The following is a 72,089-nucleotide window of genomic DNA, read 5'->3' as shown; positions in this document are numbered from 1 at the left end:
ATGCAGAGCTAATAAGAAGCAGAACTAAACGTTGTCTTAATTTACCCTCAAGCTCACAAAAACGTTGTTCATTCACGTTGCACTAATTGAGCCAACAGCCATTAACCCTTCCTTCAGAGACAGAGACCCTTGGCACCAAGAAATCAATGTGCACTTCCCAGAGAGAGTATCTCCTGTTCCAGGGCTCCTGAGGCCCTTCCTCCATCCTGCAGTGGCTGTGGTGGTTCAGGGCTGCTCATGGCTTCAGAGAGGAGCTGCTTTTCCCTCTGCTCTTCCCAACTGCCCCTGCTGGGCTGGAACTTGCTGCTCGGGATCCCTGTGTGTCAGGGAGCAACATCCCTGTCACTGTCGAGGCGGCCACGGCACAAAGAAGAGACCACAAGCAGTCTCAGATGGCAACTCTTTATTATTGAACATGGCTGACCTTTTACACACTTTCCAATTGTTTGCGCTTCTTCTGTCCTAACTATTGGCTACAATAAATCAACATAACACCATTGCTAAAAAGCTACAGTGACTTCAACTAACTTTCTAAAAGTACTTCATCCAGCTGCAAAGTTCTCTTCTTATCTTTCTTCAATTCCTCACTTCTCTTGGTCTCTTTGGTTACAGCTTTGGACAGAGTTCCTCATCAGCTTCCTCTTGCTTCTCAGCTTCTTCTCACTCCTTTAGGTAACAGGCCTGCTCTTAGCCCCTTCCACACATCCCTGCCTCCAGCTGAGGTGAAGTTTGAGCTCTTGGAAAGCCCATCCTGGGTTTCAGCCCCTGTTCACATCACAGGCTGGGCTTTGGGTTTGTGCTGGTCAGCATAGGAGAGCCAGGGGCTCTGCTCTTATGGAAACCTGGGGACAAGGGATGGAGGGACAGGAGCCAGGGAATGGCTCCCAGTGCCAGAGGGCAGGGATGGATGGGAGATTGGGAATTGGGAATTGCTGGCTGGGCTGGAATTGCCAGAGCAGCTGTGGCTGCCCCTGGATCCCTGGCAGTGCCCAAGGCCAGGCTGGACATTGGGGCACCCTGGGACAGTGGGAGGTGTCCCTGCCATGGCATGAAGCCACTCCAGGAGACTTTTTATCCAAATGAAAAGAGCCACATGAATCAAGCACTGGTGGGGTTCCTTGTGGAGCCCCTCAGTGGTCCCCACCCCAAAAGCAGTCAGAAACCCCAAACTGCAGCCCTAAGGTCAGCACTGCACCCTCAGAGCCAGGGACACGTTCCTGGTGGTGTGGAGGGCAGGGCAGGCTGGGCTCTGCTTGGGGCTGCAGGCCAGCCTCACCTGTGCTCTTTAAAGAACACTAAATATCATTTAGTGCCCTTTTCATCCTCCCGATCACTTGGAATTCTTGTGATGTTCCTGGGAGCACAGGGAGAAGCTGAGTTCTCCTCACATTTCATCAGGGCAGCTGCATGAGCTCTTGCAGGGGCTCGTCAGATAAAAAGGATGCTGCAAAGGCAGTAGCAGAGATCAGGCCTCCACTTCTCACATTACTCTTAATCCTGTGTTTTCATCCTGTCATCTAGGAAAAAAAAGGGGAAAAGAAGGCAAAACTCACTAAAGCTCCTTCTCCCATACAGCTTTCATGTTTCTGGCATTGCCTGGTTTATCAGTCACTGACAAACCATCAGACACAAGTGTCTGGCAGTGCTCAGAGCCAAGGCTGAGCTCAGCCAAGCACTCCAGGGTTGAAATGCTGCCTCAGCCTTGCCTGAAATGTCCCAGGCAAGAGACTCCAGCACTGAACTTGGAATCTTGTGACAACAGGGCAAGATTTCATCATGCTGAGCATCTCTGGCAGTGAGCTGGGCATGGAAAAGCCTCATTTTGGAGCAGTGAAAATCAAGCACAGCCGTAAAATCACAGAATCCCAGATTCTTTGGGTTGGAACAAACATTTAAGATCTCTCATGCTCCACCCCTGCCACGGCAGGGACACCTCCCTCTGTCCCAATGTCCAGCCTGGCCTTGGGCACTGCCAGGGATGCAGGGGCAGCCACAGCTGCTCTGGGCACCCTGTGCCAGGGCCTCCCTTGTGTAACCACCATCACTGAGGTGCCCCGGTCCAGCTGAGCCCGGTGAGCCCCGAGAGCTGTCCAGGATCCCCAGGAGCTGTCCAGGGTCCCTGGGACAGGGAAAGGGCCTGGCAAAGGACGGGATAAACAAGGAGATGTGTTTCATCTCTCTAAACTCTCCAGGGGAACAAGCACTAAAGAGGGAGCAGAATTGAGTAAATTGAGGGATTCTCCTGCTCTGAAACCAGCCCAGTGGGCCGTGACTGGGAATAGATTAGTGTAAATTAAAAGGTGTTAACATCACAGCAAGAAGGGTTGGGAGAGCTCCAAAAATGAACAGCAGGAGAAGAATTCACTTCTCTTCTGTGCTTGAGATTGGACCTATGAGCTGGGAGAACATCTGGAATAGGAAGTGCTAGTTCAGGTTTCCAGGAGCTGCTTCTGAGATAATTTTTCTGTTTCTCCTTTCCTCCCTTGCAGTACTGTCGACTCTTTTTAAATGCAAGGGCATTCCTTTAAAAATGAGAGCTGCTTTTCAGAACATGGCATTCCTGGCATGTCTCTTACCCACAGAACATGGCATTCCTGGCATGTCTCCTACCCACAGAACATGGCATTGCTGGCATGTCTCTTACCCACAGAACATGGCATTCCTGGCATGTCTCCTACCCACAGAACATGGAATTCCTGGCACGTCTCTTACCAACAGAACATGGCATTGCTGGCACGTCTCTTACCCACAGAACATGGCATTGCTGGCATGTCTCCTACCCACAGAACATGGCATTGCTGGCATGTCTCTTACCAACAGAACATGGCATTGCTGGCACGTCTCTTACCCACAGAACATGGCATTCCTGGGATGTCTCTTACCCACAGAACATGGCATTGCTGGCATGTCTCCTCCCCACAGAACATGGCATTGCTGGCATGTGTCTTACCAACAGAACATGGCATTCCTGGCACGTCTCTTACCCACAGAACATGGCATTCCTGGGATGTCTCTTACCAACACACTTGGACTGCAGCAGCTGCTGCTCAGCTGGGACTGGATGGGCAGGTGAGGCACACCTGGAACCCTGTGCTCCCCTCTCAACCTGCTCTGGAACTTCCAGGAGCACTCACTGCCATGGACCACCATAGAACAGGTCTGTTCAGCACGGAGCAGGTCTGGAAAGGCAGCAGGTTGTTGCTGCTTGGCCACAGCAGGCCTCACAGGAGGTCTGCAGCATGAACATCCCCTGTTTTTTCCAGCTCATCGGTGGGAGAAATGGCAGAACTGTGTCAAACCAGCCCAAATCCCAGAATATGCCTGGGATGGCTCCCTGTGCATCCCTGCTCCTCTCACCCCTTTGCACACAAACGGTCCCAGCTGGCTCAGGGCAGCACTGGGAGCCAGGGCTGGGGACCCAGCTGTGCAATTGGCTTGTCCTGAAAAATACAAGGATAAGCCAAGGAGAAACCAAGGAATAAACCAAGGAAAAAACAAGGAATATGGAAGTGGATCACCTACTAGAGTCACACCTCACTCAATGAGAAGCTGGATAAAAAGGGGTCAGCAATGGGCTGAGAACACCTCAGGCTGCTGCCTGCAAAGCTGTCCTTGGGAACACCGCAGACTCATAGATGGAAATCTGTCCCTGGGAATCCTCCAGACTCGTGGATGGAAATCTGTCCCTGGGAATCCTCCAGACTCGTGGATGGAAATCTGTCCTTGGGAGTATCCCAGACTGATGGATGGAAATCTGTCCTTGGGAATATCCCAGACCCTGGGATGGAAATCTGGGTTTGGGAATATCCCAGACTCAGGGGTGGAAATCTGTCCTTGGGAATATCCCAGACTCATGGATGGAAAGCTCTCCTCCAGAGCACCCTGGGCTGCTGGGGGGAAAGCTCTCCTCTGGGATGACTGGCGAGAACAGAGGAGCTCTGTGGCCATGTGAGCTCTTGCTTTCCTGCTGAAAACACAAAGAGTGCAGTAGCTGCAGGTAAATAATGCCTGTGAGTCAATCAGGTGTCCCAGCCAGAGATTGCCCATCACTTGTCCCTGGAAGCTCTCCTGGGATGACAGGGCTGGCCTGGCCAAGGCTCTAATTTCCAGCTCCCAAAGCCTGTGAGGTTTACTGGATTTGCAGGTACCCCCATGGCAGGAAGGAATGATGAACTTGACTTCATGTTTTTAGAAGGCTAATTGATTATTTTATGATACTATATTATATTAAAGAATGCTATACTAAACTATACTAAAGAATACAGAAAGGATACTCACAGAAGGCTAAAAAGATAATAATGAAAACTCCTGACTCTTTCCAGAGTCCCAACACAGCTTGGCCCTGATTGGCCAAAGAGTGAAAACAACTCACAGCAGAATCCAATGGAACAATCACCTGTGGGTAAACAATCTCCAAACACATTCCACATGAGCAAAACAGAGGAAAACCAAATGAGATAATTATTATTTTCATTTCTATCTGAGGATTCTCAGCTTCCCAGGAAAAAAACCCTGGGCAAAGGGATTTTTTAGAGAATGTGAATGTGACAGAGGGTGACTCGGACACGTGGCCTGGCTCTGCTGGGAAATGCTGCTTCTCAACCTGACAGGCCAGAAATGAGGCAATTTTGTGCCAAATAGCAGCCTCTGACAAACTCCCTGCACGAAAAAGTCTTCTTCCCTTTGTGTGACATTTCAGCACCTCTTTTTCTCCAGTATTTCTGACATTTTTCCCATTACTGCGATGAAGTTCTGAGGAAAAAAGGAACTCATCACTCTCTCTTCCCGTGGAAAGGATGAAAAGGGGATGCAATGAAAATTAGAGGGGAAGGTAACTAAGCTGTGGTGCTCAAGTGGAAGATGTTGGGCTGAAGATGAGTGCCTATGTAGATATGATAATAACTGTCATTAATGCTGATGGTGTCAGGTCAACTCTGCAATGGAATGATCTAGAAAAGCAGCACCCTACAAACAGGATTGACTGTGTTTCCTGAAGCAGCAGTAGTTTTGTGCAGCGCCTTCTGGCATTTTCCACCAGGAAGCTGAGCCTGGGCTGTGCCAGCAGCTGGGATTGCAGATATTGAGGCATTCCCAGTATAACCTGTCTCTGTGTGCTATTTGTCTGTTAAAAACCCATGAAGTGTGCAGGGCAGGACTGGTGAAAAAATCCAATTTCATTCCATTCCCATTCTGTCAGCCATGTAACAGCTTTGCAGAGTGCTCATTCCCCTTCCAGGTCTCTTTGCCGTGTCACCAGGGTGGCACAGAGCAGACCCTGGCTCCTGGCTGCTCCCACAGCCTTTGCAAGCTGTCACCTCCTCAGAGCTAAATTGCTCTCCTCAGAGAGGGAGAGAATTTATTTTCTCCTTTACCACATTTGAATGGTTTGCCTTGCGAATGTGACTTTAAACATCTGCCTGTTGGCCCTTTAACATCAGATTTGGGCTGCTGACAGCTGCTGTGTTCCAGTTTGGTTTTGCTCCAGCAGCAGGTCACCCAGAGGGCAGTGCCAGGGCCACACTCAGGCCTGCATGGCAGGATTCCTCTTCTGCAGTTCACTTCTGTCTGCAGAGCACCCACAGGGGCAAGGGGCCAAGAACTTCTGGAAACTGAGCGGGAAAAGTGGGTCAGTCCTGCTGAGGCAGTATCAAAAATCCTCAGGAATGCAGTGACAAGTGAAGCATTGCCTGTGGTTTCTGTGCCACAGGACATCTGGACAAAGGCCCAGCAGCAATTATTCAATGAATGTGTGGAGTCAATGATTGTGCTCCATCCCTGGCAGTGCCCAAGGCCAGGCTGGGCTTGGAGCACCCTGGGATGGTGGAAGGTGCCCATGGCAGGGGTGGCACTGGGGTGACCTTGAACATGCCTCTCAAACCAAACCATGTTGTGATTCTGGAGTGAAATAAAATAACCCGATTATTTGAAGCTTTCTCCCAGATTTGTAAAGATTTCCTCAAGTTCTGAGGATCTGTGCCACAAGACAGCCCTGCCGAGCACCAGTTCTGTATGGAATAATGGGATATCCTGAGCTGGGACCCACAGGGATCATCCCAACCCCATCCCTGGCCAGACCCCCAACAATCCCACCCTGGGCATTGCTGGCAGTGCTGCCCAAACCCCCTGGAGCTCTGGCAGCCTCGGGGCTGTGCCCATTCCCTGGGGAGCTGTTCCAGTGCTTGTTCCACCATCTGGGGGAGAAACTTTCCCTGACCTCCAGCCTGACCCTGACAAGTATGGTTCTATAAAAGGCTGTATACAATGGTTTTGCTGGAGTTTTCCTGCTGGATTCCCAGTGCTGGGGAAGGAGGAGGGGTTTGTCCTTCATCTCCAGTGGCTCAGGTGAGGATGAGGTGGAGGAAGAACCAAGAAGGAGGGCAGAGGGCAGAGCAGGGACTGTGCAGGTGGCAGACACATCCCCTCCTGTCCCACACACCGTGTCCCCGAGCACAGGATGGGCAGGGACACCGAGAGCTCTCCCTCAGGGTGCATCTGGCTCATCCTCCTCTCACAGAGCGAAGATCCTGAGGAGTGCCAGCCCAGTCTGACCGTGTTTTAATTAAACTCACTTACAGTGAGCAGCTCTGTGGGTTTTTGTTGTGCTCAGCTGGGGGAAAGAGAAGGATGCTCGAGAGCTTAAGCATCCTCCTAAATGTTCATTTAGTTAAATCCTGCACATAGTATTTGACTTTGGGCAAAATAATAGTGATGCAATTAGTGATGTGGATCAGCACAAAGCCTCCGGTGCTGGGGATGTGCAGAACACAAAGCCAGCACTGGCACTCCCAGTGGGTCGCACTTTAATGAGGATTTGCAGCTCTAATTTCACTCACAACTTTTTTTAAAGTGCTTTTCCATAGCACTTTATGGAAAAACTTAAAAGTTTTTCCATAAAGTGCTATGGAAAAGTTGTAAAAACTTAGGGAAGTTTTTACTTTTTTTTTTCTGGAGAGCATCCTATGCTCTCCAGAAATGACTTTGGAGATGGCCCCAGTTGCTGAGATCCTGCTCTAAGCCTGGGTCCGTGGCAGTGCCCAGGGCCAGGCTGGATGGGTTTGGAGCACCCTGGGACAGTGGAAGGGCTCCCTGCCATGGCAGGGTGGGATGGGATGGTGCTAGAATTCACTAAACAGAAACCCCTCTGAGTCCCTCATGGAGAGAAAGGAATGCAGGGATAGAATTAGAACCTCTAGAGAAGCTGAAATATATTAAGCCCCACAGACATGAAATAGAAGTGTAAGTTCTAGTTTTAAATATGTAGAAATATATTCCAAGTACCTTAGGAGACTGTGTTAGCTAGTAAAAGCCCTAAAGCCTGGTTTAAAGTTCAGTAGTGATACCTATCACAAAATTAACTTAGCCCCAGACATAATGAAAACATATCAGAACACTGCTTGCATTTCTGGATAGAACAGATAGAACCATTTACATAAATAGATAAAATTATATATGTAGATTTTGGGTAAGAACTGACACTGCTTTCACACCAGGATAGGTTTAGGAGGAGTGTTTTAGAATCGTGGTTTTAGCTGATTGGGTGATTCATGAATAGAAACCCCTGTATTGGGGTACAAGAGAAGAGAAGGGAGGAAGAAAAAAGGTGTGGGAGCTGCTGCTGCTGTTTCTGCTCAGGACTCTGTGCCAGAAATCTTTTAGCACAGACTTTAACACTTCAGCACAGACTTTAATACTGTGAACTCTTTGCCTTGGAGACTGATGCATTCATGCAATAAACAACTTTACAGGAGCCAACCACTGCTTGTGTCTCTTTGAAGCCCCAAGGCCCACGATAACCTCGACAGGATGGGCAGCAAAGACCATTCCCACCCAAACCCAAATTCCCAGAGTCTGTGACATCCTTTGATCATCACATAATTATTTTAACTTGTCACCTTTCACTGTCATGGAATTAATTTTAAGATGGAATGTAGTGGGTTTGGTCTCTTTTCTATTTCAGACTCAACTGTCTGATACTTTGCCTTCTGTGAATGGTTTTTTTTGGCATTTGGGGAAAGCAAAACAAGCTGAAAAGCAGAAGTAGAAAACAGAATACAAATCTGTAAAGCCATTTGAGACAGCCCATGTTCTCACCAGTCATCTACATTGTTATGTTGATTTTAAATATCCAGACAGGGAATATATCCCTAAAATATTTCTTTTTCTGATGGAAAAATAATGTATTTTAATACAGTAGATAAATCCTGTCTCATTTTATTCCTACTTTCATTGAAATACTATCTGGACACTTTCCCATTTGCAGAGTAGTGCTGCATGGGCAAGGCTGGGGGCTGTTGTTAATTTTACATACATGTCTGAAAGTTCCTAACAGGAATACAAAAATTACCCAGGTGTTGTAATTAATCCTCTTTCTGCAGTGAAGAATTGAAAGCATGTTTGCAGAATCTTGGTCATTTCTCAAAATTCTTGTAAGAAAGGGCTCCCTGTGTGAGGACACCCATGTGAATGTTCACACACAGGATTCCCTTTCATTCCCACTTTGTGCTCAGCCTGGAAGGTCCTGGCAGAGGGTATGGAGGGAGCTGATGGCAGATTCCCACTCCCCTGCCTCACTCAGCCAAATTTTGCCGAAATGAGGACAAATTCAGTGTGACACAGGGACTTCCCTCCTGGGCCACATGTAGCTGCCTTCCCAACTTCCAGGGGCTCTCCAAACCCACCCTTTGGGTGCTCCACAGCTCCATCACCTTTGGGTGCTCCACAACTCCATCACCTTTGGGTGCTCCACAGCTCTGTCGCCTTCGGGCACCTTTGGGTGCCCCACAGCTCTGTCACCTTTGGCTGCTCCACTGCTCTGTCACCTATGGCTGCTCCACACCTCTCTCACCTTTTGGTGCTCCACAGCTCCATCACCTTTGGGCACCTTTGGGTGCTCCACAGCTCTGTCACGCTGTCCAGGGAACACACCCTGGAATGTCAGTACATTTTCCTCCCTTTGTCATGAACTTTTCTCTTCTAAGCATTTTGCTTTCCAGGAAACACAGCAGAACTCATTTCAATAATCCCTTGGGTTGAATTGATCACAGAGGCTTTGTCTGTTCCCAGAATTCGATGAACAGGTAAAACCAGGAAGTGACATCCATCTAACCCTCTCTGCACCTCTCTGGGCCCTGAGTGTCTCTGATTTCTGCACAGGGCTCAGGTGGGGCTGCTGCAGGGGAGGATGAGGCTGGTGGGGTGTGTGCCCTGACTTGTCCTGCCCGTGGACAGATCAGCCAAGGTCCCACAGCTCAGGGAGGTGTTGAGTGAAACCCAAATGAATGTTTGATCTCTGTTCTGGGACAGGGACAGGGCTCAGGGAGAGCTGGAGCTGGGCCAGGGAGGATCAGGCTAGATTTCAGGGAAAAGGTTCTTTCGCACAGGGTGCTGGCACTGCCCAGGCTGCCCAGGGAATGGGCACAGCCCCGAGGCTGCCAGAGCTGCAGGGGGGTTTGGACAGCACTGCCAGGGATGCCCAGGCTGGGATTGCTGGGGGATTTGGGGAGGGATGGAGTGGGAATGATCCCTGTGGGTCCCTCCAGCTCAGGATATTCCAATTCCACGATTCTGCGGGGCTGCCATGCTCACAAGCAGCAGAAGTCCATCCCTGCTCCCCAAATCTAACCCTGCTCCCCAGTGCATCCCTGCTCCCCAAATCCATCCCTGCTCCCCAGTCCATCCCAGTGCTCCCAAATCCATCCCTGCTCCCCAGTCCATCCCTTTTCCCAAATCCATCCCTGCTCCCAAATCCATCCCTGCTCCCCAGTGCATCCCTGCTCCCCAAATCCATCCCTGCTCCCCAAACCCATCCCTGCTCCCCAGTCCATCCCTGCTCCCAAATCCATCCCTTTTCCCAAATCCATCCCTGCTCCCAAATCCATCCCTGCTCCCCAGTGCATCCCTGCTCCCCAAATCCATCCCTGCTCCCCAGTCCATCCCTTTTCCCAAATCCATCCCTGCTCCCCAGTCCATCCCTGCTCCCAAATCCATCCCTGCTCCCAAATCCATCCCTGCTCCCCAAACCCATCCCTGCTCCCCAGTCCATCCCTGCTCCCAAATCCATCCCTTTTCCCAAATCCATCCCTGCTCCCCAATCCATCCCTGCTCCCCAAATCCATCCCTGCTCCCCAATCCATCCCTACTCCCCAGTCCATCCCAGTGCTCGCAAACCCATCCCTGCTCCCCAGTCCATCCCTGCTCCCCAAATCCATCCCCGCCCCCAAATCCATCCCTGCTCCCAAATCCATCCCTGCTCCCCATATCCATCCCTGCTCCCAAATCCATCCCTGATCCCCAGTCCATCCATTTTCCCAAATCCATCCCTGATCCCCAGTCCATCCCTTTTCCCAAATCCATCCCTGCTCCCAAATTCATCCCTGCTCCCAAATCCATCCCTGCTCCCCAGTCCATCCCTGCTCCCCATCCTGCAGCCCTACAGCAGCTCTGTGCTGCTTTCCCACTCGTTGACATTTCAAGTGACAGAGAAAACAGAGCAATCAAAACCTGAGATTTCCTGTAATATCCACTCAGAACAATTTATCACTGGGGACTGTAAAGTATAAACCACTTTTTGGTCAATATTGGATTGATTTAAATATTTTGAATAAGTTTAATGGAGTTTAAATTATATCTGGCACACTTTTAACTGTTCTAATAGGACAGGAAATTTTGGAAAAACTTGATACAAGAATAATTTATGTGGCTGCTTTCTGCATTGCTGTGCAGTAAATCAGTGAGAATGGATGGAAGTGATTTTTACACCCCCTGTCTCTGAGGACTGTTACAATGAAAACTCCTTTTGAAGGTCAGCAGGTGGTTTTAGTTCAGCCTCCCTCAGCGCCTTCAGGATTTAAAGCTCTTAAATGGCAAAAAGCAAATTTATTTTTTCTACCAGGAGAGTATTTTAAATCACTTTAAATACCAGGAGAGATTTATTCCAGTTTGTGGGATCCCATAATTAGTGCTGTAGAACAGAGAAACCTGGGGTTTGCCTAGGCAGGAGTGCAGAGGGATGTGCCTGCAATCCCAGCTCTGGCTGAAGTTCCTGGGGCTCCTTTTGGTTCAGATCTGGAGCTGGGACAGCAAATAATGATTCCATGCCAGGGGGACAAAGTCTGCTGTCCCCTCTCTGCTCTTTGCCTCTGTGTTTGTGCCTCTCTGTGTGACTGAGAGAAAGTGCAGGAGGGAGAGGTATCTGAGATGGATCTCCTGGGGCAGCTCACAGCCACCCTCCCCAGCTGTCCCAGGGCCTGAGGGAGGGCAGGGACACCACCAGGAGCCCTGTGAGGGCAGGCTGGCTCCTGTCCCACCCCATGGGAGGATGATCCCTGCGTTTCCTGAGCCTCTGACCATGGCATTTCCCTGTTTCCTGCCCCGAGGCACCTCCTGAGCAGAATTTGGACACCCTATTTATTATCCAGTTCTCTTTGGGGTTTCTCTCTCCCTTCCACCAGGACAGTTGTTTCACATTCCCCTGTGGCAGCCTGGCCCCACAAGGAGCTGCATGCCCAGGGCTGGCACCAGCAGCTGCAGGGACTCTGTTCCACCCAGGATTCCTCAGGATCTGGATGGGCAATGTGCTCTGCACTGATCTGTGCTGACAGGGAGCGAGGGCACCAGGGCTTATCCACAACCATGCAAGGAGGCTCCTGGCAAATGGTAATTACACCAGGGGACTTCACGTCTTTCCTCCTCCTATTTTCTGATCTGTTCTCATTAAGAAAAGAAAAAAATGAGGAGAAAAAACATAATGAAGAAGAAAAGAGTTCATTTTGTGTTGAAGTTGTCCGTGTGTCCTTGCTCTGCAGGAGGCAGCATGGCTGGGCCATGGTTAGCAGCATTCCCAGAGGAGCAGAAGGTTTGGGTTGATCCTCAAACCCTGGTTTGGGTTGATCCCAGAGGAGCGGGAGGTTTGGGTTGATCCCAGAGGAGAGGGAGGTTTGGGTTCATCCCCAACCCCAGTTTGGGTTGATCCCAGAGGAGCAGGAGGTTTGGGTTGATCCCCAGCCCCATCTTGGGCTGATCCCAGAGGAGCAGGAGGTTTGGGTTGATCCTCAAACCCTGGTTTGGGTTGATCCCAGAGGAGCAGGAGGTTTGGGTTGATCCTCAAACCCTGGTTTGGGTTGATCCCAGAGGAGCAGGAGGTTTGGGTTGATCCCCAGCCCCAGTTTGGGCTGATCCCAGAGGAACAGGAGGTGTGTGTTGGGAATGAGGAGCTGCTGAGGGCTCCTCTCTTCCTCGCACATCTCCGACCTTCCCTTCAGCACTGCACCTCACTACCTTCAAAAAAGTCCCTGCAGAGACTCAGGAGCCTTGGCTGCAGCAGGGAAAGGCCCAGGAATGAATTGGAAATTCTTGTTCTGAATTGGGAACTCGGCTGTGCCGCCCAGGCTGATCAAACACAGCAAACCGCGGTGCCAACGGGGGAGTTGGCATCACAGCTCCAGGGTGGCATCACGTGCCCACTGGCACCACGGCTCCAGGGTGGTGCCTCCATCTCACACAACCTGTCGAGTGTGATCCAGGGCAGGTGCTGGGGTCAAGCAGCCTGTCAGATCCCCGGTACCAGCCAGAGAACAGCTCCTGCCTACGGGACACCGAGCAGGAGGCGCGACAGAGCCGCGGAGCTGAGTCACCGCTCCCACCCCGGCTCCGTGCCTGGAATAGCAGCTCTGTCTGCTCTGGGGGCTGTTGTTTCTCTTCTCCCTTTCCCCACAAACATTTTGGAGGAGTGGGCAGAAGGAAAAGCTTCGCCGTGAGGCAGAGGCACCGTGAGCAAAGGGATGAAGCAGTGATACTGTAAAACCGCGGGGGCGGTGGCAGACCAAACCCTGCACGGGGACTTTGGGGCATTGCTGGAGAGCTCCTGCCATGTTCTGGGTCCCTTTTCCACCCAATGAACCCTGCACAGCTGGGTGGGAGCTGGGAGGAGCCCTCAGCCCAGCCAGGACCTGTCGCACTCTGCTGAGCAAACAGCACAGGTGGAGAGGAGCTGCTCCCAGAGCCTGCCAGGGCAAGGCCAGCCTGGAAAGGACAGGATGAAATCCTTCCCCGGCTGGAGCCCCTGCCTCCAGCCCCCTCTGCAATGAACAAACTGAGACCAGCAGACTCTAATGTCACCCTGTCAAAGGGATTTCTTTGGAGGCTTCAGTGGGGTGGAGGAATGGGAGCGGTGCCACAGGAGTGTGGTGAAGCCACCCCGTGGGTCCTGCTGTGACCCTGCAGCTCTGCTGTGACCCTGCAGCTCTGCTGTGTCCCTGCAGCTCTGCTGTGACCCTGCAGCTCTGCTGTGTCCCTGCAGGTGCAGCTCTGCTGTGTCCCTGCAGCTCTGCTGTGTCCCTGCAGGTGCAGCTCTGCTGTGACCCTGCAGCTCTGCTGTGACCCTGCAGCTCTGCTGTGTCCCTGCAGGTGCAGCTCTGCTGTGTCCCTGCAGCTCTGCTGTGTCCCTGCAGCTGCAGCTCTGCTGCCAACCCAGCCCATGGCTCCCATCCCCAGCTCTGCAGCTACCAATTGTGACGGTGTTCACAGGGGTCTGAGGATGAGGGAAGAGATGAGGATCTGACTCCATGTTTCAGAAGGCTGATTTATTATTTTATTATATGTATTACATTAAAACTATACTAAAAGAATAGAAGAAAGGATTTCATCAGAAGGCTAGCTAAGAATAGAAAAAGAAAGAAGAATGATAACCAAGGCTTGTGGCTCAGACAGAGAGTCTGAGCCAGCTGACTGTGATTGGCCATTAATTAGAAACAACCAACATGGGCCAATCACAGATGCACCTGTTGCATTCCACAGAAGCAGATAACCATTGTTTGCATTTTGTTCCTGAGGCCTCCCAGGAGGAAAAATCCTAAGGAAAGGATTTTTCATAAAACATGTCTGTGACAACCAATAAACGTTCTTCATATTCCCATCCATTAACAGGGAATTTCTGTTGGTTTTCCTGAAGAAAATCTCCTGTTTCTGTTCCTGTACGCTTCTGCCACATTATTCTTTCACAATTTACATTTACAGGTTCATGCTCCCCTTGAGGGTCTGTGGAACTTCCCAAGGGTTGTGACATGGGGACACCTTCAGATAAAATAATTATAATCAAATAAAGAGAAATAGTTATTATATAAACAGCTGATACAAAAGCAGAACCTTTCCATTGAAAGGCTAAATGACAGGCTTAATGATGAATGAGACAGACTAATTAGAGGTTTCATAACTCATTAGCATCAAAAATGCAGGGATGTTTTCAAGGCAGACGAGGTGGCCAGTGCAGCAGCTCCAGGTGCCAGCAGCTCAGACAACAGAGGAAATCCAGGCTTTGGGCTGGTCCTGCCTGCAGGCATGGACAGAGACTGAAGGGAAACTGCCCTCTGTGTCCCTGGGGTGTGGGTGTGTGTGTGCCCGCGTCCCTGGGTATTGCTTCACACCTCCTAGAGGAGAAAAGGGCTAAATCCTGCTCCCAAATCCAGGAACACTAGTGAGAGGAATGAGGGGTGCTCTGACTGCCCCTGTGAACAAGATAGGTAAAAACCTTCCAAAATTCCTGTGCTTGGGGACTTCCTGGAACAAAGACTCACAGGGTGTTTTCATATAATCCATGGAAAAAAAACCCCAACAACTTCTTTTGCTATATTTTAGCAAATGCAGCTATATAGATAAAATGAGAGAAATACTAAACTCATCAGGCTGGGATGAGTCCAATTATGCATATTGGTTCCTTGGGGTGAAAGAGTAGGACCGTGTAACTCAGGTGTTTTATCAGCTGTGTGCCTACCTACCTTCCTTCCCACCTACTTTTCTGTCTATTCCTTTGTCTATCTATTTATTTATTTATCTACTCATTTATCCATCTATCTATTTATATGGGTATTTATCTATATATTCATCCATCTATCTCTGCATTTATCTATATGTTTCTCTATCTATTTATCTATCTATCATCTATCTATCTATCTATCTATCTATCTTCATTTATCCATCTATCCATTTATCTATCTATGCATTTATCTCTATATACATCTATTTGTCTGTCTGTCTATCTGTCTGTCTGCCTGTCTATCTAATAATTTATCCCTCTATTCATTTATTCACCCATGCCAGGTGTGGGGCTGGGGTGCCACCTGTGAGCCCACCTGAGGGAGTACCAGGTGCTGGGCACAGCCTTGGAGCAGCATTTGGAATTCTGCAGCGCTTTCACTGAGTCGATGGAAATCTCTGCATAATGAGAAGATAAACTTGGGGATTTGCCTGGCTGAAAGAAATCCTGCTGATGGGGAGTTGGTGGATTGGGAGAGAAATCCTGCTGATGGGGAGTTGTTGGACTGAGAGAGAAAAACTGGAAAGGGTCCTTTCACAGCCATGGCGGTGACACTAAACTGAGCTGTGGCGGTCACACCAAACAGCAATGACAATGACACCAAGCTGAGCAGTGGCAGAGACACCAAACTGAGCCATGACAATGACACCAAACAGAGCAGTGACAATGACACCAAACTGAGCAGTAACAGTGACACCAAACTGAGCAGTGACACCAAACTGAGCCATGGCACCAAACTGAGCAGTGACAGTGACACCAAACTGAGTCATGGCAGTGACACCAAACTGAGTCATGACAATGACACAAACTGAGCAGTGACAATGACACAAACTGAGCAGTGACAGTGGCACCAAGCTGAGCCATGGCACCAAACTGAGCAATGGCAGTGACACCAAGCTGAGCAATGACAATGACACCAAACAGCCATGGCAGTGACACCAAACAGCTGTGACAATGACACCAAGCTGAGCAATGGCAGTGACACCACACCGGGAAAAGGCAGTGACACCAACAGCAATGACAGTGATACCACACTGAGCAATGACACCAAACTGAGCTGTGCCGCGCCCCTGGCAGTGTCCCCAGGCTCTCAGGGCTCAGTGCTGATGCCCTGCCCAGGCTGAGCTCATTTTTGGTGCCCTGCAGCAGCCAGGTGTCCTGGCAGTAGTGGCAGGCACAGCTGAGCCCAGCCATGGCCAGCCTGGAGCAGGGACAGCTCTGTCACAGAACAGGGGTGGCAGAGCCATGGCTCCTGAGGGGGCTCTGTCCCTGAGAACCTGCCACACAAATTCAAACCCACAGATTTTCCATAAATCAAACACAGAAGGCAGGGATGTAGTGCAGAGTTGCTGCTAACTATATCCCAGTTTTGGCTTTATTTAAAGAAGGTGCTGCTTTATAATCATTCTGATTCTCATTTTTCCAAATTCTCTCTTCCAGATCATCACCTTAGTTTCCCACCCACAGGGGACATGAAACATTTAGTTACAATAATTGGCTTCAATAACTGAAACATTCTTTAAATCCTTAAACCAATAAATGTTTCTTCTGGGCTGTGGTGTCACTGCATTACAGGTCTCCACTTCTCTAAAGTGTTAGGAGTCAAAACCTACAGCTGTGAATGGTGACAGATTGGCCAAAATGGGGGAAAAACACACAAAACCCCACCCACATTATGGCTTTATGTCTTTTTTCTTTTTTTAATAAAACAACCTGCCCCCTCAAGCAGCTCAGAGAGGGAAACCCTGAGCCCGAGGCCTTGGAGAGCAGAGAGGTTTGGGATGAGTTCCTGAGCAGCCATCGGGAGGAGTGATTGGCATTCTGTGCAGCACATGCAGAACGGCAGAGAGATAAAACACAGAGACAAAACAGCCTCTGAGACACGGGGAAACAGCAGAACCGAGGAGCTGAGCGGGGTTTGCTCCCCGGAGCTGCTGGGGCTGCGCTGGGCACTGAGAGAGCTGCTCGGGCACGGGGTTCGTCTGCACAGCCCAACAGCAAGGGACGGAAAAACAGAGGGAAAGCTCCTCAGTACCGGCCAGCCCTGTCCTGCACAGACAGACATCCTGGGGCATGGACAGACAGACAGACACCTTGGGGGACAGACAGAATCTCAGGGCATGGACAGACATCCCTGGGGACAGACAGACATCCTGGGGCACGGACAGACGGACAGACCAGGGACACACAGACAGCCCAGGGACAGACAGACAGACGCCCCAGGGAACAGACAGTCATGCCAGGGGACAGACAGGCAGACATCCTGGGGCATGGACATACAGACATCCCGGGGGACAAACAGACACCTCAGGACACAGACAGACACCCCAGGGCATGGACAGACAGACACCCTGGAGCACAGACATCGTACCAGGGGACAGACAGACATCCCAGGGCACAGATAGACATCCCAGGGCATGGACAGACAGACACCCTGGAGCACAGACATCATACCAGGGGACAGACAGACATCCCAGGGCACAGATAGACATCCCAGGGCATGGACAGACAGACACACAGACAGACACCCCTGATCTCCTGTCACACCACAGAACCCAGGAAGATCCATGGAATGCTGATCTCCTGTTGTGACCGTGTTCACAGGAGTCCCAGGATGAGGGAAGAGACGAGGATCTGACTCCATTTTTCAGAAGGCTGATATATTATTTTATGATATATATTATATTAAAACTATACTAAAAGCATAGAAGAAAGGATTTCATCAAAAGGCTTGAAAGGAAAAGAGAGAGAATGGAACGATAACAAAATCTTGTGACTGACCACACAGTCCCATACAGCTGGACTGTGATTGGCCATTAATTACAAACAACCCCATGAGACCAATCCCAGATGCACCTGTTGCATTCCACAGCAGCAGATAACCATTGTTTGCATTTTGTTCCTGAGGCCTCCCAGCTTCTCAGGAGGAAAAATCCCAAGGAAAGGATTTTTCATAAAACATGTCTGTGACATGCTGTTGCATCACAGAATCCCCGGATCCCTGGGGCTGGCAAAGCCCTCCCAGCCCAGGGAGCCCCAGCTGTGCCCAATGCCCACCGTGTCCCCAGCCCAGAGCTCTCAGTGCCACCTCCAGGGGACACCTCCAGGGATGGGCACTGCAACCCTCCCTGGGCAGCGCCAAGGCCTGAGCCCCCTTTCCATGGGGAAATTCCTGCTGGAATATTGATACAGTATTGGCATCACTGATCCAGTGATCAGTCACTCCCCAGGCACCCTTCACTCCCTTTGCTGTGTGGGCTTGGCAGCAAAGAGCTGTGCCTGATTTAGCAAAGATCAATATATCCCTGGTGGAGTTGTTTCACTGTTCAGCACCATTTTTTGGTAGTAAATTTCATTCACTTTAGACTGTTGACCAAGGGAGAATTGACACCTATCCACGTCTTTTAAACCCCATTAACCCCATGATGGAACAAACATAGAGAAGCCTATTAATTCAAATATACATAATCAAAAAGTCATGCAAGCTAAATTAGATATACAGTTAGAGCAAGAGATGCCATCTGTTCAAACTTTCTAAGGGCTAAAGTAGCTGAGATGAAGCCAATTTTGGTAACAATAATAAAATTATGCTGCGGAATTACAGGCTCCATGTCTCACCATTTATTCCCTTTCTCCCAAATTATTCTCCTAAATCATATGAATACAATCCCCTTCACTCTTTCATTGTTCTGCTTTTCTTTTCACTATGAAATCCACCAACCCTTGTCAGGGAAAGGCAGAACAGGAGCTGCAGAGCCGCTGAAGTGCTGCAGGAAAACGTGTCATTAATTTCTGAGAGCAGTAATTTCAGAGATTTTACACGCTCCCTTCAGCCGGTCACTGCTTGTTCAACACGGGCAAATCGGTGTTAAATTACAGAGCCGGCCCTTGGGGGCAGTGTCCGGAATGGGGCTGGGCTGGTGGCCCTGGGCTGTGCCACACAGGGGACAATCCCTGGAATGGGGCTGGGCTGTGTCACACAGGGGGACAATGCTGGGCTGGTGGCCCTGGGTTGTGTCACACAGGGGACAATCCCTGGAATGGGCCTGGGCTGTGTCACACAGGGGGACAATCCCCTGAACCCTGCTGGGCTGGTGGCCCTGGGCTGTGTCACATAAGGGACAATCCCTGGAATGGGGCTGGGCTGGTGGCCCTGGGTTGTGTCACACAGGGGACAATCCCTGGAATGGGCCTGGGCTGTGTCACACAGGGGGACAATCCCCAAAGTGGGGCTGGGCTGTGTCACACAGGGGGACAATGCTGGGCTGGTGGCCCTGGGCTGTGCCACACTGGGGACAATCCCCTGAACCCTGCTGGGCTGGTGGCCCTGGGCTGTGTCACATAAGGGACAATCCCTGGAATGGTTCTGGTCTTGTGGCCCTGGGCTGTGTCACACAGGGGGAAAATCCCCTGGACCCTGCTGGGTTTGTCACACAGGGGGACAATCCCCAGAATGGGGCTGGGCTGGTGGCCCTGGGCTGTATCACACAGGGGCAGAGCCAGAGCACCCTCCCATAGCCCTCAAACCCAGCTCCTGGGAGAGTCCTGAGCCAAACCTCGCTCGGTGGGACAATAATTTAATGCTTCAGATGTGAAAAATGCCAGCTGGGGAAGGCAGAGCAGGGAGGAGAGGAGCTGCAATTCCTACAGGGTGCCCGGCTGTGCCACAAAGCTGCGCCAGCCCTGTCCCAAACCCACAGCCCGACTGATTCACAGCGGGGTCCTGTGCCCTGTCCCCAAACCCACAGCTGGCCTGGCAGCTCCTGTGGGACCTGGAGCCTGAGGGACCCGGGTCCTGTGTGACACCCAGCCCCTGTGTCACACCCATTCCCTGTCACACCCAGCTCCTGTCACACCCAGCCCCTGTGTCACACCCAGCTCCTGTCACACCCAGCTCCTGTGTCACACCCAGCTCCTGTGTCACACCCAGCTCCTGTCACACCCAGTCCCTGTGTCACACCCAGCTCCTGTGTCACACCCATTCCCTGTCACACCCAGCTCCTGTCACACCCAGCCCCTGTGTCACACCCAGCTCCTGTCACATCCAGCTCCTGTCACACCCAGCCCCTGTGTCACACCCAGCCCCTGTGTCACACCCATTCCCTGTCACACCCAGCTCCTGTCACACCCAGCTCTGTCACACCCATTCCCTGTCACACCCATTCCCTGTCACACCCAGCTCCTGTCACACCCAGCTCTGTCACACCCATTCCCTGTCACACCCAGCTCCTGTCACACCCAGCCCCTGTGTCACACCCAGCCCCTGTGTCACACCCAGTCCCTGTGTCACACCCAGCTCCTGTCACACCCAGCCCCTGTGTCACACCCAGCCCCTGTGTCACACCCAGTCCCTGTCACACCCAGTCCCTGTGTCACACCCAGCTCTTGTCACACCCAGCTCCTGTCACACCCAGGTCCTGTCACACCCATTCCCTGTCACACCCAGCTCTGTCACACCCAGCTCTGTCACACCCAGTCCCTGTGTCACACCCAGCTCCTGTCACACCCAGCTCCTGTCACACCCAGCTCCTGTCACACCCATTCCCTGTCACACCCAGCTCCTGTCACACCCAGCTCCTGTCACACCCAGTCCCTGTGTCACACCCAGCTCCTGTCACACCCATTCCCTGTCACACCCAGCTCTGTCACACCCAGCCCCTGTGTCACACCCAGCTCTGTCACACCCAGCCCCTGTGTCACACCTAACTCCTGTCACACCCAGTCCCTGTGTCACACCCAGCCCCTTTGGCCTTTGTGTGACTGCAGTTCTCTCCCAGAGAAGGAACTGGGCCCATCAATATTTTTTGACATTTCAACCATTTTTATCTCTCTTCCTCCCTCCTCTACAATGTTCTGACCTGACAGCCACGGGATTTTTTTAATAAATATGTTTCCACTAAAAGCCTCTGGTCTCACCATTCCTGCAGGAAACAATACATCTCAAAAATGGTTTTACCACAGAACCCTTGATCCTTGGCACAAAGGAATCCCCAGGAATACAGGTGCTGTAATTTCCCCAGGAAGGGCCTTTCCTCCAGGGGAGGAGGTGGGCAGGGGTTGGGAGCAGTGACCCTGGGCAGGAGCAGAGCCAGCTGCCTGCCCGCACTGCCCCATGCTGCTGCATTTATCTTTGTCCCCACAACAGGAATCTCTCCCGCTCTCAGCCTCGTGCTCCCTTCTGAAGAGCAATTTCTGACACTGCAGAGCATTTTTTATCCCCAGCATTTTCATCCATTGTGCGTTGTCTCCCTCATTTTTCAGGAATCCTTCTCCCCGAGCTTCTTGCATATTTATCTGAGCAGGGGTTGGGAGCTGGAGTGGGTGTCAGACCATGATGCCAGCCATAAAACCTGACTGAGGAGAATTCATTTTCCCTCTTGGAGGGCCAGGAGCGGGTGCCACAGCAGCTGGGAACATGTGAGCCAGCATTAAAGTGCTCCCAGATCAACCCAGAGAGGATAGCTGGCATTTTTCACAGATATTTATGATTCTGCGGAATTAGCAAATCATATTTAAGTATATGAGTCTTTTTAGCCTGAAAACAAAAATAAAGCAGGAACAGTAATGTGTAAATCTAGAACACTGAAAACGAGTCAAGGGAGTTTACAAACCCTGTTAAAGATGAATTTCTAATGAGATACGACAAGAAATTAATCCCTTGTGACTTGGGTAATCAACACAACAGCTCCAATTTATAACCAAGGGGGAGGGTAACTTTACTACAAGTTTTTGGAGGGAAGTTGTAGGGAAAACTGTCAATAAAAACACTGGGGGCAAACTGCTGAGGACAGAATGGGTGTTTGTAACAGCCCCAGGTTAGGAAGGTGTTGGACACCCAAAAAAAGAGATTTGAGCTCCAGCCTAGGGAGCATTCCCAGGTGCCCAGGAGGGGGGAGAGACCCAGACCCTACAAAGTGTCAGGGTCCTGCCAGGTTTTTCCCTCCTCTGGCTTGGCTCTGTCCTGGAGCCCTCCCTGCACCACCATCTCCCAAGCCAAACTGCATTTCTGCTCCTGGGCTGCCCTCTGTGCCACCCCTGCTTGTCACTGTGATATTTTATGGAAAATTCCTTTGCCAGGATTTCCTCTCCTGGCAAGATGAGAATCCTCAGCTTCTCCCTGTTTTCCTCCTCTGGAATGTGGTCTGGAGACTGTTTATCCAAACATGTGAATTGTTCTTAATTAGTGACAAATCACAGCCAGCTGTGTTGGGTCAGTCACAGGTTTTTATTATTTATTCTTTTTTAGTTTTCTGATGTCTTCTTTTTCTTTCTTTAGTATAGTTTTAGTAGATAATTTTCTTTCAATATGATATGATATGATATGATATATGATATGATATGATATGAGGTAATGTACTATAATATAATATAATAAATATAATATAATAAATATAATATAATAAATATAATATAATAAATATAATATAATATAATATAATATAATATAATATAATATAATATAATATAATATAAATCAGCCTTCTGAGAACTCGGAGTCAAATTCTCATCTCTCACCTCATCCTGGGGACCCTCACACCACCACAACACCTGCTCACTTCTGAGCTGCCCTGGGTCCTGTCCCCTCTTGGCGACAGCACCTGGCCAGAGGAGATGCCAGGATCCACAGACACAATCAGTTCCTGGTTAAAATAGCTCCTAAATATCCTCAGATAAAATGTGAATAAAGATGGCTTTTCTTTTTTTTTCCTTCCCCAGGAATTCAGTGAGCACAATAAGCAGCTTAGGGATGCATGGAGGTGTAAATAAAGCAGGGTGCAGTGCCAGGGAGCTGGGTGCTGGGGCCGCTGTCATTGTACAAGTCAGCACCGTGGTGAAAATAAATTACATTTATGTGCTGTCTGTGAGTCAGCCATTGGAGCAACAGCTGAGAGGAAAAGCTTCCACAATTCTATTAGCTGTAATGGATTTGGAGGTTCAAACACCATCTATCATCCCAGGCCCACCCAAAATGAAAGGCAATATGTAGAGCTAATTAAATACAGTGCCAGCAATTAACTGCTCTGCAGAGGTGCTGATTCCCAGGGTGAAGGGGTGGATGCCATTCTCAGTGGCACTTCTGGTACCAGGGGACCCCGGCAGGGCTGTGTCCAGCTCTGGGCCTGTGGGAAATGGATTGAGAGAATTCTCAAAGCTGACAGAAGGTTCACATAGTTTGTACCTGTCTGATAAGGTCTCTGGTGTTGAGATGGCCCTGAGGTGTTGGAAAGTCTCTTTTTCCCAGCCCCAAGACTGAAGAAGGCAGAATTCCTTGGCTCTGGGTCTCAAGGTTGTTTATTTGCTGTTATCCGTTACATTCTCTCTCTGACCTGCTGAGATCTGTCCAGCAGGTCGGGTTGAGGCACATGAAAGCCCTCGGGGCTGTGTTATCTTTTTATACTAAAAACTATGTGTACTTTATTTACAATAATTTTCCAATACCTATCACCTATGTCAGACAGTCTGTACTCTAAACCAATCCAGAAGTGCCACCATCACAGCAGAAGATGGAGAACAAGAACAAGAAGAAGGAGGACAGGACACACCCAGATTCCTCCATCTTGCCTCCTGAACCCCCATTCTAAAACCCCAAAATTCTACTTTTTCACCCTGTGATAAATTCACCATCATTCTACTCAAACCCTTGTGGCTGGTAACTCCTCACCCAAAGTTGGGAATTGTTTCCATGGGCTAAAATCAAAGGCACAGGTGTCTGTGACTCTGTGCCAAGGTCTCTGAGCCCCTGCCAGGGTCTGGAGTCCCCCGGGGCAGCCAGAGCAATGTCCTGGGTTCTGACACCTGTCTGTAAACTCTGAGACAAGAAATGTTGGTTTAACCATGTTATGGACTGACACTGACACTGCTGGGAGAGCACAGCTATGGAGTGCTGCAATGAGCCTGGGAGAGGCCAGAGGGCTCCCAGGTCTTGGATTTGCCGGGTGCCCCATGGCAGGAAGGAATTATGACTCTGACTCCATGGTCTCAGAAGGCTAATTTATTATTTTATTATACTATACTATATAAAAGAATACTATATTAAACTATACTAAAGAATACAGAAAGGATACTTACAGAAGGCTAAAAAGATAATAATGAAAACTCCTCTGACTCTCTCCAGAGCCCCGACACAGCTGATCGTGATTGGTCATTAAGTAAAAACAATTCACATGAAACCAATCAAACAATCACCTGTTGGTAAACAATCTCCAAACACATTCCACATGAGCACAACACAGGAGAAGCAAATGAGATAATTATTGTTTTCCATTTCTCTGAGGCTTCTCAGCTTCCCAGGAGAAGAATCCTGGGCAAAGGGATTTTTCCAGAAAATGTGACAGTGACACCCAGGGCTGGAGCAGGGCTGGCCTGTCCTGCTGGGCTGTGGCACTGATCTATCACTTCACCCCTGGAAACTCCGTCCCAGTACTAAACACCTGGCTCTGGGCTGCACCAGGGTTCTCAGTGCACCAGTGTCATCACTGTGATATTTTATGAAAAATCCCTTCACCAGGATTTTTTCTCCTGGAAGATGAAAACCTCATCTTCTCCCTATTTTGCTGCTCTGGAATATGATTTGGAGAATTGTTTACCCAGCACGTGAATTGTTTTTAATTAATGGCCAATCACAGCCAGTTGTGTCAGACTTTGTGAGTCCGTCATGGGTTTTTATTATTCATTCTTTTCTGGCTTTCTGATGTCTCCTTTCTCTTTCCTTAGTATAGTTTAGGTAGATAAATATAATATAATATAATATAATATAATATAATATAATATAATATAATATATAATGTATTAAAATAATAAATCAGCCTCGGAGTCAAATTCTCATCTCTGGCCTTATCCTGGGGACCCTTACAACATCACAACACACCAGGGCTCTCAGTGCTGCCCAGGCTCAGCAGCAGCAGAATCAGTGCCGAAGCCTGGGTTCTCCTGAGACTGTACTGGATGGATTACAGAAGTTCTTCTAAAGCTGCAAGGCAGGAGGAAGCAGCAGCAGCTCTGTGCCAGCAGTGCTGTTACTCTCTGTCTGCAGTGAGAGGATGCAGGGTGCATTTGTGGAGGCTCAGGAGTGGCTGCAGCAGGGCAGGCCTGGGCTCCAGCTGTGCCCAGGGCACCCAGGGACAGCAACTGGGGGCTCAGGGAGCAGAGGCAGCTCAGATAGCCTCAGGCAGAGGTGTCCTCAGTTCAGTCTTGGGTGATTCTCTCCCAAGGGGAGCCTGGGGGCAAGTCCAGCCCTTAATGGGCACCCCACGGCCATTAAACAATGCCCACAGTTTCTGGGTTTGGAACCTTTCCAAGGATGTTCCACAACCTCGACCCCAGTGACACAGACAGAATTACAGAATCACAGAATTCACAGAATTACAAAATCACAGAGTCACAGAGTCACAGAATATTCACAGAATGACCAGGTTGGAAGAGACCTTCAAGACCATCGAGTCCCACCCTTCCTCAACAGCGCAACTCAACCCTGGCACCCAGAGCCACATCCAACACCCAGGGATGGGGACTCCACCACTGCCCCTGGCAGCCATTCCAGAACTTTCTCACCCTTTCTGTAAAAACTTTTTCCTGATATCCAACCTGAATTTCCTGGTTGTGTCAGTGCTGCTGGAGAAAGAGCCCAGCCCCAGGTGAGCACAGGCACCTTTCAGGAGCTGTGCAGAGTGATGGGGGCACCCCTGAGTCTCCTTTTCTCCAGGCAGAGCATTCCCAGCTGGTTCTGTGACATTTCATAAAACCAGAGAATCCCAGAATGTCCTGAGCTGGAGGGGCCCACAGGGATCTGTGTCCAGCTCTGGGCCCTCAGGTTGGGAAGGACTTGGAGAGGCTCGAGCACATCCAGAGGGGACAACGGGGCTGCAGAGGGAACACAAACCCTGTGAGGAACCCCTGAGGGAGCTGGGGGTGCTCAGCCTGGAGAAGAGGAGGCTCAGGGGTGCCCTCATTGCTCTCCACACCTTCCTGCAGGGAGGTGCAGACAGGTGGGGTCGGTCTCTGACAGAACCAGAGCACACAGTCTGCAGCTACGGCAGGGAAGGCACAGGTTGGATATTAGGAAGAAATTTTTCACCAAAAGAATAATAAAGCACTGGAATGCTCTTCCCAGGGAGGTTGGAATGACCATCTCTGGATGTGTTTAATAAACAGACTGGACATGGCACTGGGTGCTATAGTCTGGGTGAGGTGTGAGGGCACAGGTTGGACTCGATGGTCTCAGAGGGCTCTTCCAACCTCATCATTCTGGGATTCTGTGATTGTCTGATTCTGTGGGATCATCCCAACCCCATCCCTGCCCAGACCCCAACAATCCCACCCTGGGCATCCCTGGCAGCGCTGCCCAAACCCCCCTGGAGCTGTGGCAGCCTCAGGCTGTGCCCATTCCCTGGGCAGCCTGGGCAGTGCCAGCACCCTCTGGGCAAGAACCTTTCCCTGAGATCCATCCCAAACCTCCCCTGGCCCAGCCCCAGCTCTCCCTGGTGCTGTCCCTGCCCCAGAGCAAGGATCAGAGCCGCCCTGGGCAGGAGCTGCAGCCCCTGAGCTCTGCCCTCATCCCCTCTCCAGCCTGTGCTGCACAGGGAGCTGCTCTTCACAGCCTCCTGGAAATCCTGGCTGCTGGTGGGTACAAATAACCAGATTTTACAGGCATCATTCTCATCTTTGCTCCCACAATTGAGAAAACCTTGGCTTTTATTTTATTTCTCTGTACTCTGAAGTGCTGGATTTGAATGGTGAGTGCTTGAGAGTAACGTTGGAAAAGAGATGAAGCAAATAGCCTTAAGTGCTCTCTTTAAAAGGAGATAACAATTATCAGTGTCTGAAGGAAAATAACATCTAAAAGTGGTGCAAACTCCTTCCAGTGGTTATAATATATTTAAAAAAAAAATCAGCATAAAGAACATCATAAAAACGAAGCTCTCACATTTAGCCAATTAACTCAATTAAATATATTGTTATGGGAAGACGCCACAGAGACGTTCAGGGTCTGCCAGCAGTGATTTTATTGTGGTTTAAAAGCACCAAAAGTGCAGAGGTGGCACTGGGTGGGTTTGAGGTCCCTTCCCAGCCAGACCAGTCTGGTATTTCCTGGTTCTCTCCCTGCTCCAGCACACCCTGCATGACACTGGGCTGCCTCTTCCTCTTGGACTGAGGCTCTCTCCTATTGAAGGAAAAAACTAATTAACAGTTCCAAGATTTTCAGTGGGCAGGAATGGGTTCACAAACTGTTAATTTACATCGAATCCACACTGACTTTTTTGGAAAATAAGAAAAAATTAGGACAGCAGGAAAAAGTGCAACCCTGTTCTGCACTGCTCTGCCCTTCCTGGCCTGTCACAGACCTTGCTGCTTGACTTTTTGACTCCATCCTCTTGCTGAAACTGCTAAATTAAAATGTTTCCACAGGAAACCACCCTTAATGTGAGCTGCAGACTCCTAGCAAGAATCCATTTTGCTGGGAGCAGTGACCAGGCTGCCGGAGCTGCATGGCCAGCCCTCACACGCCCTGTGCTGGGCCGTGCCCCACGTGCTCCATCATTATTTAGGGAATGTCACAGCTCCTGCTGGGACAGCCACAGGCCCTCTCCTCCTGCTCCACATCTGTGCTGAGGTGAGAGGTGTTCACGGGAGCTGGACTCCTTCCTATCCTATATTTCATTTATTAGCATGAGACTTTGATATACTGTGCCGCACCACATTGAAATCCCAACAATCACTCCCAAATCAGGATGATGGAAGCCCACCAGTGGCCTGAACGCTGTTCCAGGCTGTGGTTGGGTGCAAGTGAGGCAGAATGGAGTCATAAGGGCCAAAATCCACAGCTGCATCATCCTGCCATTGCTCCCTGGGCAGGAGGGGCCAGGCAGGAGCAGAGCGAGGGCAGAAAGGGGAGGAAGGCAGGGAATGCTGAGCAGGCAGGAGTCACTGTCACATTTCCTGAAAAATCCCTTTCCCCAGGGTTCTTCTCCTGGGAAGCTGAGAAGCCTCAGAGAAAAATGAAAACAATAATTATCTGATTTTCTTCTCCTGTGTTGTGCTCCTTTGGAATGTGTTTGGAGATTGTTTATCCAACAGGTGATTGTTCCATTGGTTTCATGTGAATTGTTTTGACTTAATGACCAGTCCAGGTCAGGCTGTGTGGAACTCTGGAGAGAGTCACGAGATTCATTATTATTTTTTGTAACCTTCTGTTTGTATCCTTTCTCTATTCTTTAGTATAGCATAATATAATATAATATAATATAATATAATATAATATAATATAATATAATATAATATAATACAATATATCAGAAAATAATAAATTAGCCTACTAAGAACATGGAGTCAGATCCATCATTTCCTTCCTGCCATGGGAGACCCCAAAACCACCCCAGGCCGGAGGGTGGGGCCCAGAGAGGCTGCTCAGGGCTGGGGGAGAGCAGCTGCAGTTTGGCTGTGCCAGGGGAGGTATGAGCTGATGTCTGTACAAGCAATTCCTGGGTGAGAGGATGGGTGGGAACAGCTTTGAGATGGGCTGGATGTCTGTCCCCACTGCCATCGGTGTGTCACAGAGCCTGGACAGTTCAGCTCCTGAAATGGCCAAGCGGGCGTTTCTGAGCTTTGGGATTCATTTCCATCCCAGGTTTGTCCCAGCAGCTCCTGAAACAGCCAAATGAGCATTCCTGAACTTTGGGATGAGCTTCCAGCCCAGGTTTGTCCCAGAGCCTGGACAGTTCAGCTCCTGAAACAACCAAATTAAAGTTTCTGAACTTTGGGATTCACTTCCATCCATAGGTTTGTCCCAGAGCCTGCACAGTTTGGCCAAAAGGGGCCACATGAGGAGGAGTTTCTGAGCTCTGGGGAAATGCCAGGTTCAAGGGGGGACATGGGGCAGGGGAGAAATGCCAGGTTCAAGGGGGGATGTGGGGCAGGGGGTTGGGGAAGGCTGCACATTCCTGGTACCTCAGCAGTGGGGAAGGCAGAGGAAATGTGCAGAAGTTTGGGGTGAAAGGAGGCTGCACCTCTGAAACCCCATGGGCTGAGCCCCAGGGCTCTGGCCTTGCCAGGAAGGAAGTAAGGAACCTGCAGCACTCCTGCAGCTCCTGGCTGTGCCCAGAAGGATTTTCTGCACAGCTGGACAGAGCCCCTGTCCCTCTGTGCCAGGATCAAATCCCCCATGGGAGCCCCCAGCCAGACCGTGTGCCCTGGGCAGGGACAGGGCTGTCCCTGAGTGGGGACACCAAAGGACCCTGGTGGCTCCAGCCCTGGAGCTGAGCCTGGGAGCAGAGCCGCAAAGCAGCACAGAATGATAAAATCCCAGAATCTCTGAATGGGATTTTAGTTGGAATGGACCCTAAATCCCACCCAGTGCCACCCCTGTCATGGCAGGGACACCTCCCACTGTCCCAGGGTGCCCCAGTGTCCAGCCTGGCCTTGGGCACTGCCAGGGATCCAGGGGCAGCCACAGCTGCTCTGGCAATTCCAGCCCAGCCAGCAATTCCCAATTCCCAATCTCCCATCCATCCCTGCCCTCTGGCACTGGCAGCCATTCCCTGGCTCCTGTCCCTCCATCCTTGTCCCCTTCTCCACACTCTCTTGTCTCCCAGGAGAATATCTGGTCCCTGAGCAGGGGGATTAAGCCTGACAAAGAAAAAAAATCCCCTTTGAGATCAGCCACAGGCCCGGGCTGTTTTTTTCCTGGTTTGATTTGTTTTGTGTTGTTTATTTCCCATTTGGGGATCTTTGGAGCCCACTTAAAGGGTGGCAGCAGAATGCAGATATAAGAAATGACATCCTGTCTTTAGGATGAGATTACTGCTGCCTTAATGGACCCTCAGAGCAATGGAGTAAATAGAGGGAGATAAATCCACAGGGTCGTGCAATATCTTTAGAAATATTTTTTATTTCTCATATTTATAATGTTTTCTCACAATGCAATTCTACAAAGGCATTAAATAAAAACATGAAGTTCATAACTTGTGTAAACTTCCCAGAGAATGTTTTCCTTCCAGCTTGGTAGTAAATGTCCATGTGAAATGCATTTAAATAACATTTTCAATCCAACGAGCGGCGCCAGGAATGACATTTTAAAAAGTTACAGTACGAGAATCAATGCAGGAATCAGAAGCAGCATAAAAAGGAGAGATAACTCTGCAGAGGAGCCTCAGCTCAGAGAAACAGAGGCTCAGGTGTCTTGGGACAGGTCCCTGAATGGGTCTTGGCGTTTGTCTGTGTGGAAGGAAGCCCCCAGGATTTGGAGATGCCCAGAAAAGAGCAGCTAAAGCCAAAAGGGTCCCCAAAAAGTGAGGTTATATCTCCATCTTCTGAAAACAGCAACAGGAACCAAAGAATGGAGGGCAAGAGGGGAAGGGGGATCAGGCAGGAGGGGACAGGAGAGCAGCCCTGGCTGCAGCACTTGTGGGGTTTTCTGGGGTCTCCCATTGTGGGGAGGAATGATGAATCTGACTCCATGTTCTTAGAAGGCTAATTCATTATTATATTATATTATATTATATTATATTATATTATATTATATTATACAAAAGAATGGAGAAAAGATGCAGACAGAAGGCTAGAAGATAATAATGAATCTCATGACTCTCTCTCCAGAGTCCAACACAACCTGACTATTATTGATCATTAAGTAAAAACAATTCACCTGTTGGATAAACAATCTCCAACCACATTCCAAAGCAGCAAAACACAGGAGAAGCAAATGAGATAATTATTGTTTTCCTTTTTCTCTGGGGCTTCTCAGATTCCCTGGAGAAAAAATCCTGGTGAAGGGATTTTTCAATAAATATGACAGTAACAGCTGGCACTGCGTGGCATTTCAGGATTTAAGGATTTAGGTCCCTTCCAGCCCAAGCCATCCCATGGTTCTGTGATTTCCCCACCATGCTCTGACTCTCAGTTCACCCTGGGCTGTTCCCTGGGGGTTAGTGCCCATCCGTGAGCCCTCCTGGCTGTGCCCATGTGTCACCCTGATTTTTTAAGGTTTTCTAAGCTGAAAACTTCTGATGTTTACATTCTTGTAAGGAACTTTCTCACACACTTTCTGTAAATAACTCATTGTTTTGCATTCTTTTGTGGAGGAGGAGAGATTTGATGGACTGTTGGTTTGTCCAGTGTCATTGGAGAGGTGGCACAGTCACCCTCCAATCCACTGTCACTTTTGGAAATCTGTAAATGTTGGAGTCAGAAATTAAAAACTCTCTTTTTACCCTTGGGAGAGCTGTGTGTTGTGTTGGGTTATTTCATGTCCCACAGTGACACCCCTGGCCCTGCACCTCTCTGTCCCCAGGGCAAGGTGGCACCAGCCTTGCTCTGGTCCCAGACCCAAGCCACAGTACCAGAACAGCCCCTGTGGAGAAAACCCCCTCCAGCAGGCAGGCCAGCAGAGTTTCCAGCCCACATCAAGTTCCAATTAATTCATTTTCCAACGACTGCAGCACTTCAGCTCCATGTAACAGAATCAGGGGAATTCAAAGTGGGAAGATGCAGTAAATCATGGACTGCACCTCCTTGCCAATGCAAATCTGCTCCCCTGAGTCCACTCCCAAGGAGCTTCTGAAATAGAGTCAGATTAAATGAATTTTCAGTCACACAGTCCCCGGAGAGCTGCTCCTTTGAATCCTAGCTGTATTTCACCAGCAAATAGCAAAATGGGAATGCAGAACTGCCGAGTTCCTCCTGCTGCCTTGGCAGGGCTTCCCTGGGTTTATTCAATTTCCAAGCAGCTTTGATTCCAAAGTGCAGTGTGATCCCTAAAAGCAGAGAATCAGGAGCCCCTGAGGGTGGGGTTGATGTTATTCCATTACACATCAGTGCCCAAATGTGCCTCGTGTTCCCTTCAGCATCATTCACACCTCAACCCTCAGCAATTCCCTGGAATTGCCCAGAGCTGGAGGCTCACTTTTCTTCCTGGAACACTTGTCATGCAAGATGAATAGAAAATATAACATTGAATAGAAAATAGAATAGATAATGCAATATTGAATAGGAAATAGAATATTGAATAGAAAATAGAATATCGAATAAAACTTCATTTGCCTTCACCCACTTGTTGTGACTCTGAAGGTTTTTATCATAAAATTCAGGTTAACCTGCAGCACTCAAAGCAGGGAGTGCCTGGTACCACAAGATGCTCTTCATTAATATTCCCACATTAATTTGTGAATCATGAGATTTTTAACTGTGATAAGTGTCTGCACATCAAGGTTATTTGTCTCTTAACAGACACAGTGCCTCAGTAGAGAATCAGCCAACAAGGGCTGTTTTCCTTTTCCCTTTCTCTCAGAAGAGCCACATGACAGGATGACTAAACCATAACACAAATTAGTAGTAATTGCAACATTTTCTTTTCTAATTGCCTAAAAATCGGGTTAATGTGCTAAAAAAAAAAGCAAACAAAAACCAAAAAAAAAAAAACCCCACAACATGTCAAGTAACTCTCAGTGGAAGAAGCTGTGTAAGCTGTGAGGGAATCTGAGGGAGCTGGGGGTGGTCACCTGGAGAGGAGAAGGATTCAGGGAGAGCTCAGAGCCCCTGGCAGGTCCAGGGACCCTGTCCTGTGTCCTTCCCTTCCAGGGACCCTGTCCTGTGTGTCCTTCCTCTGCCAGGGACCCTGTCCTGTGTCCTTTCCCTGCCAGGGACCCTGTCCTGTGTCCTGCCAGGCTCCGTATGTCCCTGTGTGTCCCTATGTGTCCCTGCCAGGCTCTGGGTCTCCCTGTGTCTCTGGGTGACCCTGCTGGGCTCTGGGTGTTCCTGTCGGGCTCTCTGTGTCCCTGCTGTGTCCCTGTGTGTCCTTGGTGTGTCTCTGGGTGTCCCTGGGGATGCTGGGGACAAGAGGGGTGACAGGGGTGCTGCTGGCTGCGGCTGCTCTGAGGGGCACAGGTGACAGAAACCATCCCTGGGGAGCAGAGATGGCACTGCAGAGCGATGCAATGCTCCTCTGAGGGGACATGGGTGACAGAAACCATCCCTGGGGAGCAGAGATGGCACTGCAGAGCGATGCAATGCTCCTCTGAGGGGACATGGGTGACAGAAACCATCCCTGGGGAGCAGAGATGACACTGATGGAATGCTGCTCTGAGGGGACACAGGAGGAGGCCCAGCAGTCAGAGCTTGCACTGCTGCTCACAGCCTGCACTGATGCTCACAGCATCACTCAGCCCTAACAGACGCCTTTCTGTCCCATGGAACTCGAATTTTGTACATTTCAGTCCTTTATTCAAACAGAAACAAACGGAATATCCATGTGGGAGCAGTTTCCAGTCTCAGGCTCTGCCCCTCTCCTTCTCCAGCTGCCTTTGGTCTCCTGTGCTGCCCTGAGGGCCCTGCAGGACCCTGCTGCTCATCCCAGGGGTCAGCAGCTCCTGGAGAATGCTCTCCTTCCCATCTCTGACCCCAGGGATCACCAGCTCCTGCTCCTCCTGCCCATCTCTGACCCAGTGGAGCCGTGCACGCTGCTCCAAAGCTCTGGGTGCTGTTTTGGGGCCCCACTGTTGTTAACAACATCATTATTCCTCCCTGGCACGGTGGGCTGCCCCTGGATCCCTGGCAGTGCCCAAGGCCAGGTTGGACATTGGGGCACCCTGGGACAGTGGGAGGTGTCTCTGCCACGGCAGGGGTGGCGCTGGCTGGGCTTTAAGCATCCCTCCAACACAGGGCACTCCAAAATTTAATAGTTCTGTGGCTCTAAATCTCCTGTACAGTTTGTTCCCCACTCAGGCAGGACCTGCAGAGGCAGCTGGGTGCTCCTGTGCTGGCCTTGGCTCTGTCCCTGCTGCTGTTGGGGACAGCTCTGGTGTGACCATGTTCACAGGGGCCCCTGGATGAGGGAAGAGACGAGGATCTGAGTCCATGTTTCAGAAGGCTGATTTATTATTTTATGATATATATTATATTAAAACTACACTAAAAGAATAGAAGAAAGGATTTCATCAGAAGGCTAGCTAAGAATAGAATAGAATGGAATGATAACAAAGGTTTGTGGCTCAGCTCTCTGTCTGAGTCAGCTGACTGTGATTGGCCATTAATTACAAACATTCCACATGAGGCCAATCACAGATGCACCTGTTGCATTCCACAGCAGCAGATAATCAATGTTTGCATTTTGTTCCTGAGGCCTCACAGCTTCTCAGGAGGACAAATCCTAAGGAAAGGATTTTCCATGAAAGATGTCTGTGACACTCTGGTGCAGGGGTGCCAAAGGGCACGGCATGGGCACTTCCAGGTGGCAGGAACAGTTTGGGAGATGTGGGACAGGTGTTTCACTGTGCCCACCTCTGCCAGCGAACAAACCTGTTATTCTCTGATGGAAAAGCAGCAGCTGCCTCTGGTGCATTGTTTGTGCTGCTCCATCATCTCCTCAGCGTGTTGCACGAGCACTTGTGGCTGTCTCACAGCCTGTCCCAGTGTCACAGTGTCCTCCTGCCTGTCCCCTGGCTGCCACCCTCCTCCTGCTGCTCTGCACATGCACCAAACCCAGAGCTCCAGCTCTCCTCAGACTCTGTTTTTCTCAGCTATGACAGTTCTTCGTCTGTTTTTGGTGGGGTTTTTCACTCCAACTTCATGAGCCACTAAATTGGCACATTGTGGTATTGTGATTTAATTCTCCATGTCAGGGCTGTCACCTTTATAAATATTTCTCATAAGTTTTACGGATCACTGCATCTGCAGACTGCGAGGGAGAGGAAGGGGAGTAAATTGTGTCTCAGGAGGAGCTGTTGAACATTTCTGTGGCTGTTGGGGGTAGCTGGGTCTGGCCTTGTGCTGGCCTGGCTCAGGGACAGCCAGGGAATGCTGCCTGTGCAGAGGAGACACAGCCCTGGGGGTTATTTAAAATGAGCTGCAGTAAATGAAATGGGAGGCTGCAGCTGGGAAAAGGGCAGGGGAACACTGAGGAATATAGCCATGATATTGTCTGAAAAATCCTCTCCTTAGGATTTTTCCTCCTGAGAAGCTGGGAGGCCTCAGGAACAAAATGCAAACAATGGTTATCTGCTGCTGTGGGATGCAACAGGTGCATCTGGGATTGGTCTCATGTGGTTGTTTCTAATTAATGGCCAATCACAGTCAGCTGGTTCAGACTGTCTGAGACACAAGCTTTTGTTATCATTCTTTCTTTTTGTATTCTTAGCTAGCCTTCTGATGAAACCTTTTCTTCTATTCTTTTAGTATAGTTTTAATATAATACATATCATGAAATAATAAATCAGCCTTCTGAAACATGGAGTCAGATCCTCATCTCTTCCCTCATCCTAAGACCACAGTGAACACGGTCACAGGGGAGGAAAGGAATAATGGGGTCACTTAGGCTGCAGAAAACCTCTGAACTCATCGAGTCCCCAGGAGATAGTTGTGTCCAAGGGAGGCAGGGAAACCACCCCAAAGGGCAGGGAAACCACCCCAAAGGGCAGAGCCAGGCCAGACTGTCTCAGGAACCAGGGGAGCTCTGAAGCAGGGACGTGCTGGGAGCCAGGGGCGGAGGAGGAGGCAGGGAGACAGAGGAATGTCAGGAAAACAAAATCCTGGCAGGGAGCAGAGGCAGCTGAGCTGTGCAGTGCCCAGGGCCTGGCAAGGAGAGCACTGAGAAACAGCAGCCCCAGTTCTGGGGGCTCCAGGGTGGGAATGGAGGGGGGAGCAGCTCTGCTGAGGAAGGGAAATGTGGGAACCCAGGAAATTCCTCTGGCTGCCCTGGAGGGCTCAACACCCTGTCAGGGGGCTCAGAGACCTTGGCACAGAGCCCAAGACCCTGTGCCTCTGATTCAGCCCTTGGAAAAAACAATTACCAACCTTTGTATGAAGGATCACAAGCCACGAAAGTTTGAGTAGAATGATAGTGAATTTATCACAGGGTGAAAAATAGATTTTTTTTGGTTTTTAGAATGGGGGTTCAGGGGGCAAGATGGAGGGAACTGTACGTGTCCAGCCTTTCTCCTTCTTCTTCTTGGCCTCCATCTTCTGCTGTGATGGTGGCGCTTTAGGGTTGGTTTAGAGTAGAAGCTCACTGTCTAACATAGGTGATAAGTATTGGAAAGTAACTGTAAATAATGTACATTGTAGTTAATTGTAAATAATTGTAGTAAATAATAATATAAATATAATAGAAGTATAATAATATAAAGAATATCATAAATATAATATAAGTATATAAATCTAATAAATACATTAGTATATAAATATATTTAGACTATAAATATAATAAAAGTATAATAATAAAAATAATAAAAGTAATTGTAAATATTGTATCCGTGGTTTTTAGTATAAAAAGATAACACCACCCTGGGGGCAGAGTGCCTCTGTCTGTCCTGCTGAACAGACCTTGGTTGGACAGGAGAAAGAATTTTATAGATAAGGAACAATAAACAACCTTGAGACTGAGAAATGAAGAGCTCTGACTCCTTCTTTGAGGATGGGCTGGGAAAAGAGACTTTGTGACACATCTCGGGGTCACTGTGAGCAGCTAGAGTCCCTAGAGAGAGAAATGCTGTGGGCAGCCACAGGGAGCTGGGGGCAGCCTGCTTGAGCAGGACCTCCCAGAGATGCACCCCAGGAGCCACAGGCTGCAGCTGGGGACACCCTGAGATGTTCATGCCCAGCCTTCACCCTCCCTGGGCCTTCAGCAGGCTCTGCTGCAGCCTGAAAAACAAATAAAGCTCTGGAGGAGAGAGGGTCCAACACCAGGCATCCACAGGAGCCTCTCCCCATGCCTGGCAGCCCCCACAGAGCCCTGGGTTCTGCTGGGCTGCTCCTTCCAGCAGCATCTCTGAGAGGGAAAACCTTCCTGGAAATGGTAAATAAAGTTTCATTATCATGACAGATAATGCATTAGAGCGTAACAACATTTTTTTTATTGGACTCATCGTTGGTGAGATGCGGGTCATCCATCCCAATCTGCTCTGATGGGCCCTGGCCCTGTGCCTGCACTGCTCTCCCAGCCTGGCTGGGGAATGATGGAAGTGATTGAGGCTGGGATGGACCCAGCAGGCCTGGATTTGATGGAGCTCCACAGCTGTGAGTGCATGGAAACTTCAGCAGAGACAGGGCCAGGGCCAGAGAGAGGGTCAGGGACAGAGAGAGGGACAGGGACAGGAGAGAGGGATCCTGGGCCAGACAGAGGGCCAGGGACAGAGAGAGGGACAGGGACAGAGAGAGGAACAGGGACAGGGACAGAGGGACAGGGACAGAGAGAGGAACAGGGACAGAGAGAGGAACAGGGACAGGGACAGGAGAGAGGGACAGAGAGAGAGATCCTGGGCCAGACAGAGGGCCAGGGACAGAGAGAGGAACAGGACCAGAGAGAGGGACAGGACAGAGGGGCAGGGACAGAGAGAGAGGGACAGGGACAGGAGAGAGGGTCAAGAACAGGGACAGGAGAGAGGGACAGGGACAGAGAGAGGGATCCAGGGCTAGGAGGAGAGAGGGTCAAGAGCAGAGAAGGATCCTGGGCCAGGAGAGAGGCATCCTGGGTCACACACACAGAGATGGATCCTGGGCCAGGGACAGGAGAGATCTCCAGCCCCTGTTCCCTTTGCAGGGTGCCCTTGGAGCAGCCTGGGAGGCAGGAAAGGGCCCCTGCCCTGGGAAGGGGCTGGAGCAACCCAGGGCCTTAGGTCCTTCCCTCCTAAACCATTTTATGATTCCTTGATTCCCTGACTCTGGGATTTGTGGCTCCCTGATTTTGGGATCTGTGATTCCCTGATTCTGGGATTTGTGGTTCCCTTATTCTGAGCTTTGTGGTTCCCTGACTCTGGAATTTGTGATTCCCTGATTTTGGGTTTTTTGGCTCCCTGATTCTGAGATTTGTGGTTCTTTGATTCTGGGATCTGTGAGTCCCTCACTCCCTGATTTCAGATTCCCTAGTCCTATGAGTTATCATTCCCTGATTTCAAGGCCCAGGAGTGTAAATGCCTGCAGAGCCCCATGGCCCTGCTGGGTTCAGCACATTCCAAACCCTGCTGGGTGCAGAGGAAGAGCCTGGAGAGGGGCAGATTCCCAGCCTGGAGTGGGATGGGTACTGCCATCCCCCATCTGGGTCTCACTCCTTCACTGCCACTCCTGACTCCAAACAAAGCACAAAGGACACTGGTCCAAACTCCCTGTTACTAAAACCCTGCAGGAACCTGCTGTTCAAAGCAGCAGTTGGGGTTTCTTTCTGTCTTAGGTGTTATTTACTGCTGGTGGAAGGAGCTGCCAGCTGGTTCATTCTGTGGATATTCCTAATTACGGCTGGGGATAACACCAAGGACAATTGAAATAAAATTACTGTAATTTTAAATCAGAAACTTCTCTGCGTTTGAAATGATTAAAAGGTGTGTAAATATCAGCATGTTTTGATTCATTTTCCCATGAAATTTCAGCAGGATTATTTTCTCTAGCAGGAGATGTTAATAACAACGCCGGGAAATTGAACATCAAGGTTGAACTCGGAGGCAATAAATCAGCACAGCAAAAAGGTGAAGGGTTGTGCATTATGAAAACATTGCCCAAGATAATTACAAGTTGGAGGCATGTGCTGATTGAGTGGGAAATATCATCGGATCGACAGGGCCGGGTTCACAATGGAGATAATCAGGGGAGGAGCTGCTCAGGGATTGCAGGAAAAGCCACCTGAGAGCCACAGGAATTACAGGGGTGTCTGCAGAGGGGTGCCAACAGCCAGAGTGCCCAGAAACTGCCTGGCCAGCCCCTGTGCCCGTGCCACGGACATTTCTGTGTGCCAGGGGCACTCACAGAATCCCAGAATCCCAGAATCACAGAATCCCAGAATCCCAGAATCAGAGAATCACAGAATCACAGAATCACAGAATCACAGAATGATGAGGTTGGGAGAGACCTCTGAGACCGTCGAGTCCAACCTGTGCCCTCACACCTCACCCAGACTATAGCACCCAGTGCCATGTCCAGTCTGTTTTTAAACACATCCAGAGATGGTGATTCCAACCTCCCTGGGAAGAGCAGTCCAGTGCTTTATTATTCTTTGGGTGAAAAATTTCTTCCTAATATCCAACCTGTGCCTTCCCTGCCGTAGCTGCAGACTGTGTGCTCTGGTTCTGTCAGAGACCAACCCCACCTGTCTGCACCTCCCTGCAGGAAGGTGTGGAGAGCAATGAGGGCACCCCTGAGCCTCCTCTTCTCCAGGCTGAGCACCCCCAGCTCCTTCAAATGCTCCTCAAACATTCCACTCTTGTGTGCCCAGACCAGGGATACTCCTGTCCCTCAGCCCCACCCCTGCCCCGGGTGAGATCCATGGCTCTGGGGCTGGAGCTGGACAGGGATGAGCAGGGATGGGCAGGGATGGGCAGGGATGGACAGGGGTGAGATCCATGGCTCTGGGGCTGGAGCTAGACAGGGATGGACAAGGATGGGCAGGGATGGACAGGGATGGACAGGGATGGGCAGGGATAGACACAGGTGGGCAGAGATGGGCAGAGATGGACAGGGGTGGTCAGAGCTCCCCCAGGCCTGGGGGCACCAGCACAGGCACCTGCAGTGACACCACAGAGCCAAGGACGTGCCTGGGGGACACAACTCAGCCCTGGAAGCTTTGGGGTCTCTAATCCAGCAGGAGGGCTGGTGGGATGGCAGCACTGGAGCTGGAGTTTGGGTTAAAGGGACCTCAAATCCCACCCAGTGCCACCCCTGCCATGGCAGGGACACCCCCCACTGTCCCAGGGTGCTCCAATGTCCAGCCTGGCCTTGGGCACTGCCAGGGATGCAGGGGCAGCCACAGCTGCTCTGGCAATTCCAGCCCAGCCAGGAATTCCCAATTCCCAATCTCCCATCCATCCCTGCCCTTATTCAGTTCAAGGCCATTTTCTCCTGTGTTTGGTGCTGTCAAACCTTGCAGCAGCTGCTGCTGACAGGATTCTGGAATGATTAGGAGCACAAGTGGGTCATTTCTGGGTCATTTTCCTAACCTCAGTAGGGAATGAAGCCCTCATGGAAGACACGTCCCAGGAAGCCAAGTTTAGCCACATTTAAAAGACTCCATTCTGGCAATCCATTCCAATCATCTCATTAAGCCTGAATAAATATGAGAATCTAATATTAATTTCATTTTCATATATCCAAATTAGAAGGCAGCAGAGAAGAAAACAACATAATCTGATTAAACAAATTAGAATCACGCTGCTAAAATTGCCCTTCAGTATTTATTTATTTTCAACTGCAGTGGCTTAAAAAAAAAATCTGCAAAACAAACTCCTCCAAATGTTAGGGAACAGCTCCCTGCCCGTGCTGCTCTCTGGGAAGCTCCCAGCTGGGGGGGCTCAAAGCAGAGATCCCAGGTCTGTGTTCTTGCATCCAGCATTTCCTTTAATCCTACTCCAGGATTACTCCTGGCCCGGGTGGAAGCCGGAAAACCCGGGTTAAAAGCTGATCTCAGATCTCCTGGACATGCCCTGCTGGCCAGGACATCAGGGGGGACACTCTGCAATGAGACAAGTGTCCAAGGCCAGGTTGGACATTGGGGCTCAGAGCAGCATGGGACAGTGGGAGGTGTCCCTGCCATGGCAAGAGTGGCCCTGAATGAGTTTTAAAGTCCTTCCCAACCCAAACCAATTCAGAATTATGTTAATTCTCAAAACATTCTAATAATTTTCAAATTTGTACAGTATTTTATTGTTGATGTTGCTATATTTTATTATAACATCATTAAATAATCTTAAGTAGTGTTTATTGTGTTGAAATAATTGCATCATTTGCTAAATCCATTTAAAACTACCCACCTGTCAGTCATTTAAAATGAAAGAAACACTGAGCAACAAACTGCAGTAGAGAACTTCAATGTTGGACCAATTTACTTCGTTGTTTCACCAACGGGAAGGGAACAGCACAATTATTTCTGCCCAGAGGGCAGGGACGAGTCAGGCATTTCAAACAAAGCAGAGCCTGGTGAGTGGCCAGCAGCCCCTGCTGCCTGTTTGCCCCAGGGAAGAGCAGGAGTGACCTGGAGGGGATGGAGCTGGGAAGGGGCTGGGGAATCCCTGAGGGAGCTGGGAAGGGGCTGGGGAATCCCTGAGGGAGCCGGGCAGGGGCTGCAGAATCCCTGAGGAGCTGGGCAGGGGCTGCAGAATCCCTGAGGAGCTGGGCAGGGGCTGCAGAATCCCTGAGGGAGCTGGAAGGGGCTGCAGAATCCCTGAGGAGCTGGGCAGGGGCTGCAGAATCCCTGAGGAGCTGGGCAGGGGCTGCAGAATCCCTGAGGGAGCTGGGCAGGGGCTGCAGAATCCCTGAGGAGCTGGGCAGGGGCTGCAGAATCCCTGAGGAGCTGGGCAGGGGCTGCAGAATCCCTGAGGAGCTGGGCAGGGGCTCAGCCTGGAGCAAAGGAGGCTCAGGGGCCCTTGTGGCTCTGCACAGCTCCTGCCAGGAGGGCACAGCCGGGGGGGTCGGGCTCTGCTCCAGGGAACAGGGACAGGAGCAGAGGGAACGGCCTCAGGCTGGGCCAGGGCAGCTCAGGGTGGGCCCAGCAGGAATTTCCCCATGGAAAGGGGGCTCAGGCCTTGGCACTGCCCAGGGAGGGTTGCAGTGCCCATCCCTGCAGGTGTCCCCTGGAGGTGGCACTGAGAGCTCTGGGCTGGGCACAAGGTGGGCATTGGGCACAGCTGGGACTCTGATCTTGGAGCTCTTTTCCAACCTCAGGGATTTGGGGATTTTGTGGTTCTGGGATAAATTGCTGAATCCTGGGAGCTCTCTGGTGTCAGTGCAGCTGTGTCCCCCCAGACTGAGGGGCTGGAGCACAAAGAGGTCCTGCCCAGCACAGCCCCAGCACGCCCAGAGAAGGGATGAGCTTGTCTTCCTCATGCTCTGCTCACTTTAGGGCCTCCTTGATTCAATAAGACCCCCACAGTAAATATTTATAAAAGATCACATAAAAAATTATAAGTTATTTAAATTTAATTTGCATTTATACTTCCAAATCAGGTTATTATATAGCAGAAATGTACTGAAATTAAATTCATAATGCACATTACAGCAATTGGAGGAAATTGTACCTTGAAGCGATTTGTATTTAAAATTCTGTCTGTGTGCTTCTTCACTTTCCTGCTGCCTGTAAATAAATTTACAAAGCATTTCCAGTGACAGCCATAGTGTTCCAGCTGCAAATTGATGTAGTTTGAAACAAAGAACAATTACCACTTAAGCAGATCCCGTGTTACACTAAATCTTGGAGCATTTGAATTCCCTGGCATAACAAAAGGAAGTGATTTTTCTTCCCTCCTTAATCCTAACAGCTCCTGTCAGATGGAAAATGCCTGGGCACTCACCCCATGCCTGTTTGTCCTCCTGAAGAGCCAGCTTTCCACGGGGTCACAGTGACAGCCCTGAAATCCCCTAAATCCTCTAAACCCTGCCTGAGGGCAAAAACTGCAGCTGAGCCACCCCAAATCCTCCGGCCAACAGATCCAGTGTCACCATCACATTTTCTGAAAAATCCTCTTTGCCAGGATTTCTCTCCTGGGAAGCTGAGAAATCTCAGAGAAAAAGGAAAGCAATATTATCTACTTTGCTTCTCCTGTGTTTTGCTGCACTGGAATGTGGTTAGAGATTTACCCAACCTGTGATTCTTTTTTATTTATTTAATGACCAATCACAGTCCAGCTATGTTGGACTCTGAAGAGGAGTCAAGAGTTTTCATTATTATCTTGTTAAATCTTCTGTAAGTACCCTTTCTCTATTTTTAGTATAGTTTCAGAATAGCATTATTTTATATAATATAATATCATAAAATAATAAATTAGCCTTCTAATAACATGAAGTCAGGTTCATCATTCCTTCCCGCCACGGGGGGGCCCAGAAAACAGCACAGATCCATCACAAGTGGCTCCCTGAGAGGTTCTGCCTCCCTGGGCTCAGCCACAGTCCTGGGCAAAAAATTAAATTATACCCAGCATCATGGAATGGTCTGGGTGGGAAGGGACCTTAAATCCTTAAACCCCACCTCCCCTTTCCCAGGCTGCTCCTGGGATGGCATTTACTGGAACATTTGATTTCAGATGTGCAATGCTTGCTCCTTAATTAGCATTTTCCCTTTTGCCATTTCCAGCTGATGTCCTGCATTGTGTTTATCAACCTTTTCCTGTTGGTTTTCATTTCCCTTTGCACAAAAGCAGTCTCCTTTTCTCACTGCTCCGCTTTTCCTGCTCTGTCACTGGTTCTGCTCCATCCTGCCCTGAGCAGTCTCCTTTCATCACTGTTCTGCTTCTCCTGCGCTGCTCCCCTCTCCTCTCCTCCCCTCTCCTCTGCCATCAGCTCATGGGCATTCCCAGGGGTTGGTCCCTGTGGGGATGGCCCAGGGGGACCCTCGGCTTCCTCTGCAGAGACAAGGGCAGGGCAGGGATATGGGCAGGGACACGGGCAGGGACAAGGACAGGGCAAGGACATGGCAGGGACAAGGACAGGGCAAGGACATGGCAGGGACAAGGGCAGGGCAGGGACATGGGCAGGGACAAGGACAGGGCAGCGCAGGGACATGGGCAGGACCATTCATGTCCAAGGTCAGCAGTGTCCAGGTGAGCTCAGGACACTGCACATGTCCCCATGTCCCCCCACCATGTCCCTGCCCCATATCCCACCCCTCCTTGGTGTCCCACCCCAGCCCCAGGTGAGCGGTGCCCCGGTGCCCCCAGCCCTGCCCAGCTGCAGGTGCAGCACCATCCCAGCCCTGCCCACCCTGCACAGGGACATCTTGGGTCATAACATAAGCTGGGCTGAGGTTAAACCAGGCCTTTGGCAGCTGGGCTGAGGTTAAACCAGGCCTTTGGCAGCAGGGCTTGGGTTAAACCAGGCCTTTGGCAGCTGAGGTTAAACAGGCCTTTGGCAGCCAGGCTGAGGTTAAACCAGGCCTTTGGCAGCTGAGGTTAAACCAGGACTTTGGCAGCCAGGCTGAGGTTAAACCAGGCCTTTGGCAGCTGAGGTTAAACCAGGACTTTGGCAGCCAGGCTGAGGTTAAACCAGGCCTTTGGCAGCAGGGCTTGGGTTAAACCAGGCCTTTGGCAGCTGAGGTTAAACAGGCCTTTGGCAGCCAGGCTGAGGTTAAACCAGGCCTTTGGCAGCTGAGGTTAAACCAGGACTTTGGCAGCCAGGCTGAGGTTAAACCAGGCCTTTGGCAGCAGGGCTTGGGTTAAACCAGGCCTTTGGCAGCTGAGGTTAAACAGGCCTTTGGCAGCCAGGCTGAGGTTAAACCAGGCCTTTGGCAGCAGGGCTTGGGTTAAACCAGGCCTTTGGCAGCTGAGGTTAAACCAGGACTTTGACAGCTGAGTTTAGGTTAAGCCAGGCCTTTGCATACCCCAGCCATGCCCAGGCTGCTCCTGCACACCAAACTCTCTGCAGACAGGTCCAGAGCCACTGCAATAAAAGGTTCTTTTCACTTTTTCAGTCCCCACGGGGGCCCCTGTGCCTCCTGTGTTGTGTCCCCATCCCCAGGGTGGGAACAGGGCCTCCCCATGTGCCGGCACAGCCCTGGGCTGATCCATCCTCTGTCGCAAGGCATCAATTTCGGGATTCAGGTGCAAGTCCAAGGAGCTGGCTATGGGATTGTGCTCCCTCTGAACAGAAGAAATTCATCCATTCCCTCAATCCCCCCAGCTCCTCGGAGCAATCATTTCCTGTCACTCTGCAAATCTCTGCTGGGTCCTTCTGATGCCTCTTTAATAGTTTGTGTAGACTTTGTTTTGAAGTCACAGGGAAACTCCCCCGACTGGGAGATCACACACAGCACATTTGTTGTTGCTGCTGTTGAAGATGACAAGGTGAGAGAAGCAAGAGGGACACCAGGGAGTGATCCCAATTTCCCTGGGTTTGGAGCCCAGGTTCCAAGCAGAGGGGCTGTGAAAAATGTGTATTTTATGATTGGCTTTTGGCAAATATTCAAATGAATATTATATGTGTTATGTTAGAAAGTGATGCTGTGTTAATTCTCTTAAGTAGTGTGTTAAATATAGTTTTAGGTTATAACAAAATTATAAAATAGGAACTATGCTATGTAGGATACTTTTTTTTAAAGAAAGGACTCACACCAGATAGCAGCCACAGGACACCTGAATCTCTCAGAGAAAGAGAATTTATTGCTCCATTATCAGCACAAACGTACTTGTTCCTGGCCTGCTCAGCCCTGGAGACACCGTCAGGATCCAGAGGAAGAAGCTGACACTGCCCAGACAGAATCCTGTGTTTGAATGGAATTTATGCATCATGGATGGGCTGTATGAATATGCAACAGGCTGTTGCTTTTAAGGGTTAATGCTCTGATAACGTGGGGCCTCTTTCAGGCTTATTTTGCCCAGAAAGAGGTACTTGGCCTATCCATAACTCTTTGTTTTATTGTCTCATATTGTCATAATCCAAATTGTCCAAATTATTATTACTCTAATTATATTGCTATTTTTATAACCATTTTATTACTACTAAATTTTTAGCATTTTAAAAATAAGTGATTGGCGTTTTTCACAGGGGTTTTCCCTGCAGCTCCAGCATTGCTCCTGCAGCCCCAGCATTGCTCCCTGCAGCTCCCTCAGCCTTCTGCAGCTCAGCCCTCTCTGAGGGGCTGGAGCTGTGCTCAGAGTGCACCAGCCCCGCCAGAGCAGCTCTGCCTTTCCTGCCCCACCAGCAGGGTGATTATTTCAGATTTCTCTCTGCAGAAAATAAAGACTGAACATGAAATAACTGTTCAGCCACCGTGGCCACGCTCTGAAGGGTATTGGCAGTTAAATATGGAGCTGAGTGCCCTGGGGGCAGGAGAACACAGATCACTCCAGCCCAGCCCCTGGAATATCCAGTGCAGCCAGCTGGGAATGTGAGAAACCAAGGCTAATCACAATCTGCATTTTCTGACTGGGGACAAGGCTGATCTCTTCTCAATTTGCATTTTCTGACTGGGGACAAGGCTGATCTCTTCACAGTTTGCATTTTCTGACTGGGGACAAGGCTGATGTCTTTACAATACAAAATTTCTACCCTTTTCCCTTCTTCCCCTAGCCTCATTGTTATAACCAGTGGATCTGCTGGGGCAGAATCTCTCGGTCTTCTTCAGTTGTTTTTTGCGTGCGCAGCCGCTTGTTGGTCACCCCGTCTCTGTTCTGGGCATTGATCTTTCCAGTGACCAGTTCTTTTGCAGATTGCACACTGGCTTCTGCCTAGCTGCATTGTGTAAAGGAGTGGAGACTTTAGACACTCTTACAGTGACCCAGAGGAAGCCAGGGCAGGAGCCAGTCTGCAATGAGAGCTAAACTGGGCTGAAATAAAGAGGTTTTGGGTCCTTGGGAAAGACCCAAGCTTCTCTGTTGGGTTTGGAGATGTCCTGCACAAGGAATCCAGGGACTGGAGCCAGTTACACATGGAGGGGTGAGTACAGGGAGTCCAAACCATTTCTAACTTAAAATACCCTTCCCTTATCCCCTCAGGTGGGTAAACTCTTGTTGTGTTCTGCTGCAGATTTCATCCAGCAAAGGTGAGGGTTGCAGATTTTATCCAGCACAGGTGAAGGTTCATTTCTCTCCAAATCACAGGTGCCAGTTAAACAAGCACAGCTCTAATTTGCTTTTGTGGTTGTTTGCTTGTTGTGCTTATCCTGAGCTAAAGCACGAGGAAATCCCTGTTCTGGTGAGCAAAGGGACCCGTTCCATGCCCAGGTCTCCATCTGCAGCCTCCCCCGGGCCTGCCTGGAGGTGGGCCCTGCTCCCTCCCCATTCCTGCTCAGATAACACAGGGTCACTGTCTTGGCTCCTCAGGGTCCCTCACGGCTCATTATTAGCATTTTTAGGAAGAGGCACTAGGAACAAAACCCATTTTTCTCTATTTTTTCCCATGTGCTGACCTTCTGAGTCAATGTGCTTCTCTGGATCAATAAACTGAGCTGTGCCTGCAGGCAGTGAGGGAATTCCTCCTGCCATGGAGCTGAAATGCACCAGGAGAGGGGGAGGCAATATTGCTCTGCAAAGTTTGAGGGTAATTGAAAGGCAGGGAAGTTGTCAGTGGGCAGCAGAAATGAATACCACCACTGCCATGTTGGGATCAAAGCTTTCTGCAGGGCCTGCTCTGCCCTTGGCCAGTGTTAGTGCAGGGCAGCTCAGCCTGCAGAGCCCTGGGGTGAGAACCTGGGAATTCTGGAATTCCTGCTGGCTGCACTGAGCCACTGCTCCTGGTGCAGAGGCTGGCTGTCAACTGGGAGGCACAGGGAGCTCCTCAGGGCTGCCACTGATGCCTCAGGGTTTAAATTTTATATTTGCAGATTCTGTGCTGCTTTAGTGTGTGGGTCTGGGCTCCATATCAGGGCATGGTGAGCTCTGTGCACAGAGCAGGGAGACAAAACAATTCCTGCTCCAGCTGGGCACCAAGGACAAATGACCCAAATCTCAGCCCCAGAGCACAAACACCGTGGGCTGGAGAGAGAAAAACAAGCAGGGTGGGACTGCCTGGGCTAAAGCTGGAATGGGACAATGAACTGCAAGGTGCAAATGGAGCAGAACTGATCCCAGGGACAGAGCCCGTGCCCGGCCGTGCATTTTGGGGCCATTTTGGTTGATCTTGGGTGCAGCCCTGGCTGGGCTCTGGTGCTGCCCAAGGTGGATCCATGGAGGAGATGCTTTGAATAAATCCCTGCTTTATTCTGGAACTCCATCCAGCCTCTGCTCTAGGGCATCAGGGGAAGGGAAGGGAAGGGAAGGGAAGGGAAGGGAAGGGAAGGGAAGGGAAGGGAAGGGAAGGGAAGGGAAGGGGCCTCACCTATATGAGTCCAGCACACCAGAACTGTTCCCTGCTGTCCCCACCTCCCCCAGCAGTCCCCTTGCCTGGAGCCTGGGGCATGGATAGCAGGGAATGGGAGAGCCAGAGGGACACAGAGGGTTGCTACTGAGTGAGGGAGTTGACAGGGAGAGCTCAGCTACAAAAGCAGCTGGATTTGCCAGCGGGGAACCCAGCATGTTTTCATTGCTTGAAATAAAATTCCAGCAGCTGTTGTGGCCAGACAGAAAGAGCCTTGCAAATCTCTGCCTCTTTAGGAGACTTGTCACAGCTCAGGAGAATAATTCACTTTGTCGCCCACGGAATCTCCAGAATGCCACCACTGATTGCAGCTGGGTGAGGGAGGTACACACAGGTGTTGATTGAACAAAAAAAAGTGATTGGTTGAAAAGGTTTATTAAGTGAATAAATAAATAAATAAATAAATACTGTCCTGGATGCTTTTTATAAATCATTAAAGTTTCATATACAATAGTACAAGACTTGTGTGTATTTGCTGGCTGCACTAAAGGAATGGAATATTGAATATTCCTGCCTTTGGAGGGCTGGGGAAGCAATGGAATTAGAATCTCAGAACCCTGTGTTTTGTAGCTATTTTTGGAGCCATTTCTAGAAGGATGGGTAAAAAGTGACAGCCTCATTAAATGAACTAGGAACGTATTTCTTTCTCTTTCGTAGTTTTGTCCTATACTTAGCTGGTACCTAAAGAAATGAAAAAATGAACAATCTAAAACCACCTCAATGCTATTCATCTCACGGTTCCCATAAATTCAGCCATGACAGCTTTTCAGCTGCATTTTCTGTCTGGGGAGCAGTGCCAGGCTGGGACAGAGCCCTGTGCCAGGGCACATCTCCCTTTTCCTGGGCACCACCACTCCCCCTCATCCCAAACATCTCAGCTTTGCCCCAACTTTACATTTCCATTTTCCCATTTCACAACAAGCCACTTCAAAGGAACTGGCTCATGTGAAACAATCTCAAGTCTATTTTTCTTCAAGTATTCATTCTTTTCTCCCCCAATTTCCTGACATCCTGTGATCTGTGTGTGGAACAGGCTGTGGAAAACTCTCCAGCTTTCATTTGCAAACATGCTCAGCTTAAAAGGAAGAAAAATGAGCCATAAATGCTGGAATAAATTCCATCAAGAAACAGTTCAGGGAAATGCTCTGTAGCTGAGTCGTGTGGTGCGAATTATTAATCCAGCTCTTTGAAGAAGTGGCTGTGTGGGGGAACAACCTCAGAGCGCTCCCACGCCCAGGGTCATACCCAGCGCCAGCAGCAGGGACACAGGATGGGTTTGTGCCATCTCCATCGCTGGGCTGCTCTCCTGCTGCAGGGAGGGCAGGGATGGGGCAGGGAAAACCAGAGCTCTGCCCCCTCCCCTGGGGCTCAGGGCAGCAAAGGAGGCTCAGGGGCCCTTGTGGCTCTGCACAGCTCCTGCCAGGAGGGCACAGCCGGGGGGGTCGGGCTCTGCTCCAGGGAACAGGGACAGGAGCAGAGGGAACGGCCTCAGGCTGGGCCAGGGCAGCTCAGGGTGGGCCCAGCAGGAATTTCCCCATGGAAAGGGGGCTCAGGCCTTGGCGCTGCCCAGGGAGGGTTGCAGTGCCCATCCCTGCAGGTGTCCCCTGGAGGTGGCACTGAGAGCTCTGGGCTGGGCACAAGGTGGGCATTGGGCACAGCTGGGACTCTGATCTTGGAGCTCTTTTCCAACCTCAGGGATTTGGGGATTTTGTGGTTCTGGGATAAATTGCTGAATCCTGGAAGCAGGGGACAGGATGGCTTTTCCAACACCGATTCTGGGAGCTCTAGAGCATGGCCAGGGATGCCCAGCAGCATGGGCTGTGTGAGAATGGACTCAGGCACAGGTGCATTTTGGATTCAGAGTTTATTGATCCTTTGCTGGCTACAGAAGTCTCGCCTGAAGATGAATTCCGTGACAAGAGGAGTATTTCAGACAACTTTAACCTGGAGGGAACAGGCTACAAGTGGGGAAAAAAGAGTCACTGGCTTTAGGGGCCCCAGAGCTGCTGAAAATCACTGAAAATCACAGCCACAAACACCTCCAGCTCAAATGGTCCTCAATGCTCCCAAGGAAATGCAGCAATTCCAGAGCTGAGTTTTCTTCTGGTGGGAGTTGCTTTTCCTCCTCAGGAAGCAGCAGCAGCATCCCATCACTGCCCCACACAGGCTGGTGGGACCCTGAAACCTCCCTGGGGTCAGTGGGACCCTGTGAACCTCCCCGGGGCTCGGTGGGACAGACAGGGAAATGGGAGCAGCTGGATTAACCCTTTCACAGCCAGAAAAAACCTGAAGGGGCTCCAGGAGAGCTGCAGAGGGACTGGGGACAAGGGATGGAGGGACAGGACACAGGGAATGGCTCCCAGTGCCAGAGGGCAGGGATGGATGGGAGATTGGGAATTGGGAATTCCTGGCTGGGCTGGAATTGCCAGAGCAGCTGTGGCTGCCCCTGGATCCCTGGCAGTGCCCAAGGCCAGGCTGGACATTGGGGCACCCTGGGACAGTGGGAGGTGTCCCTGCCATGGCAGGGGTGGATCAGGAGCTGGGGAGGGCAGGGACAGCAGGAGCAGCAGAGGGATCCCCCAGAGTGTGTGATGGAGAAAATCTCACTCACACAGCTCCACATGGAGCTACCAGAGCACTCAGGGACTGCGGCATCCAGTGGGGAAAATGGAAATAATCCCTGGTTTTGCAGAAAAAGGAGCACTTACAGAGATGTGAAACCTCCCAGGAGCCCCAGAAAGAGAGCTGGGGCCAAAGCCAGCTGTGACAGGGCACTGCAGGAATCCTTTCAATAGGATTTTCAAGCAACCCCCGATGAGGGGGAGAGAGAATGATGCATCTGACTCCATCTTATCACCAGGCTAATTAATTCCTTTATTATACTATATTATTCTATACTATATTACACTATATATTACACATTACATCAAAAGATATATTAATCTATAATATATATAAATATATATAAATAAAATTATAAACAATAATAAATAAAAATAAAATATATAAAATAAATATCTATTATTCTCTACTATATTACATTACATCTAAACTGAATCTGTCCAGCACTCAGTTCTGCTCACACTGCCCAGCCTTGTTGTCTTGATAGTCTTGTGCCCTTGTCCTGTTTGATGAACACCATCCTTCCGTTATGACACATCCCTGCATTCTCGCATGTGTACCCTGTCCCCCTTCCCAGGCAGTTAGCACAGCAAAATGTCACAGACATCTTTTATGGAAAATCCTTTCCTGAGGATCTTTCCTCCTGAGAAGCTGGGAGGCCTCAGGAACAAAATGCAAACAATGGTTATCTGCTGCTGTGGAATGCAACAGGTGCATCTGGGATTGGTCTCATGGGGTTGTTTCTGATTAATGGCCAATCACAGTCAGCTGGCGCGGACTCTCTGTCTGAGACAGAGCCTTTGTTGTCATTCTTTGCTATTCTATTGTTAGCTAGCCTTCTGATGAAATCCTTTCTTCTTTTAGTATAGTTTTAATGTAATATATATCATAAAATAATAAATCAGCCTTCTGAAACATGGAGTCAGATCCTCATCTCTTCCCTCATCCTGGACCCCTGTGAACACTATCACAGAAAAACACAGCAAATAATAAACAATATTTCATCTAGATACCTATTTCTAATCGACACCCATCTAATTCCCAGCCCTGTGTCCCAGGGGATCCCAAACCCCTCCAGGAATGGAACATTTTCCTATAACGGAACATTTGGCCTCAGGTAAGCAGCAGCTGTGCAGCCCCTGGGTGTGGAGCAGACTCAGGGCAGCTCCAGAGCCAAGCCCAGCTCAGACCCTGCTGCTCTGGGACCTGTCAGGTGTGACCGTGCTCACAGGGGTTCTTGGATTGGGGAAGAGATGAGGATCTGATTCCATGTTTCAGAAGGCTGATTTATTATTTTATGAAATATATTACATTAAAACTATACCAAAAGAATAGAAGAAAGGATTTCATCAGAAGACTGGCTAAGAATAGAAAAGAATGATAACAAAGGTTTGTGGCTTGGACAGAGAGTCTGAGCCAGCCGACTGTGATTGGCCATTAATTACAAACAAACATGAGCCAATCCCAGATGCACCTGTTGCATTCCACAGCAGCAGACAACCATTGTTTACTGTTTGTTCCTGAGGCCTTTCAGCTTCTCAGGAGGACAAATCCCAAGGAGCAGATTTTTCATAAAAAGATGTCTGTGACAGTCAGGCTGGGCAGAAATGGGGCAGTTCTGCACAAAGTGTGCTCCAACATTCTCAGACTGTAATGCCTGAAGCCAAATTCACCTCTTGAATGAAGAAGATATGATTCATTTTCCCTGACCTTATTCAGGGGATTTTAGATAGCTTTTTTTCCCTGCCTGATTGAGCAGCCTCATTTTTGTTTTACTTTGCATTCTTTGCCTCTTTTTTCTTTCGTTATTTCTCTTTCAGTACCATGAAAGTCTAAAGAAAGAACCGAGACAGGACGAAAAATATTAAATATTAGGTAGCATTGAAATGAGATCTCTCTATTAAATTAAACAAAATTAATCATTTCTGTATCTAACCCAAACTACCCGTGCAAAGTTCTCATTTTCTTTTTCCATGAATAATAACACTACACAGCCACTGTGGCTCTTGAGGCTTGAAGAAACAGCAAAGTCAGGCATTGTTGATCCTCAGAACAGTAAATCCTCTCTTGAGGTTGCAGTGGGGTTTGCACAGCTGATTTGGTGGTTTTGGGGAAGGCTCTGTGCTCCCACCTGCCAGGGACAGCACGGCCACCAGCCCTGTCCTGTGGCACCAGGGAGGGACAGCAGGGCCACCAGGGACAGCAGAGCCACCAGCTGTGACCTCTGGCACCAGGGATGGGGAACACAAGAGTCCCTGGGGTTGGAAAAGGCCTCCAAGTGCACAGACACAGAATCCAGCATGGCTTGGGTCAATAGGGACACCAGAGGGACACCAGAGGGACCCCAGCTCCCTCAGCCTTTCCTGAGGGTACAGAGATGCTCCAGCCCTTCCTCATCCTCGCATCCTTCCCCTGGACCAGATCCAGGACTCTGCTGTGCTGAGAATCCCAGGGATGACAGAGCTCTGCTGACCCCAGGGATGGACACACATCCTGTGACCCCAGGACATGCACAGGATGCTCCTGGAGGACATGCAGGGGATGCTCCTGCAGGGCTGCAGCTCTCCCTGACCCTGCACTTCTCTCCCCTGCCCTGCCTGGCTGGGACAGCCCTCCTCCCTGCAGCAGGAAAATGCATTTATTCCTGGAAGGCAGCTCCTGCAGCAGGAAATGCATTTATTCCTGGAGGGCAGCTCCTGCCAATGAAGCCACTCATGGGAGCTGATGGCAATGGAGCCCAATAGAATTTTCCTAATTTCCCCTAAACTGTTTGCTGAAGATTGTGATCTCCATTACAAACCCACGTGCTCTGTAACTCAGCCCTCCTCACACGGGCCCCCACTGCCAAGGAGCCTTTATCTGTCTCAACTGGAGATGGAGAACTCTCCCTGCAGACTGAGCTCAGACCTGCTCACTGAGTCTGGAAAATAAATTATCTCGGCCTTGTCTCTGTTCTACAGATGTTGAACTGATATTTTTAATTGCTCCACATAAACACATTTTCTTTACAAATGAAAATGATGAGTAGGTTGTTATTGCCAGGGCAGTTTTCAACAGTTAGATAATATTAAAATTAATCCGTTTGATATGCTTTTTTCCAGATTACAGTTGAATATGTCTTCCTTATCCACATGATACAAATCTCTAGTGGCCATTTGGACCTTTGCATTGAACACAGAGTTTGTTCATGGTCTGGACATTCTGGTGAAGAAAAATAATGTATGGATTAAAATCACCTAACGAACATCTCCACCTAATTACACTGCAGCCTGCCCCAGAGAAACCTGAGGCTTTAGGATGTTTCAGAAACGACACCTAAATTATTTCACTTTTAACCCAAAAACCAACCACGCGTGGCCCATAATGGGGACTTTTCTGTCTAATTGTACAAAACCACCCAAAGCCAGGGAGAGGGTGAAGGAGAAGGAGATGAAGGAGAAGAAGGTGAAGAAGGTGGAGAAGAAGTTGAAGAAGAAGAAGCAGAAGGTGAAGAAGAAGAAGATGATGAAGAAGAAGGTGAAGAAGGTGGAGAAGGAGAAGGAGAAGGAGAAGGAGAAGGAGAAGGAGAAGGAGAAGGAGAAGGAGAAGGTGAAGGAGAAGCAGAAGGTGAAGAAGAAGTTGAAGAAGAAGAAGAAGGTGAAGAAGGAGAACAAGGAGCAGCCTCCACCCTAAAACCTCCATCTTGCTCTGTATCTATTACTGTACTCTAAACTCTCAAATTCTAAGTTTCCCACCTGTGATATCACACACTTCTGTTCAAACTCCACACCCACAATCCCAGTGCCATCATTCCACTTTGGAAACTTCTCCAGAGCCTCAGGTCACTGCAGTGTTCTCCTGGGAGTTCAGGGGCTGTGCCAGTGTGTCACTGCTCTGGGGGCTGTGTCACAGCCTGCCACGCCCTGTCACTGCCCTGGGGGCTCAGGGGCTGCCCCTGTGCCCTGCTGTGCCCAGGGCCCCCCAGCTGCAGGTGCCAGCCCCCCTGGCACAGCTCCTGAGCTGGGATCCCCCTCCTCAGGCTTTGTGTGGCTGCATCCCAACAAGCTGCCTTCAAATAATTTGATAATTGAAGGTTGTAATTCATGAATCTTAATGTTGACTTGATTTAATTGAGCATTAGTGTTAATTAAAGCAAGTCAGTGCCTTCAATCCCAGTTCAAGAGCTTGGCAAGAGGGAGGAAGGGATTCCTGCCTGTGCTCAGATCAATCTCTCTTATGGAAAATGGTGAGAATGGGATGAATAAATTGTGTTTTATTGTGCTCACCCTCACTTTTCTGTCTGTGCCAGGAAGCAAGGATGCTATCAAACAGATCAGGAGTGTGCTGGGCCTTCCTGCTCTGAAAAATATTGCAATGAAATAGGAAACATGCTCTCCATCCTTCCTGCTGCCGCTGGAGAAAAGAGGAAATTATTCCTCTTCCAAAAACCACTCTGTTTTTAAAGTATTGAGGATAAATTCTGTAACCTCTGGACTGATCCAGCTCTCAGTGAATCCATATTTCCATTTCTACTGATGTGAAAGAAAGAAAAGCAGCCAGAGGGTTGTCATCCAAGCAGAAATTCCCTTGGAAATTACAGATTTGCCTAAGAACTGCAGGATTTTCTTCCAAAATCCAAAACTCTGACTTTCCTTAATAATTTTTAGGTTTTGCAGCAGAATTCCCTCAGCAAGGGGCCCATGCTTAGGGAAAGGAGCTGCATTTCTACCTGAGGAAAATTACTTTCCCCTGAGGGATGGAGGGTCCAGGGGCAGCCCAGCTGCTCTGGGCACCTGTGCCAGGGTCTCAGCCCCCTCCCAGCCAGGCATAATTCCCAATTCCCAATTCCCAATTCCCACTCTCCCATTCCTGCCCTCATCCCCTGTCCCAGCCCCTGTGCAGCTTCCCTGGAGTCCTGGCACTGCTACCCTGTGTCACAGACATCTTTTGTGAAAAATCCTTTCCTTGGGATTTTTCCTCCTGAGAAGCTGGGAGGCCTCAGGAACAAAATGTAAACAATGGTTATCTGCTGCTGTGGGATGCAACAGGTGCAGCTGGGATTGTTCTCATGTGATTGTTTCTAATTAATGGCCAATCACAGTCAGCTGGCTCAGACAGAGAGCCGAGCCACAAGCCTTTGTTATCATTCTTTCTTTTTCTATTCTTATCAAGCCTTCTGATGAAATCCTTTCTTCTATTCTTTTAGTATAGTTTTAATGTAATATATATCATGAAATAATAAATCAGCCTTCTGTAACCTGGAGTCAGATCCTCGTCTCTTCCCTCATCCTAAGACTCCTGTGAACACGGTCGCAGCCCTGGCTGATGGAACCCCTTCACCAGTCCCAGGAGAGGGATCCAGCCCTGCCCTCATCCCCTGTGCCAGCCCCTGTCCCAGCTCTCCTGGCTGATGGAACTCTTCACCAGGCCCTGCCATCCCCATCTGTCCCCACCAAAGGCAGAGAACTGAACTGTTCTACAGGAGAGCACGGAATTGCCACAGAGAAATGAATTTAAAGGTGAGCTACCCATAAACATCACCCGGGGCTGCTGCCAGAGGGATGCACTCCCAGAGCTGCTGCCAGACCTGCAGTTCATTAAACCCCACCTTGATTTATATTTTTGCTTATTAACTAAACCTATTGATTTAAACTCGCCACAAATGCACCTTCTGTAAATAAGTCTGTTCCTAATTAAATAATTCCTGTATTATATCAGGGTGTAATGAATAAATGACTTGTAACTCCTTCTGTTTCAGCCCTTAATCAATATCTGAGCTGAGTTGGTTTATATCTCATGTAAATTTTTCACCTAAGTGCTCAGCTCTCAGCAAGGCTCTGTCCTGCCCTGCCATTGTCTGGGCTGATGTCGGAACCCAGGACATTGCTCTGGCTGCCCTGGGTGACTCCAGACCCTGGCAGGGGCTCAGAGACCTTGGCACGCAGTCACAGACACCTGTGCCTTTGATTTTAGCCCTTGGAAACAATTCCCAACTGTGTGAGGAGTTACAGGCCACAAGGATTTGAGTAGAATGACAGTGAATTTATCACAGGGTGAAAATGGAGAATTTTGGGGATTTAGAATGGGGGTTCAGGGGGCAAGATGGAGGAATCTGGGCATGTCCTGTCCTTCTCCTTCTTCTTCTTGTCCTCCATCTTCTGCTGTGATGGTGGCACTTTTGGACTGGTTTAAAGTAGAGACAGGCTGTCTAACATAGGTGATAGGTATTGGGAAATTATTGTAAATAAAGCACACGTGAGTTTTAGTATAAAAAGCCAACACCACCCCAAGGGCAGGGACTGTGCCACAACCCAACCTGCTGGACAGATCTCAGCAGGTCAGAGAAGGAATGGAATAGATAACAGAGAATAAACAACGTTGAGAACCAGAGCCAAGGAATCCTGTCTTCTTCTTTGGTCTTGGGGCTGGGAAAAAGAGACTTTCCAACACCTTGGGGTCATCTCGACACCAGAGACCCCATCAGCCTGAAAAATGGCACTTTATGTTCTGTTGTGTGACTCTAGAGCCTGGCATGTGCCAGAAGCACTGGGTGCCAAAGGGCTCCTGGCCCAGGGCTGGGCAGATGGGGAATCTCCTCACCAAGGAGCCCCAGTGAGCCCAGCCAGGGCTGGGGGGTGGGAAATAAAGCCTAGCATTAACTCTGAGCTGGGCAGGCTGGAGCTCCTGTGTCCTGCTCAGGACATTCTGCAGCTCCTGCTTCTCACAGCATCCCTGGGGCTGCTCAGACCCCTCCTCACCCTGAGCCCCCAGGGGTCTCCCCTACCTGGCCACACCAGGGGGGCTCCAGACATGGAGCCACAGGAACCACAGAATGACCTGGAGCTGGGAAACCCTTCTGAGCCCTTCTCCAGCCCTGCAAGGCCACCCTGACCATGTCCCCACGTGCCACATCCCCCAGGGATGGGCACTCCCGCCTGGGCAGCCCATTCCAATGCTCTGCAACCCCTTCCATGAGGGATTTTCCCAATATCCAACCTGAACTTTTCCCCTTGTGCTGTCCCTGTTTCCTGAGCCCCTTTCCAGATGTTTCACCAGAAGAAGACAAAACAAGCAGACGCAATTCATCACAGAATAAAAGACAATTTGCTTTAATGATTTGCCCAGAGCTCTGTGGATTTTGGGTGTAAAACCCCCAGTATTTGGTGCAGAGGAGATGCAACCCCAGCAGAGCCCAGGGAATCACCTCCTCCTGCAGAACCTGGCCCTCCCTGGGCTCAGGGGGAGCTGGGATCACCTCTGGAGTGAATTCTACATTTAGAGGATCCCTGCCTTAGTCCCTCCCCTGGACAATGGTCCCTGGTGACCCCTGGATGTGCAGCCAGCCCTTGGGGCTCCAGGAGGAGCCAGAGCAGCCAAGGGTTCCCCCAGGGCCACCTGGAGCCATTTCAATGGATTTGGGAACCATGGCCACTGCGGCTAAGGTGGGGATGATCTCATTTTAATTCCCTGGTTTTAAACCTCCCGAGCAGCGCTGCTAAACCAGGCTGTACCTCATTAGACAAGGCTTCAAACTGGGAGTCATTCTTTTTAAAGCCTGTTTGCTGTTTTACTGTCACAGGAATGCAGAATGAAAAGGGGAAAAAGGAACCTTTTCCACTGGTGTTGCCTGCAAATGAACTAAAAGGGTTCTGGATCAAAAAATGAGAGCTGCTTATAAAAAACCCCAAATGAGCTTATTTTTTTAATCTGTTTGTGCCATCATTCCCTTTGCCATCACCATCTCCAGGTGTAAAAAGGCAATGAGAATAATGTCAGTAATGCAGAGCAGGCAGTAATCACCCAAGGCAGGTGGAACGGCTTAATTACATCAAAAACTTCAATTTGGTATTGAGCACAGTCTTCTGCAAATTAGATTCAATTTGGTGAACAGTTCCAGCCAAAACCCTTCAGATTTTTTGATCTGCATTTCTGTTATGCCTTTACTACATCTCAACATGTCATGTCATTTTGGAAACAGCAATAGACATCTTCAAAGATAAAAAAATCAAGATTACCTTAACAAAAAGCATTTTAGAAGCAAACACCACCTTTCTTTGAGTGGTTCTGCAGCCATTTTTCCATGGCAAAACTGAAATATCGAGTATAGGATAAATCACAGACAAATGTGAGAGCCAAAGCTGAAACATTTATTTATTCAGGCTGTGAGAAATTTGCTACCCACAGCAGGAAGGTCAAGGTGATCTGCCCCTGGTGTTGGGCAGGACTGAGTGTGGCACTGGCTCTGGCCTGCTCTGGATGGTCACCCTTCTCTTCCCTCTGGTCCAAGGGTTTCCCAAAGCCACCAGTGATGCCTTCAGCTTTGGCTTTCATGTCTTCCAGGTCCTGTGCTGCACCAGTTACTGAGAACTCTGGGCACTGAGAATTCCAGACTTTCTGTGCTGCCAGGCTCTGACCCCCAAGAGAACACTGCATTGACCTGAGGCTGTGGAGAAGCTTCCAAAATGGAATGATGGCACTAGCATTGTGGGTGTGGAGTTCAAATGGAAGAGTGTGATATCACAGGGTGGGAAACTCAGAGTTTAAGGGTTTAGAATGCAGTAATAGATACAGAGCAAGATGGAGGTTTTAGGGCTGGTCCTTCTTCTTATTCTTTCTTCTTCTTTTTCTTCTTCTTCTTCTTCTCCTTCTCCTCCTCCTCCTCCTCTTGCTTCTCCTTCTCCTTCTCCTTCTTCCTCTTCTTCTCCTCCTCCTCCTTCATGGGTTTGGGTGGAGCACACATACAGAATCCATTGGATATACAGCACACATAGAGAATCCATTGGGATATCTGTGAAAAGACAATATTGTAATATGGATCAGTAACACCAGGGATGAAAGGTTTTTTCTGGTATTTTCTGGGGTCCCCCATGGCATGAGGGAATGAAACTGACTCCATGTTCTTAGAAGGGTAATTTATTATTCTATTCTATTCTATTCTATTCTATTCTAGTCTAGTCTAGTCTATTCTAGTCTATTCTGTTCTATTCTATTCTGTTCTATTCTATTCTATTCTATTCTATTCTATTCTATTCTAATTATATAATGCTATACTAAACTATACTAAAGAATAGAGAAAGGACACAAACAGAGCATTACAAAGAATGATAACGAATCTCGTGATTCTCTCCAGAGCCCCAACACAGCTGATGGTGATTGATCATTAAGTCAAAACAATCCACATGAAACCAATGAAACAATGACAAGTTGGATAAACAATCTCCAACCACATTCCAAAGCAGCAAACACAGGAGAAGCAAATGAGATAATTATTGCTTTCATTTTTCTCTGATGCCTCTCAGCTTACCAGGAGAAGAGCCCTGGGCAAAGAGGATTTTTCAGAAATGTGATGGTGGCTGTGCTGTGACTCAGTTTGGGTTCTGGGCTGTGAGAGCTCCCCCAGTTTGTGGCCAGGCTCTGGGCAGCCTCGGGCAGTGCCCAGGGAGGGCAGGGGGGTGGCACTGGTACAGCCTTAGCTCACCATGACTGAGCCTGCAGAAGGAGAAATTGATAAAATACAAATTTACCCACAGCAAGGAAGAGAGCAAGGCTGTTAGCAGGGAAACATTAAACAGACACATAAGGGAAATTTGCAGTTAGAGGATCCCTGCCTTGGCGAGCAGCATACGTGCCTTAATAATTTGTTATAAACTCCTGCCAATTAATTATTGACATTAATTGCTTTGTACCAATAAAATACAATGAGCTATTGCTTTGTCTAATGAATATAACGAGCTGGTTTGATGTACTAATGAGTTAAAATCACACTTTGTTAAGGGTGTAAATCTTAAGAACAACTTGTAATAAATAAGAAGCCGTTGTTGTCACTGCACAAGTAGATGACAACACAACAAAATCAAGAATAAATAAGTTTTGTGGAAAAAGCCTGGAAAAAAGGAAAAATGTGGAAGCTAGAAACCCCCTTCAGCCTGAATATCTAACCCAGAGGAACTCAAGAGCTGACTCTTTCACAGTGTGAGTGGATTGATCTGTGTTTATCTTTTCTTTTAAAAAAGGGGTTTTAATGTATCAGGCAGGAAATTCTGAGCTCTGCTTGGTGGAATTTCAAACAAGAAACTCTGCACACTAGAAAGCAATCGCACAAGGCATCAACTCGGTAAGGGAAATGTAATTACATGTACAGACACTCCCGTGCTTGAACTCCCAAAATTATGAATAGCTGCTTCTGTAAAAATTATCCTCTCAGGAACTGAGGAAAAGGGACAAAATGTACATCTTGTCTTCCACAGTGACCCTGCTGAGAGACTGAGGCTGTTGTGGCAATGGTCTGAACTCCTCATACCCAAATCAACCCAAATTTTCCCCTGGCACCCTCCAGAACAGAATTATTACCATGGAGACTTCGCATAAAAATAGCAATACTGATCCTAATTAATAGGCATTAAGTCTTTCCATCACAAGGCATTCACAATCTGACACATTCACAGCTAAACCCCATTGAAATGATTGGGAATTGTTATTTTTGAAGGTGAAGGCTCCGTTCAGAGGCAGTGGCTGAGTCCCAGAGCAGTGAGGGGCCTGGGCCAGGGACAGCAGTGAATCCCAGCAGAGAAGCTGCACACTGAATTTCTGAAATTCAGCTTTCTCTGCACACAGCCATACTCAGCCCATCACCTGAATCCTCAGGTGAATCCCAGCAAATCCCAGCAGAGCTGCTGGCTTTGGGCAGCTGCACACTGAATTTCTGAAATTCAGCTTTCTCTGCACACAGCCGTGCTCAGCCCAACACCTGAATACTCCCTCAGCAGCTCTGCACAGCCCTGGCTGGGAGGGGACAGGGGAACAGAGCCTGGGGGGCTCCTGTCACTTCCTGGGATTTATCAACTTCAATCTGCCAGAGAATCACGGAACCCTGGAATGGTTTGTGTTAAAGGGACCTTAAATCCCACCCAGTGCCACCCTTGCCATGGCAGGGACACCTCCCACTGTCCCAGGGTGCCCCAATGTCCAACCTGGCCTTGGACACTGCCAGGGATCCAGGGGCAGCCACAGCTGCTCTGGCAATTCCAGCCCAGCCAGGAATTCCCAATTCCCAATCTCCCATCCATCCCAGTCAGGAATTCCCAATTCCCAATCTCCCATCCATCCCTGCCCTGTGCCATCAGGAAGTCAAAAGCCAGACTGAGACTGACCCCTCCAAGCACAGTTTAATCCTACAAGAAAGCAGATGCCCCCAAAAAAAATAAAAAAGGTTGAATTGTGCTTGGACTGAGCTCACGTTTTTTAATCGATTGCAGATGGAATCTGTTGGATGGGTGGTTTTGCCCAGAATCATCAGTTTGATTGGTGATTAGGGGCCCATTACATAATTTGGTATCCCTGCGTCCATGTCAGCACCTCCCAGCTGGGCTGGGGGCTGCATTGGGAGCTGCATTGGGGTCACTGGGGGCTGCATTGGGGGCTCCATTGGGGTCACTGGGGGCTGCACTGGGGGCACTGCGGGCACTGGGGGCTGCTGCATTGGGGTCACTGGGGGCTGCATTGGGGGCTCCATTGGGGTCACTGGGGGCTGCACTGGGGGCACTGCGGGCACTGGGGGTTGCTGCATTGGGGTCACTGGGGGCTGCATTGGGGGCTCCATTGGGGTCACTGGGGGCTGCATTTGGGGCACTGGGGGCTGCACTGGGGTCACTGGGGGCCGCAGATCTCCTGTGACTGGATGAACATCAGGCTCCATGGATTTAGAAAGCTGCTAAAGCAGAAGGAGATTTCTCCTGCTCTTTGACATCCCAGCAAAGCTGCTGAGTCACCTGGCACCCAGAATGAATCCCAGGTGCAGGACAGGGAAATCAGGTCACTGGTGGTGAGCATTTGGATGCAGTAACCAGAGGAACTTTCTGGATTCGTGGGTGTGTTTCTGCAGGGAACACAAATGCCTGGATGTTTTTACACTGAACATGGGCAGAAGTTTTCTCACACTCACCTGCAGCTTTGTGCTTTGCTAATTTTTGCTTAGGTAGGGACTTTTAAACATATTCAGGGCTCCTGAGCAAGAAGGCTCCGGAAGATGATGACATCACCATGGAATGGGGCTGATGGGATGGAGCTCGGGGGTACAAAGGTTAATAATTCCTTCTGCATAAAATGGAGCAGATAAACCCCCCTGGGGCATTATTGCTTCGTTTGCATTTCCCAGAGTAGCGCCAAGGGCTCTGACCTCGTGGAGGGCTGTTCTGCCTTTGGTCCCAGAGGACATCCAGGGGTGGAGCCAGGTGGGCTCTGGGGTCCCCTCCAGCCCAGGGCACTCTGTGTCCCCACAGACCCTGGGGATGGCCAGGATGGCAGCTGAGGGGGTCACAGGAACCAGGGAGAGCTCTGGGGGTGAGGATGCATGGCAGCTGAATCCAGCAGGTGAATGGCTTCATCCACACAACCAGCCCAGCTGGGATGGATCCATCACCTCCTGAAGGGCCCCCAATCCTCCAGAGACCCAGCCCAGCTGGGATGGATCCATGTCCTGCAGGGCTCCAGCCCTGTCCCCTCCCCACACAAGCCCACCATCAGCCGGGGGAGCTGCACCTCATTAGAGCAGACTCAGGCCAACCAGGAGCTCTGGCTAATTGTGTTCCTGCCTAACACATCCATTTTTTTTCTCACTTTTCTCTGTGAAACGCCTCCACAGAGCTCCATGCCTGTGACATTTCATGTGACACCAGACCAAGCACATTCTCTCAGTCAATACATTTTAGCTGCTCAGTTTTGTCTCCCATCTCGCCATGATTTTTTAGAAGTTTGTGCAATACAAACTTCTAGGAGTGGAATTAAGTGTTTTGCTGGCTCACACTGAGCCCTGGCCAATAAGAAGTAGGTCAATTTCAATTTGGTTGAATTTTCTTAATTCTCCTAATTGTGTTTGTTCAGGGCAGCAGAGGGTCTCATTTAGAACTGCCCTCACCATGTTCAGCAATGTAAAACTGGCTGAGCATCTGCAGTCCAGGGAGGAACAGAATCCTCCTGAAACCCTCAAACCCTCTCCTCAAACCCTTTCCTGCCATCTGCAGAGACAGAGCAACCCAAAAGTTGTGTATAAAAGAGCAATGAACATTTCCAGTGCAAATGGGAGTGGGGCTTTCCTGCCCAACTCAAAGTGGGACTGAGATAATCCATTTGCAGCTGGAGAAGAATTCCAACAGGAACGTGGCTGGGACATCACCCAACGTCACAGATGGGGGTGGCAGAATTCCCTCTCTTGTTTGTTCTTTTCCCAGAATGAATTGGTGCTGGGCACTCTCCAAGAGGGACTGAGGGTGATGGCCATAGGCTGTGTGTGAGCTCCTTCCTGGGAGCAATCCTTGGGAACTTCAAATGAAGACCTCAGAGTCCTGCAGAAAAGTGATTTCTATTTATTCCTTCAACTTCTGTGTCAGTAGGATGGAGACTGAGCTGGATACTCCGAGTGAAGGGAGGAAGTTTTAAAACCCCAGGCAAAATTTGTCCTTTTTTTTTTTGGTTTTTGTTGCAAAATGCTGGGATGTTTGCCTACATCAGGCTTAGAATTGTAACAGGTATGAACATCAATAAATCATAAACTCACAGGATGACTGGGGTTGAAAGGGACCTTAAATCCCCTCCATTCCCACCCCTGCCATGGCAGGGACACCTCCCACTGTCCCAGGGTGCCCCAGTGTCCAGCCTGGCCTTGGGCACTGCCAGGGATCCAGGGGCAGCCACAGCTGCTCTGCCAATTCCAGCCCAGCCAGGAATTCCCAATTCCCAATCCCCCATCCATCCCTGCCCTCTGGCACTGGCAGCCATTCCCTGGCTCCTGTCCCTCCATCCCTTGTCCCCAGTCCCTCTGCAGCTCTCCTGGAGCCCCTTCAGGCCCTGCCAGGGGCTCTGAGCTCTCCCTGGACCTCTCTCTTCCCCAGAAGGTTCCCAAACCCTGAAGGTCATTCGGAGGTTCCTGCAGTGCCTGGGCTGTGCTGGGGAATTGCAGCTCGGGTTGAAATCCAGCAGGGACATTTCTGACAGGGAAAATCAACTTGAGCTGCTGTTCTGGGGGAAGGGAAGGGAAGGGAAGGGAAGGGAAGGGAAGGGAAGGGAAGGGAAGGGAAGGGAAGGGAAGGGAAGGGAAGGGAGATCCTATCTGAGGCACTCATTGGCCTCAGGCATGCAGCAGCTCATTCCTGCCCTGGCCTGCCCTTGGCTCTGCTCCAGGGCCCCTCCAATGAATGAAGAACTCAATTCCTTTGTTTTTAATTAAATAATTGATTGAACTGTGAAGTTTCATAGGAATTGAAGATTTGCTAAAGTAGGTTGAAATCAGCAAAGAGATTAGTATTAAAAAAAAGAGAAATAATATAATTCCCAAACATTGGATTTGAGCATTATCAGAATGAAATGTTCCAGACTTTGATTTCTGAAAGTGCTTCATCTCAATATTCAATAAATCCCTTTTTATGTGGAAGTGACACTTTTCATATTAAAATTAACACACATTTACAAACAGAGAGAGCTTTAGTGGTTAAATAGAATCAATCTCAATGAATATTAAGAGAGATTGCAATTCCAGGATAATTTTTTTTTTCATCTGGTCCCTTTACAAAACTCTGTTTTAATTTAAGGTACATTTCTGCCCTCTTATTTTTATCTGCTCTGGATGCATCTGGAAAGCCATTTTTTCCTTTTTACAGAATTTTGGATGTATCTGGAAAGCCCATCACTCCTTGTTATGGAAATTGGGCCCCAGAAGCTTGGAGCAGGGGATTTCAGGGAGGGGCTCCAGGCAGAGCAGCAGAGACTCCTGCACAGCATGGGGAGATCTGGAAATCCTGGTTCTTCCCTGCTGCACCCCATGTCTGCTCCTAAAGCCACTGGCACAAGGGTCTCAGAAGTTTTCCTCTGTGTGCTTTAGCTTCCACTGCAATTTTCATTTGTCCTGCTCATCCCACATTTTCCTGGAGGCAGAACATCAGGTGAGAAAAAATGAGCCAGTTTTAAAAATCACCAAACTACTGCTGAGGTGTGAGCTCTGTCCTCACCAAGGGAAGGGGTAAGAAAGCAGGAAGAATCCATTCCACAGTACACTGCATGTCCTGGAATGACCTTGCAGGAATCACACAAAAGGTTACCTACCATGCGTGATTCCATCTTTTAAAGGATTCCTTCCCCGTTTCTTACAGAGGTCAGGATTTGAGAGAAGCCTGAGATTACGTTTCCTCCACATTGCCCTCCCTTTTCATTTATTCCTGGCTTCTGGGTGTTAAAAGGTGGGATTTGCTCCTTAAGCCTTGCCCAATTCCACTGGAAATTGTGATGAATCCCTTTGTTCTTGTGCATTCCCTCTGAGTTCTTTGGCCAGCAGTGGGATTTTTGATTCTGTTCTGCTCTGTTTTTGTGGGGCCCTTTCCTGTGCCAGCCTTTGTCTTGGCATGGGCGCCCACCATCCCCTTGCTCCCATCGCCATGGAAACTGGGATCTGCTGGGAAATTTCCTAATTCTGCCTCTTCCCCACCATGGGCAATGGGGGAAATTTCCCTTATTCTGCCCCTTACCCACCAAGGAAACTGGGCACTGACAGGAAATTTCCCTAATTCTGCCCCTTACCCTTACCCACCATGGAAACTGAGCACTGCCAGGACATTTCCCTAATTCTGCCTCTTACCTATCACCCTGATTTTTAAGATTTTCTCAGCCTTCTGATGTTTACATTCTTGTAACAAACTTTCTCACGCACTTTCTGTAAATAACTCACTGTTTTACATTCCTTTATGGAGGAGGAGAAATTTGATGGACTGTTGGTTTGTCCAGTGTCATTGGAGAGGTGGCACTGTCATCCTCCAATCCACTGTCATTTTTGGAGATCTATAAATGTTGGAGTCAGAAAATAAAAAGGCCTTTTTTTTACCTTGGAAAGAGCAGTGAGGCTGTGTCGTGTTGTTTCGCGTCCTATAGTGACATTTACCTGCCAGGGAAATCGGGCACTGCCTGAAAATTTCCCTGATTCTGCCTTTTACCCACCAGGAAAACTGGGCAGTGCTGGAAATTTCCCTAATTCTGCCTCTTACCCATCATGGAAACAGGGCACATTGGGAAAATTCCTAATTCTGCCTCTTACCCACCAGGACACAGGGCACTGCCAGGAAATTTCCTAATTCTGCTTCTTACCCACCAGGGAAACCAGGCACTGGGGAAATTTCCCTAATTCTGCCTCTTAACCCCAGGGAAACTGGGCACTGCCATGAAATTTCACCAGTTCTGCCCCTTACCCTCCCAGCACTCCCTGTGTCTCTTGGCTGCTCCTCAGCAAACTGGGGAGGGAACCAAGGGCTGCCTTGCTCAAAGAACAGTGAAAAAATGAAGATGAAAATAACAAAATATTAATGGGAAAAAACGAAGATGAAAAAATCAGCACAGCCTTTGTGTGCAATTTCCTCTGGGGGAAGTCAGCAGTCACCTCTGAGAGCAGCGCTGGCCCTGACAAGAGCTCCTTTCATCACCTGGCAAGTCGAACATTTGCATTTTGAAGTTTCTCCTTTGCTGTTCCTGCATTCAGATGGAGGTTCCTATTTCTTGGGTTTGTTTTTTTGTTGTTTGGAGGTTTTATTCCCACATTTGTCCTACAAGGAAAAAAAAAAATCAAATTAACAACCTCCATGCAGAGGTGGAGTTCACTTGTGTTGTCCTTGAGGAGGGAGGCTTTGATAGGCAAAGAATCCCAGACGTTTTTTTCCCTTCATCAGTGGGATACGTTCCAAACTCAGTGTTTTGGGTGCTGTTTTGAAAAAAAGGAAACCCACAGTGCCCCTAAAGGAGGCTCTCATGGTTAAATCCTCACTGTTTCTGGCTGTGGCACATCACAGACTCCATCTCTGTGGGAAAGGCAGCTTCACACTGACCCTCAGGGGCTGAGCTGGCTCTGGGGACCAGAACTGGTCTCGGGACTTTAGCTGCTCACAGTGACCCCCAGATGTGTCACAAAGTCTCTTTTCCCAGCCCAGTGGTTGAAGAAGGAGTCAGAGCTCCTCAGTTCTTGTTCTCAAGGTTGTTTATTGTTCCTTATCTATGAAATTCTTTCTCCTGTCCAGAGGCACTCTGCCTGCCCCCAGGGTGGTGTTATCTTTTTATACTAAATCTTACGTATACAATATTTACAATTACTTGCCAGTACCTGCCACCTATGTTAGACAGTGAGCTTCTACTCTAAACCAATCCCAAAGTGCCAGCGTCACCCAGACGATGGAGGCCAAGAAGAAGAAGAAGAAAGGACAGGGCACACCCAGTTCCCTCCATCTTGGGACGCCGAGCCCCCATTCTAAAAACCCCAAAATCTATTTCTCACCCTGTGGCAAACTGACCCTTGTTCTACTTAAACTCTCTTGACTTCTAATTCTTCATATAAAGGTTGGTAATTGTTTTTCCATGGGTCAAGATCAAAGGCACAGGGGCCTTGGGCTCTTTGCCAGGGTCTCTGAGCCTCCTGGCAGGGGCTGGAGCCCTCCAGGGCAGCCAGAGGAATGTCCTGGGTTCCAATAAACTGGGGCTGGCGTTAGGGGAGAGACTTTGTGAGAGCCAGGAGCCCCGAGCTCTGCTCTGCTGGCTGCCCAGGTGAGCAATGGGGAGGGCAAGGAATTTATTCCACTTTCACTCTCTCTTCAATTCCATTTCCTTTTCCAGGTTGTCCAGGGTGTTGTATTTCAAGAACAAATAAATTCCCTGTTGAATTTCTTGTCTGCTTTCAGACGTAACTGAATCCTCACCTTTCCTCCTGGGAAGGGTTCAGCAGCTGTGGATGTGGCATCTGGGCACACAAGTTAGGGCTGCCTTGGCATCTAGGGACTCAAGTTAAGGTCACCTTGGCACTGCTCGGACTCAGTGGTTTTCTCAATACAAGTGATTCTGTGGAGCATCATTTGAGAAATAAAGCTATTTCTGGTGTGGATGGCCTTGCAAATAAGACTGGATACTTTGGAGAAATAGAATTATGAAATATGCACTGTAGTGGGACTCACAAGTGGTAATTTTAGATGATTGGCTTTAAGGCATCTACAGCATGGTGTGGCAAAAGCTGACAGCCCAAGAAACACTTACAGTGTTTGTAATTAGGAAATAGTCAACTTCTGATTGTGATAGCATGAATTATAGCATCTGTATTGTCCCACCCTTCTCATGAGACTGAAAATGGAATAAAAGCTTTTAAAACACCTCTCACTTTCTCCATCTCTGGGTCAGAAAAGGGCTTAATCCAACAGCTTGGACTCCCCATCCTGAGGAAGTTGTGGTGTTTTCCTTCCAGGCCCTGAGGAAGGAGGTGAATGAACCCAGAGCAGGCTGCAGGATCTGCTCTGCCTTGGGAGGCCCTTGTCCTCTGCCATCCCCTGCCATCCCCTGCTGTCCCTGCTGTGCCTGCCGTCCCCTGCTGTCCCCCCCATGCCCCCGCTGTCCTCATGTCCCTGCTGTCCTTGTGAGGTGCCCTGCTGTCCCTCTGTCTCTGCTGTCCCCATGAAGTGTCCCTGCTGTCCCCATGTCCTTGCTGTCCGTCCATCCCTGCTGTCCCTGCTGTCCCTGCTGTCCCTGCTGTCCCAGCCCAGCTCTCTCTCAAGGGTTCCCCAGGGGGTCCCCAGCCCTTCCCAGCCCCGGGCTCAGCCCAGTTTGTCCCCAGCCCCGAGGTCCCTGCGGCCCCGGGTGCTCTCCAGGGGCTGGGACCATGTCCTGCTCCTGCTGAGGAGCCCCAGGGCAGGGAGAGGAGAATGGGGTGAGCTCTGGGGCCTCTCCCTCCCAAACCATCCCCTGGCTCTGATCCTTCACCCCCAGCAGTCCCTGGCGCTGCTGAGCCCTCGTTGCAGACTAAAGTCACATTCTGTGTGCAGAACACAAAAAACATGTCTGTGAGACAGCCATTCCTGCTGTTGTTTGTGGAATGTCCCCCATGGCAAGGTAACATTTTGCCAAAGGTTTTTCCTTTCTTACTGTGATGTGTTTGAAGTTAAAGACACAACTCCAGCTTCCTTTGGCTCTCCCTGCTGCCTTGTTTTAATTTCAATGAGCTGGGCTAATTTATTCTACTTGCTAAATGAGGGGCTGCTGGCTCTTGCTGTCATCATCCCAGTGCAGGCTCAAGAGATTTGATGAATTGCATGTCACAGCACCCAGATCAATAAATGTGTAAGTGTGTGAAAAATTAAACTCCAGCAGCAGCTTCAGAAGTGCTGGGTTTCTATCAAAGGCCACAGCAATACCTGCAGGCATCCAGGGAGCCACTTCAGTGGCACATTAACTGAAACATTTCCATTGCACAAAGCAGCTTCCCCAAAATAAAAGGTTTTCCTGGTAATGTGCTGATTGTGTTAATTTTTAAACAGAGTTCTGTTTCACTGAAATAAAGATGTCTCGTTACCTTTACTTCAAGTGTATAATTTCTCAGAGATCTGTCATATTAATCTGATGCTATTTAGGCTCAGATTTGATTATAATGTTTTGACAGATGTCAAATGTCATATGTCAAAGTACTGCAACATTGATCCCACAGGAAACAGGAGCTTTTCATATCTGCACAGCTGAGGATTAAATATAAAACACCTCAGAACAGGGATGGAAATCTCTCTGTGAGCCTTGGAACAGTCTGTCAGGAGGCATTGCCAGAATCCAGCACTCTGTGCTTGGGAGCAGAGCCTGGTGGAGCAGTGTTAGTGGTGAAAATCAGGATTATTGGAGATGAGAGCTGAGCCTGGGTGGAGTCAGGAAATCAGGATTACTGGGAATGGGAGCAGAGCCTGTGTGGAGTTGATTTAATTGGGAAAATCAGGATTACTGGAGATGGGAGCAGAGCCTGCCTGGGTTCTGTGAGTGGTTAAAATCAGATTACTGGATTTGGGGAGCTCACTGCAATGCTGTGTGGAATGATCTGGCATCACACCTTCCCAAACACCCAATGGAGCTCCTTTCACCTTGTTTTGGGAAAGGAGGATTGGTTTAAAATGCAGAGAGGCGTTTTGTCCCAGAGCACTGGCAGGTGAATGCAGGTAATTCCAGCCCTAAAGGTCCCTTTTTCCACATTCAGTGGTTCCAAAGCTGGGGATAAGGGGGGGCACAGCTCTGACTGGGGAGGGCCCTGCACTGAGCTGGAGGTGCCAGGAGGGGTGGCCCAGGTGGCACCTTGTGCTTGTCCCCAGGGCTGAGCTGCAGCCAAACATGCCCTGAGCTTCCAGGGGCCTTGAGGCCCCTCTTTGGGTTATTTGGGGTTTTTGAGCCTGAAGGAGCCAGGTCAGCTCTACCATTACCCTGGGCACAGCATCCCCAGGGCTGGGAAGGACCCAGGGGATCCAGGGGCAGCCTCAGCTGCTCTGGGCACCCTGTGCCAGGGCCTCACTACCCCCACAATGGAGAATTTCTTACTAAAATCTAATTAAATCATTCCTCTTTGAGTGTCACGCCCTTAGCCCCTGTCCTGTCCCTCTCTGACCATAGAAAAAGTCTCTCCTCTTTTCCATAACCCCTTTAGGTCTGGGAGGGGCACTTAGGTCTGCCCAGAGCCTTCTCCTCCCCAGGCCAAACCAAACACCCCCAAATTCAGCCCAACCCTTCTGTAACACATTGAGCCAAAGGAGCTGGATTTTTTATTTGCCATTTCTGTTGCCTTCCTAAGTGATCCCTTGGGAAAGTACTTGGACAGTGTCCTTTTAATGGCACTTTCCTTCTGGCAGTCTGATCTTTCTAAAAGGGCTCTCAGGGGCTTCAGGAAATGGAGAAGACCAGACTAGCTTGGCAAAACTGTCTCTGAGTGGATGAAGTTGTGGCTTTTGGCTCAGGAGATGAGAGTGTGATGCTTGGAGGGTGGAATGGAGTTAATTTATCACAGGATCTGCCCTCTGGAGACACAGGCCACGGCCTCCAGTCTGCATTTATTTCCTGCACTCCTAGAATACCCAGAGTCCCTGGGATTTACAGCACTGAAGTCCCTGGCACAGCCTTTCCTGGGGGATCTTCCCAGGGCTGGGGTCTCCCAGCACTGTCAGGGAGGGGAGCCAGTGCTGCTGTCACATCCCAGGTGCACTGGACGAACCAGAACTCTGATCAGAGCACCTCAGCCTCGGGAAGGGCAGAATCAGGCAAAATGCTGCTGCTGTGGGTGGGGCAGCAGCAGAAAGGGCTCAGGTCAGAGCTGGGGGGCAGAATTGCTGCCCTGGGGGATAAGGGGCTGGGAGAGGGAGCAGAGCCCAGGTGGAACATGCCGGGGGAGATGAACCAGGAAAGCCTTCTAAACATGATTGCCTGCAAAAAGTTTTGAGAATATGGAAACTATAAGTGAGATTGAAATGAAAGCAAGCTTTGAGATCCCTCAGTCACTGAACAACTGGAAAACAATGGTGTGGCCAGCTGAAGGTGATCCCCTTTTGATGGAACAACACCCTCTGCTTGCAGACAGGCCCAAGGGTCAGAGCAGACCCTGCAGCTCGGCAGAAGGGGCCAAAGAGGAGTTTTTAGGGTTTAAAATGTAACACAGTGTGGGAATGTAATGATTCTTATAGGCTGTGTGTAAATGCTACAGGATTTGTATATTGTACTGGATTGGTTAGTGAGAATTAGAATATTCAGCACAGAAGATGATTTATGGTATTGGAATGGGAACTTCGCTCTCTTACCCTTTTACTCTCTTACCCTTTAACTCTCTTACCTTTTTACTCTCTCACCCTCTCATCCTCTCTCTCCCTCTCTTCTCCCAGTCCTGCTCCAGCTGTGTTTGGCAGCTCCCAGCAGGGCCCTGCACCCAGGCCCTTTGCAATAAACCACGAGTTCCCAGCCCTGGCTTCAGAGATCTCTGCTCTCCATCCATCCCCACTGTCTCACCCCCGATGCTCCCACAGACACAGATGAGGAATCCCATGGCTGACTCTCACAGTTAAAAAGCAAATCTCATGGACACATGTTAGGAGAAGTTTTATAGATTTATAGTTGTGTTTTACCCCCTTGTGTT

Source organism: Melozone crissalis, unplaced genomic scaffold (genome assembly GCF_028551555.1).
Source record: "Melozone crissalis strain CALT ecotype California unplaced genomic scaffold, PUWL_Pcris_2 ptg000056l_1, whole genome shotgun sequence".
NCBI classification, from domain to species: Eukaryota; Metazoa; Chordata; class Aves; order Passeriformes; family Passerellidae; genus Melozone; species Melozone crissalis.
Note: the sequence above shows the minus strand (reverse complement) of the source record.